Raw genomic sequence first — 72089 nt, 5'->3', positions numbered from 1 at the left:
ACATACTTGCATTTCCTCGAAATATTAGACGGTTTGGGTTCTCCTAATTTTTGTTTTGCATATATGATTGTAATACTTTGAAAGATGGCGTCGGCACCTAACATTTTGGCAAAAGTTGATAGGATTTTAAAAAATGAGTGAAGCGAGGGATTTTTATAGATTAGCTGTGGTTAACTTTAAGATTATTTCAAGTTATAGTTAACATGTCTTTTTTAAAGAGTAATTATTGAAACCTCCACCGAATCACCGGTACCACTTATGCTGGAAGTCATACACAGTATGCGTCATCCATTTCAATTTAATTTCTCCAAAATACTTAGGGAACAAGATTTTTATTCATAACAAAGACATCATAATGCTCAGGAGGAAAATAATGTCTGCTCCGCCTAATAAAATCATGACTTTCTTCCCTCTTCTTTTACATAATTTGTATGCATTTTACATAATCTGTATGAGACATTGTTAAGCAACGCTATATATTATTAAACTTCCCTTTCATTGTTCTTTGTCAGTCTACATGTATGTCATGTTGTACGTAGCTTTGTTCGCTGTTAACTACCTATTCATACTTCATCCTGTTCTTATTACAAGTATTTCTAGGTATAGATATTTTTTGTTGCTTACAGCGTTACAGTGATGAGTTATATAAACCAATATGTGTGAAGTTTCATAAGTGCTTTGCCTGAAGTTTTAGGGAAAAGGCTTTTTACAAACAGGTGTAAAATCTTATTAAATATTCCCGCTGTGGCAAAATGAATATGTCTGGAAACAAAGACATCTGTTTCAGTTCAAATTTCCAGGATTTGTTTGTACAAATTTCCAAACTCCTTACCAAGTTCTTTTTAACACGCAAATATGAATTATACAACGTAATTTCTCTTATCTAAATTGAACGGAGATCAGATTTTTGCTGAACAACATTTTCCCTCGAATTTATTCATAATCACAATTCCTGCGTGGTATCGCCACGATCACTTAAAACCATTATGCTCAATTTCATCAATTTTCTATTTAAATTCCAGCAAAACGGCAAACCCTGATTTTCTTGAACATTGGCGTGCAAGTAGTAAATAATGGAGAAGTGCGCAACCGATGAAGTGCAGACACATGCATCCGCTGCAGAATGAGTTTTCCTAAAATTAATGATCTTGAGCATTTATTGACTAATTGTCAACGCTAGATGAAAGTTTAATGCTTTTAAAAGTATCAATTTGTTAGCATTGGGGGGACAATTCTCATCAGGGTCTTGTCCTAACAATAGGCAGGTATTGATCTTTCTAAGCATGCACAGAACTCCCATCTGAAGCCGTAGTCTGACAATCATTAAATGTATAGGGTCCAGAACCGTGCTTATCTAAGAAAATCATAGAGCTTCCAAGTTACCATGTATCGTTTCAATAAGAATCGATACGAAATTTACATATTAAGGTACTTTATTTTCCAATACGATCTATGTCCCCCATACAATTTTGTGCATAAAACAATTTGACAACTCTTGATGTATTATTGAATATAAGATCTGGTTATGTACAATGATTTTTATATAATCGACAAAAAAGGTCAGGCTTGTCGAGATAAATCTAACACATTGACGTTTTAATTAAGAGACAGTGAATGCTTCTGTCTGATTATGATGAATCTACCACAAGTAGCAGATGCTATTCATTGAATAACAGTAGATCCAAGAGATAACATTATTTCAACAATAGGTATCTATACTTTCACAATGTTCAATGAAGTTTCAGTATTTAATACACAGCACACGATTACTCCATTTGCACAAAAAGTTCAGGTTCCATGTGGAATTTAAATCACAATAAATTGACAAAGTTTTCGATGAAACCTCATAACAAAGATGTATTTCATCACAAATTCTACCTTCTCTCAAACATAAACTCATTGTAGTGTTGCCACCTGGCCTCTTCCGTGTCCATCCCTGCCTTGACTTCCCCTGCGTTGTTAGTACCAGAGCCACAGGATCCCACCAGTCGGAATCCCTCTTCAGCCAACATGTCAAAGGCTTGCTCCAAAAAATTATGCTTCAAAAAGAAGCGGACAGTGTATCTATCCGATTCACCTCGGTCAGGATCTCGACTTTCGTTTAAAGTATCCTTAAATACTTCGCGGCATATGGAAACCTTTCCACAAATAATGATCCTATTCATTTTACGGAATTTTACGTCTGCTAATCCATCTCGACCAAAAGCAAACGTTCCCCTGTATCCCACCGTTATAAAACCGGGAGTTTTCCCTTCCATACTGACGGGCGAGAGGGAATTGCTTTTAGAGATGGGTGGAACCTTATTGTGTTGCAGTTGTCCCAGTTTTGGTGGGGAGACGATGGCCGAGTTAACCATCTTCACTAAATTGGGGAGCTGATAGTATTCTGCCTCTTGTTTAAGTCTTTCTTTTTCATGGAAATTTTCCGGCAGAACAATTTTCTGGTTTCTGAGATAATCAAGAACATATCTAAATAGAACCCCGTCCCTGTCTATGAAGTATTTACCTTTTGCATCCTTCACTACCTTGACCTTGGAACTTCCATTGAATATCTGCCCCAGAAGAGAGTCACCCTCTCTTTTGACGGTGGCCAACGATGTGGTATAAAACACTCCACCAACATTTAGTTCCAGAATATCCGGGAAGGACTCTGTCGAATCAGACATGATGTATATAAGTAAAGACGGACACTACTTCTTCATTGAATCAATGGAAATCAATTCTGCTTAGAGCTCAACCGGTTTGGTCACAATCTCTGTGTAAGAATATACACGAAAGGCCAATAGAATGATTTAAAACTTATACATTGATTTTACCAACACAAGTTATCGTTAAAAAATCATTCAATAATTTTTCATCCCTTGCTTCACTGTTCACCTTAGAAACTTCAAACAGGGAAATATATATTTTATTCACAGGATACAAAGTCCATTTATTGCTTCCTTGATTTTGTTTTTAAAATCTGAACTTTAAAAAAATCGTTTTCCTGGATGTCACATAGATGCTGCTGCAACGAGCAGAAAACATTCACATTTCAAATGTATTTTATCCACAGCTCGACGCAATTATAGATATGTTAATATAGATTCTCGCGTATCCAAGACTACAGTTTTGACTAGGATGCCGTCCAATCAAATTAAAGTATTGATAGAGTAGGTCCCTGCTTAAGTATCGATGTAAAATGTCAATCACTCACAAAATATAATGCATATTCACCGAAGATTCACTCCTTTTCACTCCTTTCACGGATTATTTTACTTCTAGTAATCAATAAACAAAGATTGTTCATCGATTTCAGCAAAAGCGAAAATCACAGAATCTTGTAACAAAGGACTCTGACTAACTTAATGTTTACATTTCCCACTAGATGTATATTGCATGAAATACTGAGCAAACAGAAACAAAATATTTAAAAGCCTCCAAGCAAAAATCTGTATAATCCACTAGTTAAGTGCGCTCACAGTATCTTCCGTGTCTCACAGGAGAACAATCTTCCTGCGTTAAGATTACTGAAATAGTTCTTGTTTCCGGCCTTGGTATGAATAAACACGGACATATTAACAATAAAGTGTGGTGAATATTAACGCTTTCTCTCAGTACACTATATGTTCTAAGAGCATATCATTTATCTTTCTCCACTGATTGATCACGTGATCTTGGCGTCAAGCTACACTTCACCAATTTAACTCGTGGCGTATATAAAGCACATTCTACTTTGATACATCAAATCACCTAAATTTATTTTTTCCCAATGGAAAAAAAAAGATAATAAATTCCAGTTATGCTAAGCAACACTAATTCAATCCAGCAGATTTCCTTCTTTTAACTGAGAAAACGAATACAATGAAGATAAGGAGATTTTGGAAAATCTGCTTTATGCTGAATTGATTTAAGCCTGAATATTTAATTTAAATAATTCCATGCAATTTTATGAAACTATCTTCCTTAATGACTACGAATATTGTAGTCTTTCATTGAATGATGGCAAGAAGCATGTGGTCTTTAGAAATTTAAAAATTGGTAATAACAAGAATCCCTCTGTCTCTCGTCAATCAGGTTATAAATCTATCCACAGAAATCATTTAGTCCTAATAACGACGATTCAAACAAGCCATTGCTTTCAACAAATTATCATATTATTTGGAGAAGATGAGAGCTTGGGCTGACATGGAAACTTGTTTGTTTTGTTGTTTCGTTGAGTAAATATTTTACAGAAATGATGTTGTAAGTGATAACTAATACAAAGTTTCAGGCTTAATTTTTATGTGAAACATATTCTTCTCCGTTTACTGCTGTAAGATGAAGCGTTCTATTATATTTTTCTGTTCTGTACATGTACAAAGGAGAATAAGATAATCTTTCATTCAACCGCTGAAGACTTAAATTCAATTCAAAATTACCTCTTCCTTTTTATATGGAGAGGAAAAAATCATGATTGATCGACACTGAATGACGGAACTAAAAGAAATCTTTTTGGCATATTTCAGTTGTAATTTGAAGAATGCTGACGATAGCAATACTAGGAAATATGCTATCGAATGTTAGCCCAACGGCGCAATATTAAATTTGAAAATTATTTTTAAATTTTTCAAAATTTCAGTTTTAGAAATCATACCATATTTGTTTTCTTGGCAGCAGCAGCCATTTTGGGCGTTTTTTTTTTTTTTTTTTTTTTTTGTTTGTTTGTTTTTTTTTGTTTTTTTGTTGTTGTTTTTTTTTTTTTTTGTTTTTTTTTGTTTTTTTTTTTTTGTTTTTTTTTTTTTTTTACCCAAGTGACATGTGTAGACACTAACACATTCATCTTATGCAGTTTTTTTAAAACTTTTTGAGGAGGGAAAAAACTCAAATTAATTTTGTTGGCAACAGTGTCAAAGTTTGTTCAACCGTTTCATTTTTTAAAAGAAATCAGTTTGACCTGATACAAGGAAAATTTTTTTTTTTATTTCAAAAAACTGGGTTGTGCACTTACTTAGAATTTTTTCACATATTCCTGTTTCCGTGACAACGATGGCCATTTGAAAATTTTAGTAATGCATGCATGTACAACTAGACTTGTTCGTTATTAATACTGTGCAGATTCATTAATACTATCCAAGCCATCTGCGAAAACTCATTCACAAAATTATAGGTGTAGCAATGAAAATAATTTCTTCAACTTTGTTCCGAGTGACATCATAATCATTTATTGCTTTTGTGAAGGGAAGAACAAGATGTGGTTACTTAAGAGCTCATCGTTTGGTTAACATTAACGTGGTTATTAACTGTATTAACTATAAACCGATGCGTGTGACAGAGTAACAAGGCAAAGTTTAAGAAAGATATAAAAGGCTTCTAGTTTTGAGATCTTTCAGGTGGTATACCGCATAAATTGTAAGACACGACTAAGATTCATTATTAAACGTTAATGAAATTGGTAGCCGTAAGGTAGAACATTACACAACTATTCAAATATTAGTAACAACATCATACATCTGTTCTTTGATATTGGATATTGCTTCATTTGCAAAAATCTCTTGAGCAAGGGTAATTTCATTCTGTGGTGTGTGGTTGGCAGGAGATTTAAGTTTTAGTAGAACAATCTTCATTTCCAGTAAAATCGATATTTGGAATTAATTTTAGATATATTTTATCATAGTTTCGTTACTCTTATTGTCAAATTATGTCTTTGTTGGATTTCCTGTTAACACATGAACTCATACAAAACGGATTTCTCTAGAGCTTTCGTTTAAGTCTGGTCATTTTCTTGTGAAGTACTACATAAAAACTTTTCTGTTTCGTTTACAAGCTTGACTTAATGGCCTGGATGAATCAGGAGAAGATTTAACATTTAAGCTGTAAGGTTTCAGTATCGTTAATACTTGAGTATAAAGACCGACGCAGGGGAAAGACAGTACCAAGCCAGAAACTCGCCTCGTCAAGATCTTATCTTTATAGTATGTTGTAAATAGTGTACACACTAGATATACAGACGTTAATTAGACAATACATATGTATATAATATTCATGATAATTGGATATGTTAATGAATTGAGAAAAAATATTTCACAAAGAATTGTTCAAAACAATATCCACCTCTGAAAATATTCTACATCATAAAAAAATAATACCTCATTATGGATCATATTTGTTTCAAGATGAAATATTTATGTGAAAAATAAATTTAAAATCCATAATCAATATCTTTGCAAAGCAGACGGTGAAACTTGTCACAACTGGGATCGATTTGCTACACAGTGATAGAATAAATTGTATTAGTGTAATCAGTGCTTGTTTTACTTCTTTCTATTTATAAGCAGCAGGTATATATTATTCTTTTACACAGGTGTTAGACCTGGTGGAGATGTACACAACAAGAATGTCCTATGAATTCGCATTCGACAACGATTGAAGTTTTCGTTAATTCCTGAGGAGAGAACATACATTACTTTTTATTTAAGATTTCGAACGTTAAAACCAGGGTTAAAAATGATCTTCAACTAACGAATGCCTGAAAGCAAGACATTAAAACGTTAAATATTACATCCCATATACTGCTAAAATATACTGGTAATAATCATTTTAGTCAACAATTTCAACAAATGTCACAAAGGAAGGTGGCAGGATGTCATTCACATGTACCTTAGTTTTATTGTCAAAATTAAGTCCAATATATCAATAAATAGCTAAGTATATTTTTAAGCAACGAGCATGCTTCATATTAAATTTCTGTCTCTTTTGGGTCAAAAGATACTAGTATAGAGCAAAATTAGCTTATCATAAAGGAAGTCAAAGGTAAGGGTCTTATAACAAACCAGTAAAAATGGTAAATATCAAATCTTTATCATTGTCATTAAAAGAGGGTACCTTGGAGGAAAAAGCTTCCAAAAAAAAAAAAAACATTCAATTTGAAAGAAAAAAACCCATCTTTCTGAAGTAGAAGAAAAAAGTAGCAGAAAACCTGTACTTAATAAACTTGTGCAGTCATTACATAGGAAAGGTTCAACAACAGTGACATATGAAAGGCGAAGAAAATTACGTGAAAGTAATACAGAAAAAGCAAATGTAAGAAAGAGTTATCGATCTCAAAAAACAACATACAATACAAATCTATGTACAGGGCATAAAGCATAAACCCTAAATAACAGAGGTAGGGCCAGGTGCCTAGGAGGAATAAGCATCCCCTGTCAACCGGTCACACCCGTCTAAAGTATTGATCAGGTACATGGAATATTTCGTAGTCAAATTTAGTATAAATTCAAAGGCTTAACAATTGGTTTGAAATATGTCTGTTAATTAATATACGACCAAATGATTGGTTATATTTGCTAACAACGGCATTATTATAACGACCCTAAAATCTACAAAACGCTGTTATAAATCAAGGTTCTTGAAATCCCTGAAACATCAACTTATCAGTGACTAGCCTGCCTCTGTTTAAAAATTGATCATACACAGCACATGCTCTTGAATATCGAGCAAGTGTCTTCTTTTTTCTCGTGTAGAAGTCTCTAAATAAACTCTGCTTTATAGGAATATATTTACATTTGCAAATGTTTTTCCTTATATAACACTACTGAAAGCAACGCGTATCTATATCCGTATAAACACGGGTTCCTCGCGTCATAAACGTTCGACGTTATTTCTCAGTTTCGTCATAAAGGGTTGACACGCAATAAATGAATCAAATACCTGCCATTGAGTTTGAAAAATAAAAGATTTCACGCGTTAAAGATTATAATCAAGCAAATATAAAATATGAATAAATCACAAATGTAAATATAAGTAATAATGTATCATTTTTAAACATCTATCGGGATATAAATACGGGTTGGTACGAGATCAAATTTACCATATAGCCCTTCGGGCTTTATGGAATTTGATCTCGTGACCAACCCGTATTTATATTCCGATAGATGTTTAAAAATGATACATTATTTCTTAAATAAAGACAGGTCGGCTAATAAAGGAGCAATATTAGTGCCCATCGTAATTCCAACAGTTTGATGGAAAACCTGGCCCCAAGACCATAAACTGAGAACAGACTTTAAGTCAAAATTTTTATTTTCAATATCTTGAGTTTTACTTAATGCATTTGCTTAAAAATTTGCAATTTTGTATAACATTTAAATTCAAGCATATAATAAAAATTTTGTTTGATTATCAAAATTATTTCAAAAGTTATATTGGTTTAAATTTTGAGTTAAGTCTGTTCTCAATTTATGGTCTTGGAGCCTGGTCTCCAGAGACTACATGTACATCCTTTTAATATCAATTTTCAAGTATTGTGTGTAAAGTTATTAGTTATTAAACGATTAGAAGTCTATGATAACTTTGTTTCAACGTATTCTTTTCTACATTGACCTTTTAAACTATTACAGGTCGGCATCAATTCCTGCTTTAGAAATAACCCCCCCCCCTACCCGAATACAGCTTGTAAAACCTCATATTCTGACCAAAACATGATTGTTTTCATTCATTTTTGTGCCAACACATTTTATTCTCTATTTGCACATTTTTTGTGGAAACTTTTTAATGCTTAGTATTTTCGGGGGGGGGGGGGGGGGGTCCATGCTATAAGCTAACATCGTGTATATTCTCCAAATGAATTGTAGTTTGGGAAAACGGAGCAAGGTCTTATAAGTAGCAATGCTCTCAATATCTATCACAATCTACCCTGGATATGTAATTAAGCAACTGGGCATACATATAGATTCTGTTATATTATTATATAACAATGATTTAGGATAAGTTTTAGACAGTTGTTGAATTCTTGAGTATTTTTCCCTGTTTTGCGCTCTGACAAGCCACAGTAATTGAAGCTCATTTTTCATCCCCCTGACAGATGTATGAGTATCCCTCGATGAGCATTGCGTCCATTTGTCAAAGTCAGGGTCCTGTATATTTTGTTATTATTAAACATACAGCAATCGATTTCCCTGTATAATAATAGCAAGTAACCAAATGCAAACAGCCTAAGAAAATTTTATTTATAGTCTTGTTCTATACCAAGACAAGGGCATTCATCGCTTGGATGTTAGATATGCCAAATGTGTGCGATAAGCGCTACAGCAAATCTTGACGATGCCATTAATGTGTTTAGGTAGATCTAGATCGGCATTAACTTTAGTCATTTTCTGAAACTGATATTTTTTACTAAGCTATTATCTGCTAATCAATAGGCCCACATAGAGGTTTGAGTTCGTTTCCTCTCGTCTACTGTGTGTCATAAATCCACGAGTCCGTTACAAATACATCCAATTCTCTAGCTTATAGAACAAATGATAAAATATCTTTGCGTTTTTTCCATAAAATTCCGGTCATCGATATATGGATTTTGTACAATTATCGATATCTTTGAATTCCTTGTTAGTCTTAAAAATAAGTAATTAAAAGGCTTTCCAATATTGTGATAAATTCGTGAGATCAATATTGTAATATCATGTTTAGGTTTACATCCAATAAAACTGCAGTAATTTCTTGCTGTGACTTTCAATTCAACATTTCGATGTTACGTCGGCTTTTCATCAATTAAATTAGTTATTTTCATTCATATTTCAACTCGATATATCCCCTTGAACCCAAAATAAAAGACACCATACAGTCTGCCACATCTTGGATATTTTACTGACTATAGACGTCAATAGCCAACTAACAGCTATGCTTTATGACAAACGGGATGAATTCAACATTCAATCACCTGCATATGGTGTTGATTCGATATTCAAAAGCACGTTCTAAGTACGATCAATTTTTAATCAGAGCAAGCTACTCACAAATAATTTGATGTTACAGGGTTTTTACCTATCTCGTTTAAAGTCGGCATTTGGCAAATTCTGTGGTCGTTATAATGACCTCCTTTGCAAATGCCAACTATTGTTGGGTCGCTTTTGACGGACATGTTTCCCACCAATCGGTAGGCTTTTTATACCATTTTGACGACGAATTACTAAGTTTACCTGATCTATACAGAGGGATGATTACTCCTCCCGGGCATCTGATCCATCTTATGTTTCCAGGGCCTGTGTTTTGTCCTGTTCACGATTTCGTATTCCTCACTGTATTTATGAGATTGATCACTGTTCGTTGTCTTCACCTTTTACATTTGATTTAGATTTAAAAATCAAACTTTACAATTATCACTAATTATGTACCTTATAACCCTCATCAATCTTTACCTCTTTTTTCTGTCTCAGACATTTTACAAAATATGTAGGTAAATTTCCGTGATCAATGCTTTGTGGTTTTGATTAAAACATGCACTTTTGAAATATTTTCCAAATTTCAAAAACGTACTTTCATAAAACCCATATTTAATCTCTACTGCCTTTTTGTTTAAAACATGTTAATAAAGCAAGCAATAATTGTGTTTCACTAGAATATTATTTTTAGATTTACAGACAATCAAATAATTTAGAGTAGCTGTCAAATGAATTAGAAAAAAGATCACTTAAAAAGAATGGATTTCCCCCTTTTTATAGAATGGATTTTTTATTTTCCTTCAGGAGTTTGACTCAAACACAGAAAGTATCATTTATCTATGTAATCTTTAGGTAGTGAAATTCATAAAAGACATAACATAAAAATTTAGTCAAACATTTATAATGTATATTCCCATTTTTAAAAATTTCTTTTTCAGACCAATGTTCCCTATCACATTCTTATCTATATTTAGTCTGCAAAATTTTGATTTAATTTTACCATTAATTAGCTTTTTGCTCAAATCTTTTGTAAGAATTACAATTTGGAAGACCGTTTTCCTCTGTGATTTGTATTGTTATTTCTAACAATATGTTGTCTCGCACAATTGTTGTCAAAAATCACTTCAATGTCTTTATTCAGTTATTCCTCTGGTCAGATTTAATAAGATTTCAATATCAAAGTCCCTCTCTGAAGGACAAAGTTCAACTAACACCCCGAAAATTCCAGTTCATTTCTTTTATTCTTTGTATAATGAGATTAGATCAATTAGTTCAGAAAGGTGAGAAAATACAGACAAAAATGACATTGAATATTAAATAACATTGAGTTATGTGTAATATCGACACATACAGTTGAATTTACTAATACCATATGTAGTAAATATTCTTATCTGATATTCTACCCTATATATATCATACTCTCACAATTTAAACATGATTAGCTTTTCTATATTCCTAAACATTTCGAACACTAAACAGATCGATAAATAATATTTTTTCATTATTTCCATAAATTTTCGTTTATTGAACACTGTAAAACAAAGTAGTACGCGTATTTTTTTTTTAGTATAAATTAAAGTTCGGGTAAATTGCTATAATCCCGATTCGTCCGTCCGTCTTATTATCACACAATCTTCTTCCTCAGGCTCCTCTTACATTTAAAGCAATAGCAATTCATCCTTTGGAAAATAATATTTTTATTCAGGAGGCCGAAAGGGGTTCAAAAAAGACGTTTTTGTACCAAAAAACTGGTTCCAAGAACTCCTCTTACATTTCACACATTAACCATCTTATCTTTTGGAGTATGATTGACGGTGTCCTTTAGATGTGCAATAAGGTTTCGGAATTTTATTTTCATCCTGGGGGCTAGTGCGGGTAAAGAAATGTTTCTACAAAAACCTGTTCCCAGAACTTCTACATTTTGCGCAGTTGCCAAATTATCTTTTGTAAACTAATTGATGAAGTCCTTTAGATGTGCAAAAAGGTCAGGATATCTCATTTTCATCCGGAATGCCAATTGAGGGCTAATTTTTTTTTTTATGAAAAACCTTCTTTCCTAAACTTTTTAAACAGAATTTATGTTTTATGACATTGAGCACACGGCGGATGAGTCCGGTCGACAGGGAATGCTTACTTCTACATGGCACCTGATCCCACCTCCGGTGTTTTAGAGGTCCGTGTTTGCTCTGCTCCCGATTTTTATTGCTTCAATGGACTTTTGAGCTTGATTCCAGTTCAAAACCCCATAAAACAGAAACATCTAGAATGTATTTTTTTACATTTAAATTTTTACTATGACAAATATTGTTCATGCCACTCACACATTAAAGCACTAAAAGTCAATCAAAATACACATGTACCGTATTTGAAATTTTACACATTTGCAGATCTAATGGTTTATTAGTGTCTCATAAGTTTACTTCACTTGAGTAAATGTCAATATTCCTTAATATTTGCATTACTAGACGTTCAGATATTGATACACCTTTTAATAAATCTGAAAGTGTGTAGAATGTGACATCACGTGAATTTTATTGGCTATTAGGCCTTTTAGTATTTGAACCATGATGAATGTTAACTGTTGTTTGTAAATTTAAGATATAGCAGCCTTCGTTTTGGGGGTTTATGGGGTTATATATACAATTGAGCACTTGATACGTGTAATTCATCAGAACCGTTCTGTTGTGCGATTTACCAATTGCTTTTTTAAAAAGTGAGACCTCGGTTTCGTCATTACTTTAAGCATATCCCCCCTGCAAATGAACATTCGATCTTTCTGTTCATCCCTTAAATATAAATGCTTGTGGAACTTTGAAGGTTAGTTGTTTTATAGGAAAATCACATGACATCAATGCCACTTCAATTAGTCAACAGTGCTGGAGAAAAAATATCAAGTGTGAAGAAATAGGATAAATTATTCTCTTTTGCATGCAACAAGACAAATTTAATTGCCTCCTAATTCAGGAAAGAAAATGAAGCAGTCGTTTTGCTTTAAGCGTTGAATGCAATGCACGCAACATAAATTAAAAACACGCTGGGCTCACAGCTGGATTAAAAGAAAGTTTAACAGAGATTGCTTGATGATTTGCGTTACTATGAATATCGGCTATATAGGGAAATTATCAACCTACGTGCCGTATTTAGAGAGATATTAAGCTTAAGTGACATGCTAGTTAAACTTCCGCTTGAACTCTACTTTTCTTTGCAGAGTTAAAGTTAGATATTACAGCAACATTTTCCGATAGGATGCGAGAATGTAAGCTACATTTCCTTAGGCAATTCAGCATCATATATATCTGGCTCTAACCCCGCGATCTAATGGCTTCCCAGGGAAATGTCACTAAGACTCTAGCTAATCATTTATTTTAATCCATCATAATCGATATTACTTGTGATCCAAGGAATATGCACTGGTCGGTGATTACGTAAATGTGTGCAATTATGTGGCTGTATACATTGCGGGATCCAATGGAAACGACGGGGGAAGGTTTAATTTCTCCATTAAAGTAGACGTCCCGGATATAAATTAGGCGCGCCGTGACAAGCACAGTACTATCATTACTGATTAAGGCCATTGGTTTTATTTTAATAAAACAAAAGAATATGGATTAAAAGAGTAAACGGGAAATGATGATCGGTACCCAGGTGTAGGATTATAGGGAGCAGTTTCTTGTTGTTACATTATCTTCAGTTCATATCTAGGACTGCCAGTACCTTCATTTATAACTAATATGTTCGTAACAATACGGGTACATAAAAATGAAATATTAAAATTGTCAGAGTGTGTTTCTGTGGAAAAGAATTGAAACCATTTATTTTACATGGTGGCTGCATATCCTTATAAATAAAAAAGGTTCAATAAATATTATCTCCCAATGAATATTTATGGACCTTAAATCTTATTGACAAGAGCACAGACCAACTCTGCTGATTCCCGCAGATTCAATATAATTTAAGTGGAAATAATTTGTCTTAGTTTACCAACAATAAGTCAATTGATACAAGACATACTTGGCCCTTAAAAACAAGGTAATACAACCATATAACTAGGTTATTGCAACAATTCTTAGCGCCGCATTTATTTTGTTGCTGCAAATAAATATTTGAATGTTTATTTAAGAGATGAATTAAATTTTGAGAATTCATGCGTTAGCGCTTCATGATAAATATGCAGGCGTGAAGCGTTGTAGTTCATGTATCTCATGAATTCTCAAAAATTAAATTTGTACCTTATATTTACATTATTTTCTGATGAACTGCCACATATTTTCGTTTTCAACCGTCATTTTTGAAAAAAAAAAGTTTGCACCATTTTTTGACTGCAGTCACATTCTTACTCATCCCACGGTAGTTCATGAGAACATGAACTTTTTCTAAATTTCAAAGAATCTTAAGGGAAAATATTTGAAAATGTAAATATATTTGAAATTAAGTGTAAAAGTTTGTAAATCTCACAAAAGATATCGGATTCTAGGGAATTAAAATTCAAATCTCTAACCATAAATATCGGGATCACAGATGAACTTATTTGGATTTTAAAAGCAACAATTAGACAATTAATTTAGTGTGTAGATAATGGCATAACAATTAGTATTAAAAACGTCAGTCAGCATTTGACTTAATGATAGTTTGTATGTGCTAACTAGGTCATTGTAACGACCCTAGAACTTGCGAAAAGATGAGTTTAAACGAGACTGTTGATATTCTTGTTTCATCAACTTGTTTGTCAATAGCTTGCATTGTTTTAAAAATTGTTCGTACGTAAAGCATGCTCTTGCGTATCGAATCAACTGAGAGACATTAACCCCATATGCAGGTGATAAGGGTGTATTGCTACATAAATAAGGCAAGTTGACGATTGAAAAATTGAAGTCATCACGTTTATCGTAAAGCTTTGTTGTTAGATTACCATTAACGTCTTTTTCTAATAAAATATCCAAATATGAAACAGATGGGCCAAACTCTGTGGTATCCTCTATTCCAAGCTCACTGGGATATATCGAGTCGACATACGAATGGAACTAACTATTATTAATTCATATAACTGATATATCTAAATGTCGGGTTGAAGACAGCAAGTGTTTTCTTCTTCTCATGTGTAAGATTTTGAATAAATTCTGCTTCATATGAATACAAAAATAGGTCTGCTAATAACGGGTCGCAATTGGAACCCTTGGGAATTCCGAAAGACATATTCTCCAAAAACTACATAGATATTGTCAATCAGACATTCAGGCATCTTTTTAATGTCAATTACCGAGCACTAGTACTTGTGCGTACAATCAGAATGTTTTTAACATAATAATGTTCCAAATGACCAATGACAAGGCAAGTATATTTAACAGTTCCATTTTTATTGAAAAAGCAGCTGTCTTTCATGTCAAAAGCCTGGAATTTAATTTATCGTGGGGAATTATTGTATAAAGTCTTGAAAAGTCGTACGTTTTGATGTTATTGATTTTCGTAAAATTTTGTGATTTCAGATTTTCTAAACGTTCCTTGGAATTTTTAAGTATCTACATCTGATTTACTTCATCCACTTCTCAAATATATTGTTGTACAGTATTCGTGAAGATTCTCCTTCATTGCTGTTAATACTTTAGCAAGATAATTTTTTGTGTGTCCGTCTGTCCATTCAGTTATTCTGACAGCAGATATTCTTTGGGAAACAATTTATCTATAAAGTTAATTTTACCTACAAGAATTTTTGGACAAACATGCGTAAAATACGTATCCATTATACATGTACATTGTCTCCATGAACCCTAAGTAAAATAAAATAACCCAGCTTAATTTTTATTGCATCAAAGAACTTTACACACACACACACACGCACGATACTGACGTTGGCATATTTGGAATCATTGCTTTTATTTTGTTATTATATTATGTAAATGTCTTATTAATTTTGTTAACAGGAATCTTTGTTGAATTTCTGGTCATAAATTGATGCTTTGAAAATGGATTTTTTTAAATCTAATATTAAATATTTCATTATATTTTCAAATATCAAAAACATTATTTATTGATATTGCAAATCATTTTCTTTATATAAAAAAATCCTTTAAAATACTAAAACAGCGCCTAATGGATACCTGATTGGTCATTTAAGCTATTCGTTTAATATTTTTGTGATTCGTGTAAAGCGATATATTTCCTTCTATTGCGCGCTTTTCGTGTCTGATGACAATTAACGGTTCCATCAGAGAGTGCTAAGTTCCAGATAAAAAAATGCTTTTAATTGACATCTTGTCTGTGAACAGTCGTGTCATTCTCAGGTGCTTGACGTCACTGGGTTGTATCTCGGGGGAAATTGGACAAAAAATAATTAACGGGACATAACTAAAGACGAGTAGCCTCGACATGGTTATTTAAGGCAAACGTTTGCATCGGACGGGAGGACAAAGGCAGATTGCTGGTACTGGCAAATCGCAAATGACGCCGTATTTAGGCCTATCTCTGATCTAGCTCTCAAACCAATGCCAATATTTCGTGCTGTGTTTATTAATCACCCCTCGATAAAATGATTTTTCGATTCCCAGTGGACAATTCCTGTGGAAACTTACACTTAAGCATATTTTTGTACGGATTCCATATGTATTTTTTTATGTATGTTAATTTGGGGCGATGTTAGCCATAATAATAACGTGATTTTAATTGCATGACGAACTGGTATATGAAAAAGGGTTAAGATAATGAACTGTGATTGATCTCTCAAAAACTTCAAACAATACAGATCTGTGAACAGGGCATAAATACGGACCCCTGGAAATTCAAGAGGTGGGATCAGGTGGCTAGGAAGAGTAAGCATCCCCTGTTGACCGGTCACACCCGCCATGATCCCTACATGAAAGGTCTAATAAGTCAGTCAAAATACAATCCAGTGATAGATTATATGAGCAGGCTCTACTTATGAACAATTTCTAAAACGAGGTAAATTATTGACAAACAAGTCGATAAAAGTCATCATTTCGTAAGTTCTTTGGTCATACAATGACATTTTCAGCAAATACATTCTTTCATTAAGTCAAATGACTGACTTTTTTCATACTAATTGTTAGGCCATTACTTACACACTGATTTGTCGACGGAATTTCCGTTATTTTCCGATCATGTCAAGGAGCACACGGCGGGTGTGACCGGTCGGCAGGGGATGCTCACTCCTCCATGGCACCTGATCCCACCTCTGATGTCTTAGAGGTCTGTGTTTGCTCTGCTCCTTTTTTGTAATGTTTAATGGACTTTTGAGCACGAATACTGTTCGTTATCTCCACATATTTCATTATATTTGTTTATAACGTCATTATAACGATCATAGATTTTACAAAATGCTGACTTTAAACGAGGTTGTTGAAATCCCTGTATATATCATATCTCTCTCTCTCTCTCTCTCTCTCTCTCTCTCTCTCTCTCACACACACACACACACGTTTTAGTAAATTGCGCAAAATGGATTCGTTGGAGCTTTTACGATATTCGATCAGAAAATTTTATTGATGTAGATTTTATGGAAGATGAATTATTTATATCCAAAATGCATCTATTACTCGGTTCTGGTACCTTTAAATTTTGTCTCATCGAAGTGGAAATTATTTACTTTTGCAGCAATGAATCCTGATCTTTTAATAGTTTCCATAACATCACAAAAAATAGAAATGCGTAACTATGATTTTAATTTATTTAATTCTATTTTTGTAACTTACGTAACATGGGTTCGTCGGAACTTTTACGATACGCGATCAGAAATATCGATCACTTTCATTTAATGACCGAGTTATCCTTAAAAAATGAATTATTCATTTTGAACATTCCATATAAGATACCAATTCTAACATGGTTCATGGTACCTTTCTAGGTAATTAGAGAAAGAAAACAACTAGCGGACTGTTATCAGAGCTTAAGAAAGCTATCAATCGTGGGTTAGATTGCTGTATTTGAAGAGTTTCTTGCGAAGGAAATTGGTACTCAAACAATAATCCATATCTTGAAGCAGAAATCACGCTTGCTACTCTTTTCAAAACATCGTGAAAAGGAAATATATTCTTATAGGAGCCATAATTGGAGCTAAGCTTATCGTGTTTGCAAACTGAACAAGTTATTTTGATTAGACAGTAGGAGAGGATATCAACATCTCTCTCTCTCTCTCTCTCTCTCTCTCTCTCTCTCTCTCTCTCTCTTACGAATTTCATGAGACTGTGGCTTTGTTACCAATCAGAAAAAAGTCTTGATTTTTCACTAGTTATTATAGTACGTAGGAGGCAATTTCAGTTGGGGGAGGGGGCACAACCAAACACTTTCAGTTTGGGGCACTACCAAGCAAAAATCTATTGACAAGCAAAAGAAAAAAAGGACTGTCAGACGAACGTATTGAAAGGACACAAGCATAAAGTATCTTTGTTTTCTACAGTTACAAAGTACACAATACATCCCTTACTCAGCCCTCGTCGGTTCAAACGGCCATGACGTATTGCTCATAGTCTGAGGAAACCAAATCTTTATGAAAGAAAACGTGTTCGGATGACTGCTAACTCAAGAAAAGAACATTTAAAATTGAAGGATATACTGAGAAGTAATATTCTTTTTCTTGTGATTTAGTTTATAAAAATAAAGAAATTGTTTGATTTTTTATACGAAAGAAGCGCTGCTCAAATCTAACTAGATGCTCTCATTAGAAAGTAATACCCGCACGTAAATATACGCCTCCAAATGTACTCTTCTTTATACATGGGTAACTTGCGAAGAAGCCACAATAGTTATTCTATAAATATCAATTTGAGCGTAAAATGATCAAGTGAGCATATGGCAAAAGAGCTTCTTATGTTAGTATTTCATATATTTAATTCATGACAAGTATGAAATTTAAGTATACTTACTGAAGCGTAAATTTTATTCACATTTTATTCAAGGAGTTTTGGAAAGAAGGTATTTGTATAAAAAAAAAAGGGGGGGGGGTAAATTTCTCGCCCCAATTGACCTCCTAAAAAAAGTAAAAATTTAGAATCTTGCAAATCTACAGGACACCACCAGACATGTTCTGGAAGACGATTTAGCCGCAGCATAAAATGTAAGAGACGTTCTAGGAAGTTTTTAAACCCCAACTGGTCTCCAGGGTGAAAATGTACATTCCGAATCATTATTGCACAACTAAAGGATACCACCAATCATATTCCAAAAGTGGATTTCTGAGAACACGTGTTTGTAAAAAAAAAATATATATATATATATATAAAAAAAGGTTGGTGCTCAGTTGGCCTTCACTATGAAATGAAAATTCCGACATTTTATTTTACATCTGGGTGAATTAAAAAAAAAAATGACCAAACGCATATTTATCAACCCACACTAAAAATACATGCAATGAAAATCAGCATATGTCTTTAGATAGTGTCTAAATACCTGCCAAATATCTCGTTGATATCTCAATTAACAAAAAAGTTATGCCCAAAAATGATGCTAAAATTGTCAGGAGTGCAACACCTTTTTGTGACATTTTGAAATTTCAATATTTTTTGGAGATCTGTGAAATAAAAAATAATGCTTCATGTTGAAAATAAAGACTTTCCTGATAATATTCAAAGTATTGAGCTTTAAATGTGGACTGTCATAACTTTTGTTTACTCAAGTTGTGGTCATGGCTGATGTTTAAAAAAATGTTATACCATGTCAGGAGTGCAACAGAAAAAATGTAGTGTTGCCAAAAAAACATCAATTGTAAAATTCTCATAGAAAATTAAGACAAAAAAGAATTTTGGAAGTGTGAAATAATAACTGATATACATTTTAAAACTTAAAAATGTTATATAAATCACAAGCAGCATTAATGAGAGTCAAGTATATGTGCATATACCCAAAATTGTCAGGAGTGCAACATTTGATGTTTTGCTCCAAAGCATGAAAAAACTATTATCATTATATGATTTTCTGATTTTTGTTTTGGAAAATAAAGACACTAAGAACATTTTTACCAAATAGATTTATCAATTACAGGATCTATCTGTGCTTCAGATCCATATTTCTATGGTCAGGAGTGCAACACATTTTTTTAAAGATTCAAGTTGTGTGAAGAAAAGACTTCTATTCATGCTTAGAAGTATTCATTAATTAACAATGATCTTTTTGTATAATTTAATGCTAAATTATTGACAGTTTTATTATTAAAATCCTTCCTTTTTCAATTTTATCAATTCAGATGCGTTTTTATTTTTTTGTGTGATTTTTTTAATGAACGTTAAAAATAAACACACTAAAACATTGTCATTAAATTCAAGTAATTCCTCCTCAACTTCACTGAAACAACAGAACAAGTTCTTACGTAATTTTCACTTCACAATTCTACTTTAAAGGTCCCAATGCTTTTGGTCAGGAGTGCAACAAATATGTTAGAATTATTAAATCATCCAATAAGAATAAAAATAAAGAAAAAATGATGAGTAGAATTTTTCTGGTGGGTTACTGTGTTTGTCTTCTAAAGGAAAATATGCTTTAAAATATATTTTATCTTCTAAATATACACTTAAGCTAGTTTTTTGGCATAAAATAGGATATAATTCCAGATAAAATGTGAATTTTAAATACTTTCATCTGTTTAATTATGAAGTATTGGACTATAAGTATTGCACAATTTCATTACCACTTGATGTTGCCAACACTTTATGAATTTTTGTGTTCTATGGTTTTAATTTTAAACTTTACTGCAGTCAGGAGTGCAACAAAACTGGTTAATAATTACCGATGCTTTTTAACTATCTTTACTAAAAAAAAAGTTGAAAAAAAATGCTTGATACTATTTAATGTTCAAAACACTATGTCTATCAACAAATTACAGAAATTTTACAGTCAATTCAGGGAATAGTTTTCATCATTTCACATATATTTTAAATACAATTTATATATATTACACTTTGCAAATAATCATGTTTTAAGGTCTTCAAAATATGAAAAACCTGCTGTAAACGATGAAAAATATCAACACGACAAATTGATTTACAAAGTAAGAATGGGTTATTGTGTGTTATAATTTTTAAAACAATGTTAAATAAAATACATATCAGATGTCAGGAGTGCAACACAATAATGTAACATAGGATCACTTCAAAATCTAGTATTTTTTGTAAGAGAACTCGTATATAACAATTCTTTTTTGGCCTAGATTTAAAGAATTGACTTGAAAGGACAAAAAAGTGAACTTTGGGGAATTTTATTTGCTTCATATTTTTTTCATATTAAAACTTTTCAAACCAGAATTGAAAAAATAATGTAAAATAACAATCAAAAAGCCAATTTTTTGTCATATGTACAAGAGAAGATACTCATTCAAGGTCTAGATTTAATCATTTATACCCTTTTTACCATTTTGAAGCATAAAAAACTATAATTTCTTGTGATTATGTATTTTAGAAAGTCTTTCAAGGTGTAATGATATTTTCTTTTTTCAAAAGAAATTTTACTAATAAAAATTCTGAAACTTTTTAATCCAATTGTCTATTCCATTGCCACTTCAGGATTTTAAACTAGAATGTATTTGCAATATGACGATATAAGTGAAAAATATGCTATAAGTAGTTGAATTTTGCCAAAAAAATTCAGTTTGGTGGTCATTTTTTTTTTTTTTTTTTTTTTTTTTTTTTTTTGAATTTACCCATCTACAGGATACAACCAATCATACTGAAACGAGTATCTAGGAGCTGAATAAATGTAAGAGTTCTAGGAACCAGGATTTAACAGATAAAAGTCGTTTTAATCCCAAATTAGCCTTAAGGCTTAAATGAAAATTCTGAAATCAAAGACACAACCAAGATTTTCCAAAAGATGATTTGTCTTCAGCATAAAATGTTCGAGGAGTTATTGGAACTAGGTTTTCGGGGAAAAGGGTTGTTTTTCGACCCCAAATAGACCCCTAAGGTGAAAGTGAAAGTTCTGAATTCTTACTGTACATCTACAGGACCCAACCAATGATATTCCAATAGATGACTTGGCTACTGTGTAAAGTCTGGGAAAAACTTATCGTCAAATCTCATCTGTAAATTTTCTATGCGTTTACTTTTACTTAATATTAAAATTTTCGATTTATCAGTATTTATGTTTACATTCCATTTTTTTACAATCTAGAAGCTTAGTAGATATTTTTGTAATTTTTCAGAAGGTTCTGCTACCAGTTCAGTGTCATCTGCACATAGAATTGCAAATAAATTGACAAATATATTTAATTTGTTCTCAAACATCTCTGATATAGTTGATAACCCTCAGTATTGGACGCATCCAGAAAATCGTGTTACAAGTCATTTAGATACATGGAAAATAAAAATGATGACATATTTTCACCCTGTCTAACACCATTTACACATTGAAAAAATTCTGATTGTTCTTGATTATAAACAATTCTGGAAATTCTTTAAAAATATCAAACATTTTGCCACTAATATTGTGAGATAAAAGTTTAAACCACAATATTTTTTATCAACGCATTATCAAAAGCTTTCTCAATATCTACAAACATACAAAAATAATTTTTTCTTCTTTATTTTCAGTGGTTCAAATGGAATATGTATCGAAAATAAATTATCCGTTGTTGAATATCCTTTTCTAAATCCTGTTTGACGAGAGAACGTGGAATGTCTTAAACTAATGATTGAGTACTTGATTAAATAACAAGGTGTTGCTCAAGTTGAAACAAAACACGATCATGATTGTAAAAGTGCACAATATAAGTATTCTCTTTACCAAAGGAAGGTGTATTCGAAACACATAAGTTGATTCATAACAAATACAAGGTTCATAAGTGGATAATGAACAAGAACAGTTTCTAAACACACTTTTCACTCCGGAAACCAAAGAATTCAAGCTAAACATACTTAAGATTTTATCAGACACTGTACTAATTTTTGTTTATATAAATGGATATGCTTTCCTAAATCTCATTTATCATATATATATATATATATATATATATATATATATATATATATATATATATATATATATATATATATATATATATATATATATAATTCAAAAGTAGTTAAAAGATGATGTCACACAGTAAAAATAATCATAAAAGAAAATGCACAGTTTCCAAATTTCATTCAACACAAGCGCTTTCTGGATTATTTAATTATCCGTCTTCAGGAGTTAATACAAAATGTATTAACACCTGAAGACGGATGATTAAATCCAGAAAGCGCTTGTGTTGTGTGAAATTTGGAAACTGTGATATATATAAAATGGAAAGAATCCTCCGTAAAGCTTTACTGAGGATTTTTCTGTTTTCTTTTCTAATTTATTTATATTCTTATCCGTTTAAACCGAGACTTCATTTCAATTTTGGATATATGTCTCAAGTGAAAAAATATTAGTAAAGAAAGCACATAATATTAATATACAAAGCACAGGGAAATTCACTTTATAAAGATACTCACCGCCGCCCCAACTGGGGAGCTACGGAATCTGTCTCCTAAAAGTGCAGGAACATCTTCAAAAATTTGCTTTCGATGCCAGTGGAATTCTCGCGAAGCAACTCTATACTACATGTACACAGCCATTGTTTCAGATGGCCGAGCGGTCAAGCGCGCCTGCCCTGAGCACTACTGAGAGTCAGACAGATTCTGTAGTTCGAGAGTTCAACTCCGGTTGACTGAGAATCCTTGTAAAATGATTCTTTGTGAATTAAATGTGATTCAAAATAATGTAATTGCAATAGGTATCGGTAACGATCCTCTAATAAAACTAATGTCCAATTCGTTATAACGAGGTACTAACATTCCATGTCAGAATTGAGTCTGTCATTATTCGTATTTACACCGGCTTTCGTAGTTCAAATTGAAAAAAAAAAAGAAAAAAAAACCCGGCCCTGCTCAGGATTATATGACATGTCAAACATTGCAATATTCTATCTTTTCCATTTGTATTGAATAATTTTCTATTTGTATTGTAAAATTTTCTATTTGTATTCTATAATTTTTCATTTGCATTGTAATTTTTTTTTATTTGTTTTCTATAATTTTCCATTTGTATTCTATAATTTTCCATTTGAATTGTATAATTTTCCATTTGAATTGTATAATTTTCCATTTGTATTCTATAATTTTCCATTTGTATTGTATAATTTTACAATACAAATGGAAAGTATACAATACAATTGGAAAATTTACAATGCAAATGAAAAATTTACAATGCAAATGAAAAATTATACAATACAAATGAAAAATTGTAGAATACAAAGGGAAATTTATAGAATACAAATAAACATCATACAATACAAAGAAAAAATTATGCAATGCAATTGGAAAATTATAGAATATAAATGGAAAATTATGCAATACTAAGGGAAAAGATCTAATATTGCAATGTTTGACATGCCATAGGATTATTTTAAACTGTTGCATTATTCTGACTGTCGCCCTGAAGAAGGATAAACAATAAAGACTTAAAATGGTATTAGTACTTATGATAATAATAAAAGGGGGACTCAAAGTCGAAATAACTTAGTCTGAATTATTAAGAAATTGTGAATTTCTGCCCGAATTGTCTAAGCTGTTTATCCGGAAGTTAGCCTAAAAAATGAAAGCAGACACAAAATGACAAATTTAAGATTTGTATTTTGAAAAAGACGATCGTTTTCGTTAAATAACACCGTGTTTTCTTTCAAAAGGTATGTATTTCATCAAAAAGTTGTTATTGTGTAATATGTTGACGGTGCAACCGTTGGGGCGAGCGCAGTGTTCACTTCATTATTATGATCCGCCTCTTCAAACCGCACGAGACATTTGGAACTTCTAGACTGTGACGTCACATGACGTCGTATGTTAGCTGCATTTCCATAAACAAAGTTTAAAAAGTGCAAATATTTTAACAAAGAACGTTTAATCTACTATCTGCATGCAATATCCATTAAATTAAGGTGTGAATTTTTAGTTGTTGTCACCGCGTGAACGAAGTTAGCAGCGAGAACAAGAAGCGTTGCATTGTGGGTCAGAATTACTGCGGAAAAAAATTCTATTGAATGAATGTGCAGTAGTCTGAATTTTCTCTTCGCCCAGGCGTTGTCGTTAGAGCTCGCAGTGACGAGCGGCGCTTCGCGCCGCTCGCTGCGCTCGCTATAAATTTGCTACAGATCATTCCTTCCTTTGTTCCACAAGTTGAAAAGTGTCAACATGGTTGAACATGGAAGTTTTTACATGCTTTGATTCGGGATTTGGTAAATTATGAAACACTGTTAAAGAATATAATTTATGCTACATATTTTATATTTATCTCTAATTTTGTGCTAGATTCTCTTTTATGATCAAGAATGATAAAGAATAGTGTCCACAAGCCTTTAGACCTGAAGCCACGGAAAAGAGAATTGTGTTAACGCCCACTTGATCTGTTTATAGGGTTTAGTACAATTACTACATTTAGTGCTTCGTAGCTTGAATTACCTACGTAGCTTTATTTGGCTACTTTAAGTAACATAAAATTATTAAGCTATTTTCATGCACGTTTTTATGAATTTCCTTTTTATTTAACAAAAAATTGCAAGTGTATGACTATATTTGTACTATGGAGTTTTAAAACAGCAATCCAGAGCAAATTTAGTTTAAACACTGCTGCTTTTGTACAATTTTAAGCAAAAGATGTTATTCTATTGTTTGAGTAACTGTACACTACATTGTGTGCAGTGAGGCATGGATAAGTATGACAGTCTGAAGAGGGGGTTGGTTTTAATCAGACTGTAAGTATGATTACTTTACATTGTGTTGAATTATTACCATTCAATTATCATGTTAACCAAAACTTGTCTTCTTTGTTATTTTTTCAAGAAGTAACTGTTTGGTCGCAAATTAATTGTTGTATGTAGCCCCAGAACTCTTAAAACTTTGATTACAATTGCACTGAAGGAAACACATCTTCTATCTTCATTTTCTAGCAGCTTCTATACAAGCATTTTAAGTTACCTAATAATTCTATTTTGTCAATGAAAGTTAGAATTCTAGAAAAGATTTACTATCATACTACTAGTACACCTTTCCGTAGACAACAAGAAGAATACTGCAGGGGTGTGCAATTACCATCAGCCCGACGCCCGGGGCTACCAATTTTAGAGGTTGGGCTATCATAAATCTATACTGTGTTAGCCTGTCAGGCCAGTAAATCTAAAACGAAAGTATACGTATATTTACGTCGACTGAATTGATGTACGAATTAACTTTGTTGTAAAATCATAATCTTTAATTCGTTTTAACCTGTATGTATTTTGTGTTGCTATCACCAGTCGTTTCAGTGACAATTATAGTCGATAAAAATAGGGAGAAGTACATGACAATAACCAAGCTCCCTTCAGAGTTGTCATTCATTTCTCTCTCAGACCCCTCTGCGATGGGCTCATGTCAATATTTTTGACATATAAACGTAAAAAAAATTGGCATTCCAAGGATTATTTCAAATTAAACTAATAGTTATAGATACACTTAGTAAATATTTACCTTAAAAGAGAAACATTAGTGCAGACATTTAATTATAATGAATTTAAACAAATGCACTATTTCTTGTCCTTAACACTGTGACATACTCGAGCCAACGACAGAGGTGAATGTATGAGCTGATGGTAGAGAGTGGACAATAACAAAGCGCAAACCATTATTTGTTTCATTTATTTTAACTTAAATTGTTTTATTTTTTACCTTTTTGTTATACTTATACATGTATTGTTTTAGGTAGTTAATGGGCTAGTGACTGGCAACCTCGGGCTAGTAACTTTGTTACTGCCACTAGCCAGACGGGCTAGTAACTAATTTTTGTAATTGCACACCCCTGATACTGGATTAGGAAACTAGGTACTTCCTTTCCATATGGTAGCAATGACAATGTTGATAGTGTTGGGAATCGTTCAAACCCACAGTGTAGCAATGTGAATCAATGTGATGGGACTTTTTACCAGAACACAGAGACTGTCAGAGAGTGAGACGTAAGCGTAGTCATGGACATTGGCCTTACAATAAACCTATTATACACAATGTCTCTTTTGATTCATATACACAATGTCTCCTTTGATTCACAGTTAGGCCATCATCACATTCGCACCTAATTTTACTCTGTCCATTTGAAAGTTTTGAATAGTCTATTTGTAAAAGTCAAGGAGAGTCCTTATTTGGATTCTTCAACACCAGAATACAGGCTTGGATCTGTTATGATGGATATTGCAAATCATAGGCTCTTTAAACTGCCAGAAGAAAATATCTCTCAAAGAACCCTTTTGTTCCTTAAACTTCAATATACCAACAAAGGAATTGACGCAGTTAATATAAGTACCGATAATATTCTTAATCACAAAAAGGTCTAGACTTGTATTCCACCATATTTCAAATTGAAGTCCACACCTTTTATTTCTTACATTAATATACATTGACAGTTGCTTCCAAACTTTTTAATTATAAAAAAAAAACTCTACAGTGTCTAGATATTGAGCATCTGAAACATAATCCTCCAACATGTTCATGTTCCTCTTCACCCTACAACTATTATCCTGCTGGACATGTCATTACTGGTGATGTAAATTAAAGCTGAAACAAATACCAAACATTATTATTCGAATTTTCGGGACTACTATTCTATTGGTATTCGAATATTTGTCAATGTTATATTTAAAGTATATCTTTCTAAAATGTTATAATACTTATACCTTTTTCAGACCAAAGAAAATTTGTAAATGTATGTAATAATAAAAATGATTATGATATATAGTACTTGACGTTAAACTGCCCATTGTTAAAGCGTCTCAGAGAAAATGGAAAACAGACAATATTTTTTCTTTGGTGTGGATCTCTTTACAGTATAGACCTTATTTTATCAAGCAAGGTTAGGTTGGTTGGAGAATGTGTAAATTTATGTGCTGAAATAGGAAACTATCTTTACATGCTAAAATTTGTAAAATTCTATGCATGGAAAATACTCAAAAGTCACAGTTTGATAGTAATGACATATGCTGTAGAAAAATTGGACGTGCAAAAGTCCACGTTTGTTATTGGGGTATAATTCACATAACGCATTACTGAACATGCTACTAACATTTTAAGAGGTCAGTCTTTCAAAAAATAAGTCAGTAATAAGCTTTTAGGATTATTTCTTTTTAAAAGAAAACACATTTGTGCTATAGTGAAACTAGTGATAGAAAAACACAAGAAATGGCGCAGCGGGGCCATGCAAATGATCAGTGATGAAATTGGTAGGCGTGAATTACACTCAATATGAAAATGAAATATCTTGAGCATATATTCAAAAGGATTTACACTGAGAAAAATTATGTGCATTCTTTATTTAAATTTCTAATCATATTTCTGGTACTTTCTAATAAGAATGTACGATTTTATCGGTATAAATATATTTCATAATTTTTAATTGCGTGATACGTATCATGATACGGAGACTAAAATAGCGATATTTAGGTACTTATAAATTCCAGAATTTTTTCATTTATTTGTTCAATCTTTCAAATTACAATGAAAGGAAGTGTAAAGAATATTGAAAACGGTAAAAGAATGGCATCCTAACATTCAAAATTGCTTGATGTTATGTAAATAATAAAAATTAAAAAAGTTATGTTTTTCCCGCATATTTTTCAGAAAAATGACTTTTCATTTAAAATCATTCTAAAAATTGCTTATAAAAATATCATGATACTATCGTGATATTTTGGGAAAAATTCGTGATATATGAAATTTTTGGCAATACCCAACCCTACTTTCTAACAGTAATAAAATCCCGAGAGGTAGTAAACAGTTCAGTTGGACCATCAAAAGGATAAAGTAGCGCTAAATCCTTATTAATACTACAAGTTTTTATCATTAAAGTACCAATATAATTTAATCAACGAAGTAAACATTGAAGTATAAATCATGTTACTGAATATTCAATGCTAAATTTTTATTTGAATATTTCAATCATCAATTTCTGTTTCTTATATAGCAGTATACCCTTATCACCTGCATATGGGTGTTTGTCTCCCAGTTGACTTGATATGCAAGAGCATGCTCTACTTATCAACAATTTCTAAAACGAGGCAAGCTATTGAGAAACAAGTTAATGAAACAAGGATATCAAGAGTCTTGTTTGATATCATCATTTCACAAGTTTCATGATCGATACAATAACCTTTGTCAGCAGATACAACCAATCATTAAGTCAAAAGGTGACTGATGTTTTTCATACTGATTGTTAGGCCATTATTTACACACTGAATTGTCTACAGATTTTTCCATTTTCCCGATCATGACAATGAGCACACGGCAGGTGTGACCGGACGGCAGGGGATGCTCACTCCTTCAAGGCACCTGATCCAACCTTTGATGTTCTTGGAGGTCTGTGTTTGCTCTGCTCCCAATTTGTATTGTCTAAATGGATTTTGAGGTTGAATACTGTTTGTTATCTCCATATTTCAACTTCAAGAGTGATTTTTTTTTCTTGAATTGTTTTCAGATTAGTTCAGAGTTGAAAATTATTACTGCATGATCATCCAAGTGTGATTCTTTTGTACATGCTGAAAAAAATGATCATTTTAAGAAATAAGTTTGAATTACATTGTATTAGCTAAATTACTCCATTAGTGAATAATGCTACTTCAAGTAGGTAAATAAATCTATGTAGGTAATTTAAGCTACAAACTAAAGAGTGATTGTACCAGATTTGTTATGTGTTTACTGTAAATATAATTCATATTAAATATTTCCAATTTCTCATCCCAAGGTATCGATAAGAATTTTTTAATGTACATCGAATAGTGTTGTCACGATGATCGATTTATAATCGATAATCGATCGGAAAGGCTGTCGATTTTAGACAATCGATTAGAGATTTAACAATCGATTATAATTGGTATATTACAACACTTATCTCTTTATTGTTTTCTCACTTTTATTTCAAGAAAAAGCTATTGTTATCAATATATATCTTCCATATATATCTTCCAAGTGTTGTCATTTACCATTTTAACATACTAAAAATCTGGTTTAAAATGAAAATTTGGTTTCCATACAGATTATAAGTACAACTATGCTTGAATCATATTAAAAAAACTGTTTGTATAAATAAAATATATTGGTTATCAGTGTTTGGGGGAAATTCACTTTTCATTTCATATATGGAATCACATGGATTTGGAATATTAACTGTATAATAGTTAATAAAAATTAAATTCCATATTTTAGATGATCATGTTAATTAAAACTCTGTCAATTTTTTTTTTACCCAGGTAAAGTAAATCCTAATCAGGCAAAACTCTGTATTACTGAAATTGTTAATCAAACTGCATACTGTATTTAGAATTTTAATCTGTATAATACACCTTTACTTACATTATTATAAAATTAAACTTATACATTTTATGTAAAATTTAGTGCCTATTTCATACAAATGGTTACTGATTCGATTATTGGCCAATGATCAGTTGGTTAGAGTCAACCGATGCTGCCGATTAATTGATTCTGATTTTCAACCGATTTGACAACACTAACATCGAAAAACTATTTGTTGCTTTGTGTAGGAGATGACCTTGCGCAGGTCTAGAGAGCAAATTTATTCTTTCCTTCTTTCTAGTATCCAACTCTATTATATATATGCAGTTTGATTCCTAAACTGTCTGATTGCTGCAAATCAAATAAATATAGTGGTATATAGGCTAAATGGACTATAGATACTGACCTGGATAGCTCAGTAATTAGAGCACCTGAGTAGCAATGGAGGGGTCACAGGTCCAGCCATAAATTTTCTCTTTTCTTTCATATTTAATGCTATCACCAAGATTTGAGAATGTAGTAGTTTGGGCTATATGGACTGTGTATATTAGCCTGGATAGTCCAGTGGATAGAGCACCTGACTATTAATGCAGGGGTCCTGTTCTTGATCCAGCCATAAATTTTTCTCTGTTACACAATGTAGTCTTTCATTAACTAAAGGTGATTCTTCACAACATGGTTGTGGATAAAGCAAGACTATCAGAGGGAGGGGTGAGTGGATTGATCCCACTGCACTCCCTATTCCAGAAACCTGGTGATGAGCCCTGCAAAGATAATTAAAATGATCCACTGGAGAACAGAAGAGTATAAAGACTAAAGTTAGACTATTAATGGGAATTTGCTATTAACTGAGTTATTTTTATTTTTACTTATGTTTTATAATAAAGCAGTTTTTATAAAGGGGAAAAAAGAATTCAAAGTCTACCAAAAGAGAGCCAGGATTTTGATTTTTTAGATAAAAAGTTTACTTGTATCTTCCACAATATCAGAGGCATCAGCTTGAAATGACACATTATAAAGATGTTGTCATATTACCATGATTAATTAAATTTCTTATCCTTTTTTTTTTTTTTTTTGAAAAATTAATTTTTTTTTATATATACAGGTGATGTGTGAGCATGTAAATTCCTGAGTTCAATCCAGGCCCTTTTTGTACTGGTGTTTGCCATCATGAGGTTCAATAATAAAGAATTGGTTCATCTGGCTCACAGTGGAACATTTGACAAAGAAGGACCCCTGCTAATGAAGGACAAACTAGATGGGTTGTTTAAGAAAGGAGAAGGTAGGTTTACCGAAGTAGTTTTGCACATAGAAAACAAATTCAGTATACAAATGTAGAGCTCAGAGTAACATCCCATCGAATAACTGGTAAGTCGAATTTCATTCATTAGATATTTTGAATCCAAAATTTTGCAGCTTGAAAAGCTGATGAATTTTTCTAAAAATTGGTATAAAGTTCAAAATTGTATCATATTACAAGAATGAGGAAGATTTTCAAACTTTTGCTGAAAGTGTTTCATTTCTATAAAGTTCTATGTTACATTTCACTCAGAATTTCCCTCTTGACAGAGATTTAAATATTGTTGGTATTTATTGTTGGCTGCTAAAAGTAAATAAAATGACTTAATATTAACCTATCGCTCATACACATGTATGCCAGACTTCATCTTTCTATTGTACAGCTGTTTCAATATTCAAATCCTTCCAGAATTAATTTATGTAGAGTGAATTTGGCACATAAGATTTATTATATGTCAAAATCAGTAGATTATAGCTCTGTACTTTGTGTCATCTAATACAATATTACTTCATTCATTTTGATGTTCATATTGCAATCCACTGTGGAACGCATGATTACATTATCAGCCACGCAGTAAAGAATTTCTGTCATATACATGTATGTATTCCAAGTAGAAATTCATTCATTGATTCTTGTCAAAAAATTACTTCTGATGGAAATATTGTTTTTTTGTTTGGTTTCTTTTTCAAAAGGTTTTTATTTTCTTAACCTATGATGGTAACATTTTTTAACAGAAGTTCACTTTCCCAAGCTATTTTCTGATAAAAGAATTTTATTTGATTATCTGGAAATTGGCTAGAAAGAAGCAGACACACAAATAAATCATTCCTTTTTTCCCTTAGAATATCAGAAGCGATATCTGAGATTGAAAGGAAACCTGCTATTTTATTTCAAAGACAAAGACAAATCTGTGGTAAGGACTTTTGCCAGATATCCTAATCATTAATTTAGGACTTTTACTAGATATCTTAGTTATTAATGAGATAAAAACAAGTTTGTGGTAAGGACTTTTTCCAGATATCTGAATCAGTAAGAAAATAAATGCAAATCTGTGGTAAGGACTTTTTCCAGATATCTGAATCAGTAAGAAGATAAATGCAAATCTGTGGTAAGGACTTTTTCCAGATATCTGAATCAGTAAGAAGATAAATGCAAATCTGTGGTAAGGACTTTTTCCAGATATCTGAATCAGTAAGAAGATAAATGAAAATCTGTGGTAAGGACTTTTTCCAGATATTTTAGTTATTTCATGAGACAAAGACAAACTTGTGGTAAGGACTAGATATCTTAGTTAAATATTTTAGTATTGAGTCAAAGGCAAATCTGTGGTAAGGAGTTTCACCAAGAAGGATTTTACCAGAGATTTTTTTTAATCATTAATGAGATAAAGTTAATATGTACATGTTTGTTGAAGTTGATAAAGACAGTGCCCTTGGGACAGAAGAGTGCTGTGGCAAATACTTTAAACCAACTTTTATTTGCATGTGAGTCATTGCAAGAAATATTTATGAGTTGCGCCACCTTCTTTGACTTGCAAATATTTCTTGCCACAAACCAATTATTTACCCGAATATCTGTGTTAAGTATTTCCTCAGTCGCAAAAATTAATAGATAGGTATGGAACTCATACTAACAAATCAGGAGTCAAGGATGTTGCAAATAATAGTTGGTTTACAATAGCCTGTTACATGAATTGGTGTATTAAAGTTTTAATTGGTATTTTTAGTCCAGTGAACCACCTGTTGGGGTCCTGGTTATAGAAAGGTGTACCGTGGAATTGGACCTGGCATCTGTTGACTTTGGCTTTCTGTTAGGTAATCTCTTCTATATGATACTGTGAATTATAGTGCTCTGTATTTTCAGCATTCACATTGAATACCAATTTTCTTTGTTTATGTGATTGAGCCAGAACACAAAATTAGGTGATCAAGAAACTACAAACCTTACTAATGATAGAAAAGGACAAAGAAGTTGTCAACAATATCACACATCAACAAATTCATATTTTTGCCAGAACCATAATTTTTTAAGTCATTGTTTTTAATGGGTTGATGTTTATTTTGTAGAGTTTTTTTTGGTAGTGTAAATGACTTTAATGAACATCTCTGATTTGTAGTTTATGAGGGAGAAGAGCATACTTATAAGTTCCAGGCAGCCTCAGAAGAAGAGAGGGATGATTGGATCCAAAAAATCCATACGGCAAGCTATGAGTGCCTGAAGATGCAGCTCCAGAGTCTACGAGAACAGATCCAGGCAAAAACGGGGAGGGACCCTATCACTCAACCCCCTCCCACAGAGTTTGGCATGGAGTTTGAAACCCAGTCAGGTAGTATATTAAATCATTATGATGATCACAAAGTTTTCATTCAGTGCCATTAATGGAGTGGAATATAGTTAAGATGATTATGATTATTATGAATTTTCTTCATTAACAGGCAATGCTAATGATGATCCTGCTCTGGAGATTTGCTTGTGTAAGTCTTCTTTGAATGAAATCGAAATCTTTATGATTAACAGAGCAGATGACTACAGAGATCAATGTTTACATTAACCTGAATGAATCTCCCTAGTATGTTAACCTGTACAGGTCTGCCCAATGGCATCTTTTTTTGTACTATTATACATTAGCCTGTATGAGTCTGCCCATTGATCTTTCATTTTTATATTACATGTATTATACTAAGCCTGTACAAATCTGCCCATTAATATCTTTTTTACATATATAAGCCTGTACGGATCTTCCCAATGACATTAGTGGACAGCCTCCAAATCCATTTATTGTGCTCAGTACAATTGTACCACCCCAACAGACTTGGATCCAGCACAGCAATACAGAGGTTGTAGAAGTAAGTATATGTACAGTAATCTTACCACACTTAATCTAAGATACCTTTGTTTATACATGCATCCTGTATTCCATATATTTTAAAATTGTTTACAATTATACATTATATTTGTGTCACGTAAATAATAGCAACACTTAGGGATAACTCTCTCCAGCATCTGCTGATCTGTTCATTTATGTCGACCTATATCTACACCCAGCATCTTTTGTTCTGTTAGTATGTTATTAGTTATGTAGACACTTTGAAGGGTTAAACTAAAATATATGGGGTCCTTGAAAAATGCATATTGGGTGAGGCTTAAGCCTATTATATGTAAGCCTATGTTTCTACCCATCATTATTATATGTTAGCCTATATTTCCACCCAGCATCCATGGTTCTTTTAGTATATGTCAGCCTATGTTACTGCCCAGCATCTGTTGTTCTGTTAGTATATGTTGGCCCATATCACTGCCCAGCATCTGTCTTTCTGTTTGTATATATGAATCGTAGGACATCACAATGAATTGATATTTTGCACTTGTATTTTTTGCCATAAGTTTAAAACAATCATATGATAACTGTTTGAGTGTTCTTTGGAACGCTCCAGTTTTATGATGAGGGTCTTATTTGTTTCACCAGGCCAATAACAACCCTCAATTTCTGAAGACAATTGGCTTTGGAGACAAGGATGGAGTGGATACAACGATGCGTGTGAAGATCACGGTGTATCATGTCAAAGAGAGGCTGACAGGCACTGTAAGTATCGGAAAATATCAGATTTATTGTCTGTTAATGGTCTGAAGATAGACTGATTTGTCAAAGAGAGATTGACAGTCCCTGTGACTTTCAGAATTATCTAAGTGAAGGTCATAGTGTGTCGTTTCAAAGAGAGGTTAACTTGCAATCAGATTACAAAAAATACCGAGTAACTCAAACCTGTTAAAGTCTGCACTGTTTTATGATTTAGTTTCAATACTTTTTTTAATCACTGTTTTTTGAGGTAAGTTATGAGACATATTTTTTTCTCTGAGTTGCACTGATAGGGCTGTATTTTATGTTTTGGATGTTTGTCAACTAAGTAAATATAAATAAATATTCTAGACTAGAGATAAAGACCCATGCCTGGTTAGCTCCAAGACATCTACATTTACATTTGGATGAAATAAAAAGAAATTGTGCCTTGACCAAGTTCACAACATTTATTGGCCACATTTATATTCTAACCATAAATGCTGGAATGAACCCTTAGACTTATCTGTTCTCTGGAATTTATGCTTCACTAAGGAGCATTAACAACAATTTACAATCAGTTGTGCCCAGTAAATCTATATTTCTGCTTCATATAACATAGAGTGAAGGCATGAAATAGAAATTAAAAGACTCCGTCATTAACTGAAGTCTGAGAATCAGGTATACAGTACTAAGGATTAATTCATCCAGGTTCTACCATTGATTTTATGCCCCCACCATAAAATGGCCGGGGGCATATAGTGTTACCGTTTCAACATTCTGTCATTCCTTCATCATTGACTTTTCATTCATTATCTTGGCAACAGTTGCACACATTCAACTCAAATTTGAAATATGAATATGTCATAGAAATATGCAGTCAAGTTCAAATTTGGTCATGGTCCGATGATTTTTGACAGAGTTATCCCTCTTGAACTTATGGAAAAATAAAAAAAATTTCAGCTTCTGCACTTCAACTTTTATAGGGATGTATGTATAAGGTTGAAATTGCATGTGCAGGTATTTTACCAGAAATACAGGTCAAGTTTGAATTTGGTCCTGGTCCGATGATTTTTGACAGTTATTCCCCTGAACTTGGAAAGGATTTAAAAATTTACAATTTTTAATCATTATCTTGACTGCAAATGTGCAATTTACAATTTGAAATTTTGGCTGCCTGCGGGGGCATTTGTGGCGTTACGACACATCTAGTCTTGAAATTTTTTTATCATATTCTTGTCCACTTATTCTTCAGTCACCATTTTTCTTTTAATTCATTGAATTTAGAATAAGTGAACATCTACACAGTTGAATTACTCAGATGGACTCTGAGAAGATATCAATTTTCCAGCAATGCTATTTCCAGGCAATCTATAGAAGAATATGCTTTTTTTTTACTCCCACTCCGAAGGAGAGGGGGTATACTGTTTTATCCTTGTGTGTCTGTCTGTCCGTAACAAATTTTTCGTCGCAGTTTTCTCAGCAACTACTCATCACAGATGCTTGAAATTTTAATACACTCTTTTTTTGAGGCATGCCATGTGGTGGGATTCATTTTTGTACAAATCCGATGTCAACTTCCTTTTTATCTGTGCATCTGTCCTTACCATACATAACAAATTTTCGTCACAGTTTTTTCAGCAACTACAGATGCTTGAAATTTTAACACACTCTTTGTTGAGGCATGCCATATGGTGGAATTCATTTCTGTATTAATCGGATTTCAACTTCCAGTTTATCTGTGTGTCTGTCCCTACCATAAATAAAAAATTTCACCACAGTTTTCTCAACAACTACTCATTGCAGATGCATGAAATTTTAGCACACTCTTTGTGTAGGCATGCCATATGGTGGGATTTATTTCTGTTTGAATCCGATGTAAACTTCCTTTTATCCCCATGTCTGTCTGTACAATATGTAACAAATTTTCATTGCAGTTTCCTCAACAACTACCGGTACTCATTGCAGATGCATGAAATTTTAGCACACTCTTTGTTGAGGAATGCAATATGATGGAATTCATTTTTGTACGAATCTGATGTCAACTTACTGTTTATCTCTGTGTCTGTCTGTAACTAAACTTGTGTACGTTCACATCAGAGTGTATATTCACATCGGAGTGGGGGTATTACTAGTGAGCATTAGCTCACAAACTTCACGTTATCTCTGTACTTATTATTCAATTCAGGATTGAGAAAACACAGACCTCCCATATGACTTAGATTTATTTTTTCATCTGAAATAAATGTCAAGAATTTCCCACTTTCATCATTATATTCATGAAGTTGTTAATGTGTTTATAGATGTCCCAGTTAGGCCATGCCATTTTCACTTTACAAGACGTTTTGATGAATGCAGATATGAAAACGACACTCAAGCTAGCGTAAGTAACATATTTATGATTGTATATAGGACTAAAACCATATTTACTCGGGATAGTCTGACACAGAAGTGTTTTCTGTTTTTCACGTTAAATTTTGGCCCAAGTGAAAATGATTTGAGATTTTCTTGTGCATACATTGATTAGCATGGACTTCTTACTTCCTGTATTATCAGAAATTCAGTCACATGTTCATAATGATAACACTTTTTTCATTATGACATTTTCACTATGGTGAAGATGATAAAAAAAAACAGCCTAAAATACAGTAAAACCATGGTTAAAGCAGACATAGTTTTAGCCAATTCACATTGACAGCAAAGTAATTTTCATTCCCTTTTTTTTGGAAAAGTATTATGAATTTATAGAACAAAGTAAGCTTAATTGAAGCAAATTTATTTGTCCCTTGCACTTCAGTGTAAGCATATTTTACTGAAGATTATTATCTGGTTTCTCCAATTTAACTCGGTTAAGATTTCGAGAGCATGCAAAAATGTGGAATTCAATACCCTAGTTTTAGTAATAAAATTTGAGAGTCAATATGTTTAATTCAGTGATTATGACATTTACATGGTATACTGAAATTTGCTCTAAATTTGAGGTTTAATTCTGAATTAAAATTCATTAAACATTTCACAACGAATCCCATGAGCACTTATTTCTATGTGAAAGCAAGTCAATTTATTTTGTATATACATATAAATAGGAACATTGTGTTATACGGCAAGTGGGAAATATAAAAACAAATACCAATCAACATACAGGACCATAGATTTCATAAAAGAGCAGTATAAGTCTAATAAATAAATGGGAATCTTTTTTATTTCCTTCTGGTCATGACTGTTAAACAAAGCTTCCTAACTGTTACATACAGTAGAAGTGTTAATATTTATTGATCTGTGATGATGCAGTAGTTGTGTGTGTACTGGGTGGTAATTCATTCTTAGTGTCTACAAACGTGACAGCCCGCTCTGATGGACTCAGACTCCACATGCAATATCTGCATCAAGAGAGTCACAAAAAAAGATCAAAATGATCTTACATTCGCATTATTCATTTGAAATAAGATTACCGACATGTTGAAATATACATGTTAATTCTCTTTATTGACGTTTGTTTTGTATTTTTGATTATTGTGGAAGAGTTGAAATAGGCCAAATATTCTCCTATAACTGTCTGAATTGATAGAAAAATGGGTTAATGAAATCTGTATTTGATTCACATCAGAAGTCAGAGTCTGTACTTTTAAAAACCTATTATTCACACCTCATACATTTTTTAATGCTGAATGTCTGGGTTACGTAATCAACAACAACTTAAAACAATGGAAATGACACATGGGTTATTTTAAGTGCGCAGTAAATGTACACAGTTGAAGTAATTTTTACTTTATTTAAACAAAGCAGGTTATGTAAATTTTTTCTGTAATAGCTGCAACGTTAATTCCCATACTAGCAACCAAAGAAAGCATTTTATTGTTTATATTTATGTCTGTACAAATAATCATCTGAAGTAGGATTAGGAAGGTTAAAGATTTCATGACGGAAGAGCAACTATTCAAAAAATCTATATAGAATGAAAACTGTCTAATCTGATACCTGTGCAATCCATTTCGCTGTGAATTCCAACCTTTAATTCTAAAACCTAAAACCTAAAATTCTCATTTTACTATTTTCCATGTTCTTGACACTCTGCATTCCGACACCCTGTCGATTCTGACACAAAATTTGTCTCCCAGAGCATGTCTTATTAGACAGATGTCACCGATTGATAATGGACCATGATTTCTCTTATGAAAAAAAGAAGATAATATTCAGTGCTTGTTTCATTGTTTAACACGAGTTTTCTAATGTATGGTTGCTGTAGTGTGACATGTACAGTTTATTTTTAGGTAGACTGAGTGAATCCAGTGACTATTGTCTAATTGGTGTTCCTGTCTGTCATTGTGCATCAACTGTTTTAAACATTCTGATGTTCTCTGAAATGATGGAATCAATTAATATCAACCATTTTGGTTTATGATTTATTGCATCTATGTGCAAAAACCATCAAAACTCATGCTTTTTTCAAAAATCTTGATGAAAAGCATTAAATTTATTTTGTTTTTTTAAATTTTGTGACAGAAGAACATTACAGGCTCACTGATAAAATGTAACAGAAGATGTGGTTGTGAACTTGAATTCAAGCTCATATCTATAAGAATGAAGGTCAATGTCACTACACATAAGATGTGACCATTTATCTGTTGCATATCAACTAGGGAAACAACTATACCAATGTTACATAATATACTGAACCCCACAATGTTTTGAACCTGGGTTCAAAATATGGTTGTGAAGTATTAAACCCCAACCCCACAAAATTTTGAACCTGGGTTCAAAATATGGTTGTGAAGTATTGAACCCCATATAAAATATTAAACCCAGGGTTCAGAAGATTATGGCCATAATATTTTGATTCCCCAGTAAAACATTCACTTTTAAAAGATAAGGGTTCAAAATATTATGACTGCAAAATGCTGAATCCTTTACAGTTTAATATTTTTGGTTGGGTGGGGTTCAAGAAATTTTTATTGAACACCCATAAGACTTTTTAAGTTTAAAGGGGGGGGGGGGGGGTTGAGATATGGCTGCAAAAATATTTAACACAAACCCATTTGACTTCTATACTTCATAGAAGGATGTTCAAGTTATGCCTACAAAAGATTAAACCCCAGTTAGATTTCTATAGTTCAGAAGAGGGAATTCAAGGTATCATGTCCCTGAACCCAAAAATAATTTTTAGAAGGGTTTCAGCATTTCAGAGTCATAATTGTATTTTGAACCCCTCTTTATTATTGAAGTTTAATTGGGGTTAAAATACTTCACAGCATTATTGTTGTGAATACCCTTCAACCAAGAAAATATAATTTTAGGGAGGGGGTTCAACATTTCATGTCTAATGAGGGTTCAGTCTTTCACTGCCATATCTTGACCTGCTCCCTCCCATCATCACCAGAAAATAAATTCATAGTGGAATCAATATTTTACAACTACACTATTTCGAACCTCTTCATTTTTTAAGTCTTTTGGGGGTTCAATATTTATATGCCATAATATCATGAAACCTCTTTCCCTTAAAAACAAAAAAGAGGGAGGATGGTTCATTATATTACAGCCAAGAAGTGAACCTGAGTTCAAAATATTATACAATATATTGAATCTGGGTTCAATATTTTGTGTCAACAAAAATATGGTTCACATGTCTATATAAATGACATAAAGATGGGTTGTGTTTAAAAGTCTGAGTGGAATATTAATAGTACTCAGTTTGTGCAAATCATGACCCCCGGGGGAAGGGTGGGGCCACAATGGGCAAAGTTTTACATAGGAATATATAGGAAAAAAATCTTTAAAAACCTTCTTCTAAGGAACAGCAAAGGCATGAAAAGTCATACTGATATGGAAGAATCATCAGGTAGTTTAGTTTCAAGTATATTCAAATTATGACCCCCAGGAGTAGCTTGGGGCCACAATAGGCAATCAAAATTTTACCTAGGAATATATACAAAAATATCTTTAAAAACATTTTACTCAGTAACTACTGGGCTAGAAGAGATGAAACTTACGTGAAAGCTTTAATTCTGTAATGTAGTTTTGAATTTGTTGAGAATATGACCCATGGGATAAGATGGGGCCACAATGGGTGATCAAAGTTCAACATAAGAATATATCAGGTAAAAATCTTTACAAGTCTTCTTCTCAAGAAGGCATGAATAGTCATATTGATATCTGGAAGCATCTTCAGGTAGTGTAGGTTCAAGTTTATTCAGATTGTGATCCCCACTGTAGAGTGGGGCCACATCAGGTGATTGAAATTTAAACATAGGAATATATAGGAAAAAATCTTCAAAAATCTCCTCAAGAATGACGAAGGCATGATAAGTCATATTAATATACCGGTAGAAGCATTGTCAGGTAGTGTAGATTCAATTTTTTTTCTTTCTCATATTATGATTCCTGGGGGTAGGGTAGGGCCACAATAGGCAACAAAAGTTTTACACAAGATTATAGTGAAAAAAATCTGCTGATGAAGAACAGAAGTCAAAAGTGACTCAGGTGAACATTGTGGCTCGTGGGCCTCTTGTTGAAACAAGCAAGTTCAGAGAATGTTGTTCCCCCATTTTTTGGTCTTAATTGTTGGGGTGCAATGATTTATGGCATATTAACTAAAACTGGCATGTATGTCCATTATGCTAAAAGAAGTTTTATATTTTTTAAGTAATATCGATGTTCTGATGTAAAAGTAAAGCCAGTATTAAAGTATCTGAAAGTCAAACTTCAAGGTCTAGGTCAAGACCTCAATTTTCATAGTACATTCAGAAAAGTCTTACAGATAATGCACATGTGAAGAAATATGAAAGCCCTATCTCTTCAGGTGCAAAAGCTACAACCAAAGTTAAATTTTTTGAAATTTCATGGTCAAGGTCATAAGGTAAAAATTCATAACATATTCTGAAAGTATGACCAAGGTTAAGTTATTTGAAAGGTAAGTCAAACTTCAAGATCAAGGTCATAAGCTCAAAAATCATAAATACTTAGAAAGGCCTTGTCACAGGTAAGCTACATGTGAAGCAAAAAAGCCCTAGCTTCTCTCATTCAAAAGATCTCACAAAGTTGAAGTTCTTAAAGATGTCAAATGTCAAGGTCAAGAGGTCAAATTCTGAAAGGTTTTGATGCAAATAATGTATGTGTGAAATATGAAAGCTCTATCTTTTCTCATTCAAATTTTGAAATTACGTCAAACTTCAAGTTCCAATTTACATATTACTACCGATTCTCTTCAGCCCAAAATTACCTTTAGCTGCTATTGTCTTATCTCATCTATCGGAACTCTGTGTGCACTGCAGCAACAGGAAATTTCCTGTCACATCACTCACATGTGTAATGACTAACAGAGTTTAAAAAACAAAGGGGAAAAAAAACCTTTTTTACAAACCATTTGTTGCAAAATACTATTTTAGTCACCTTTGAATTTCTTTTTGCCATTTTTGAAAAAAAAAAAATAGCCTTTGGAGAAAATGGGGAATTGAGCACTGCATACATGCATGCACAATTTATAAAAACATACTAAGAATTCAATGGTTTTTATTTTATTTTTAGCAATGATGTAAATTCATAAAATTTAGAGGCATGAAAATTTATGTATAGCAATTTTACCCAAATCTGCAAAAAGAAATCAATGTAAAAATTTTCAGATTTACTGTCAGAGGTTAAAATGTCAGAATTATATCAGCATTGATAATTTTGGAAAGGTTAAGTTCATGGAAAACTAATTTAAGATAAGATAAAATCTAAATATGCAAAACTTTTTAATTTAGGAACTTTAGAAGCTTCACATACTGGATATTATTCAGACATTTTTTGTAAATCAGGTGCTTAAATGTAGGAATCAAATGTGTAATTGATATTCAGACTCATTTATCTTTGTTATCATTGTTTTTCACAATGTCTTATCCCATATTCTATAATAAGGACATCCTGTATAGGTCATGACATCAGATTACAAGATGAAGAACAGGATATCCTCTGATGTATTCACAAGATGCGTAGGGGTCAGAACATGTATATTATCATACACTCTTACTTGTCAGAACTTATAAACAATTGATCATATTGAAAAAATACATTGGAATCTTATTGTATTTGAGAAACATAAGTGTTATTTCAGAGATTTCCATTATAATATGTGGTATGTAGTAATTCTTTTTCTTCCAAGTTTAACATTTATTTATTGCTTTGGAATATTTAAGGTATATATAAATGCATATGCATAAGGAGTGTTTGTTTTATTAGACTATGAATGTTATGTATTCATATCTAAAACAAGACATGTTTGTGCAACATAAATGCCACAAGTACAGTTATGTAACATGGACATCCATATGAGTCTTACAATATACCGGTACTGTGGACAAGATTATTTTCATCCTATGTCATTCTTTCCCTTTCATACTTGAAAATAGTCTTTGAATTTGCCCTGTTTTAAATTCACCCTTCTTGCAAAGAGGGCAGTAGGGGCAAAAAATTAACAGGGGGTGAACATTTCCCTGTATACAGAGGCCGCTCTTGTAAACCTAATTCATTGAAAAACTACCAGACAGAAGCAAATGAACAGAACTGATAAACTAATAATTATTGTATATGTACTTGTTATTGAGGACTTCCCATGTTTTATTTAGTAGAGTATGTATGTAGGGACAGGTGTTAAAGCTCAAAATAAGGACAAGAGAGAAAGAGAGAAGAATGTATAATTTAGGAATGCATCTATATGAATGAATTTAAATGCATGCATTGATAGGTAGTTATGACACAGTCACAATGAATAATAGATATGAACCTGAGTTCAAGATTTAAATGTCCAGTTAGATTTATTCTTTTGCTAAAGATAAGCTGAAGAATAAAGTGGCCTTTACTGGTTCATAACATGTCGGGCCATTTGTCTTGGGACATAATACTATATGCTTGTCAACTACAGTGTGTATGGTGAATACCATGATGTTTTTTGAGTACTGACTGAATTAATGCCTTGAACAAAGACACAATAAACTATATTTCTTTGTATATATAACACAGTGAAAGTGATTTCCTACTTGCCATGGGAATCCCTGTGTCCTCTAAACGGTAAAGTTGTACATACTTTTTTGCACTTTTCTAGCTTTGTGGTGGGTTTTTGGTTTGGGATTATTTCAGCTATAGATAATTGGTTGATTCCTGCTGATTCTTAGTTACCCAGTGTCTCTCCTGTTTTAGGTCTCTAACTCACACTCGGTATCTTGCAGTCTTTCCAACATTCCATTACTTCACACAAAATGTCTCTAGCTACAACTAAGTTGTAAGACTAACAACCAACAATGAGTTTTCACATTTTTTTTATTATGTAAACACATGAATTCATATACAAATAAAGCTTCTGAGATTGATCTTCTTCAGGATTGTACCCTAGTGTCAATTAAAATCTGGAGATTTTAGATAAAAGTGGCTTCAAACATTTTCAGCGTTTGCTGTGGAGTCTTACCTATAATGTTGAAGATTTAGTGCTTGCTAATGGACCTTTGCTATTTATTATAGAAGTGTGTTATTTTGCCCCTCGGCTTTAGAAATGCTATGACTGTAGATTAAGGAAAATGTTACAAAGTAAAATAGACTGCTGTTTAGTCAAAAGCATGCCTTTAAAAACAATGTCTGTGGCTAAGTTCAGTAGTTTTTCGATCTTACTTTCTATCTGACTGAATAACCCAGTGCAAGAGAGATCCATTAGTACATCTAAACTCAGTGCTGCATTAATTTTCTATTCCCCCATTCTGATAGTTTATGATGGATATAAAATTTATAGCTATTACCATGATTGAAATCGTAAAATGATTCTATGATAGCAATTTATATTTTTTATGCGGGGAAACAATTTCTCTTTATGTCCAACTATTTTACACATCATTTACATTTTAATCCAGATGATTAGTTTTGGGTGTTTGTATGTAATTGATCTGCTTTATTTTAAGGAAACAATCTGAAATATTTTTTTTTAAAAGGTACTTTAATTATCTACTTAAGTACTTGTTGATTTCATCTCTCCAAGTTATAAAGCTAGTAGCTATATTGAAGAATATTAATTGATACATATTTAATTAAAAAGAGGATTCAAATACCAGTAAGTTATCCTACTAGATATGACATTGTATCATTTACAAAATATTTTTACCATTTCAAATGGGTTTTAATGGATACTTTTCAAAGGAAGTTGATATTTGTGTTTTCCGGCTAGGGAGATAAGATTTATTTTTTCCTTATTTTGCATGTTTATTGAAAAGAAAATATGATTTTCTATTGTTTATATATCGTGTTACTATACTTGCTTATTTATTTTCAGAGGTCCTGACCAACTAGGTTGTGGGACTGTGACTATCATGGCTTGGGTTAATGACACAAATCTCTCCTTATCTCAAGTAAGTATAGGGGTACTTAATAGTCTGTACAAGGGATGTTTAGTAAAATCATGGACGAGTTGTCTAGAGTGAAATTTTACCACCGTTTAGTACATTATTTAGTACATATCTTGAAATACATAGCAAATTTCAAATAGATAATTATTTAAGACTGGATATTGGCGAGAGATTTCATTTGCAGCAATCTTTTTAACTGTATTTCGATATGTATTTCAATATTTTCAACGAAAATTAAAATGGTATTTTCTTATTATATTAACTTCCATTTATATGCAGAATGTACATAACTATGATAAACAATCCCCCCAAAAAGTTCTTGTTGATTGAATTACATTTATGCAGTGAAATACAACCATAAAGCTTTTGCCTTACTGTTTGGAACAGTCACATACATTTCAGACAACTTCTGCTTAATAATTTATCACAGAAATCCTGAGTCCAAGCATTTTGCCGGTATATCAGTACATGTACTACAAAAACGTATTGCTATACAATATATTTTGTCACTGTACCTCAATTTACTGGAATATCGATGTTGTTGCCCATGCCTAAGAATTATGCTCAGAAAGACAAAATACGATATTTTATAAAATTTTTGGAGGTCCGTGTTTGCTCTGCTCCTATTTTGTTATGTTTAATGAACTTTTGAGCTTGAATACTGTTCATTATCTCCACATATTTCATGTAATATGTGGTACAACCTTACAGTAGAAGGATGATAAAGTGTCGCCTATTGCAACATCATGCTTCATTTGTTTTGATTTGATTTGAACATGTATATTTTATTATGTTTTGATAATTTGCTATGAAGAAAAGTTGGATCAAACTACACCGATCCTAGATTTTCACTCTGAAAGCAGGAAAGGGACCCATCTCTCACACACATTGGACTTTTTGAAGTTTTGCAGCAGTGTTTTATTAACAGTATACTCTTGAAACATTAAATTCAATCTTGCAAATAGGTTTTTGAAGATCTGCATTGATAACATCTTTCACTATTTGTTCTTATATTTTTGTCAAATACAAGACTCTTTACCAAAATTTTCTCTTAAAAATCCCCCTGCCATTTTTATATGAAAGATTTAGTGATATTCTGATTTCATTCTGTTTTCTATAATCATTTAAAAGTCTGTACAGGCATCATTCCTAAGTCTACATACAATTTAAATGTTCTCCCATGTGCCATAACGTCAACAAATGTTGCCATTTTTCAAACAAGGGAAGCTGTTTGAAAATGGCTTGAAATTGATCTGAAATCACTTCTTATAACTGGATGATGGGTTGAAACTCTGAAGCATTTATCACATCTAGGTAAAGTGCAACATAGGATTGATTAGCTGCACTTCAATTTCTAACCATAGGCCTCTTGATATAGAAAATCAAACCAGAAACCTCTTATTGCCTCTATGAAAGTGTAGTTCAGATAGAAAACAAACAATAATGACAATCATAAAAGTATGACATATGTGTATGACATTTAATTAAGTTTTTGTCATGCTGTTTCCTGCCTAAGTCGTGATGACCAAGGGCAGCAACTGACTGCTGACATTTCAAATCACTGAATGAGCTTATAGCTAGGAAAATCAATTAACTCGTTATTAACTGAACAAGATCTTATTCTCTGACATTTTGAACAGCAGTGAAACTGTTCAAAATTTAATAATTTAGACCACTTGGGAATTTTGAATTCCCTACATAAAAATCCCCTTCTGGGCCTTACTTTTAAGGACTGGAGAGGTACTTGGATATTAATCTATACTTAATCTATAGGTTTGTCTGTTTGTCCATCCATAATTTTCCTATTTTTGCTTACTGTATTTTTTTACCCTGATTATCTTATACTATTCAAATTTAGTATCCAATTTTAGAAGATAGTAAAACATGTTTATGTACAGTCAAACCTCGTTATCTTGAACTCAATAGGATCATGAAAAAACTTCGAGATATCCAAGGATTCGAGATATCCAGGGTAAAATACTTACAGAATAAGGAGGTAGGACTTCCAAATCACTTCGACATATCCATGGTATTCAAGATATCAGTGTTTGTCTGTATTTTTAATTTGTATGTCACCTGGTTGGAATCATGGGAAAAGAGAGATAACTCTTGAATTTTTTTCCTGATATGACTAACTATTTTAACTGCTGCAGAAGTTCCAAAGTCTAATCCTCATCCTTCACATAAAAATTGATACTTTATAACTTATTATCCTGATTACCTTGTGGTTATCTAACATACTGCCACTCTTTTGTGATAAAGTCAGCTAGGAAAGCTCTAAATCTCATGTCTTTTTGGGGGCATAACGCGTTGTTTACAATAGTGACAGATGAATGATTTGAACAATGAGTATGCCCAAAGTGTAATATATATTGCCAATGGTTGCACTTCAGAAAGTAAGTCATCTTATTCAGAATGTTTAGACTTCCAAAAGTCACTAACCATTTATCAGAAAGAAATGATTGAATTTATTATTAGAAGAGTCGGCTCAGCAGAAAATATCTACAAAAATTTAACATAAAAGAACTAGTATCTCTTTAATTCTATCAGTGTGATGCACTGAACATTTAGCAAGATATTTTACCAGGACTTCCTTCCAGTATGTCCTTTAAAGATGTACTGTGATCGATCTTGTAGTGACGTATTCAACAGCACATTGCCCACAGCTAATCGAGTTTTCCTACCTCTACTGTGAATTATGTAATCATGATATCAAGCATTACCAACCTAAGTAGCCCAGTTTGTTGTGAAGTTTTGAATGCTTAGCTGACATTTGCATTCACTAAATTCTGGCTTATTATTGAATGATTATGAATGATTCAAACTGCTTGAAGAACATGAAAGTAAAAATCAAGAGTTTCACCAGAACTTCGTTTTTTACATGTCCTTTAAAAATCTACTGTAATTGATCTTGTAGTGTATTTAACATCACATTGCCCACAGCTAATTGATGTTTCCAACCACTGCAAAAGAGTTGCATTAAGTTATGTAATCATGATACCAAGAATTACCAAGTTTGTTTTGAAGTTCAGAATGCTTAGCTAGCATATGCATTCACTAAATGCTGGCTAATATTACTGGGTAAATGGCAAAAGATTCAAACTGCTTGAAGTACACATGAAATTGAAAAATCAAGAGTTTATTGAAAAGTATATATGTGAAATTTAAAATGTGAAGTTTTTATTACTGCCAAATGTAATACAAATTCAAATTTTATACATTTGTATTTAGTATATTAAGTAGTATTTAATATTAAGTAGTATTTAATATAAGTAGTTAGATACATGTAATAACAAAACATTTGTATTGCAAATAGTTGGATGATAACATGCAGGAAATATTCTGATATTTACTTGATATCTGTAAATCTGATTTTTTATATATATATATATATATATTTTATATATATATATATATATATATATATATATATATATATATATATATATATATATATATATATATATATATATATATATATATATATATTGTTTATCATACTAACATCCCCTCAGCCACTCTTATGTTCATCACTAAGCAGGACACTTGCTTACATTTACCTTGTCAAAATAATAGCTATTTATTTATTTACAGTCAGAGTCAGACACAAATCCAAAAAAACCTGCCATTGTACGGCGTCGCTCAAAACGGGTCGACTCTCTCCGTCCACATTACAAGAACATCATCACTCGTACATTCCGATTTGACACAACCATAGGTGATGTCAAACTCCTGGTGCATGAATACATGGGAGAAAGCATGTTTGCCTTTGACATCCCAATACAACTTCTGTAAGTAGATCTGGATTCATCAAATTTTCATTACTACTGAAGAAATCTTAAAATCTGTGTCGGTAAATAAGTTCTTTATTTATTTACAAAATAAAATACTTAAGGAATAGGGCACAGGGACTTAAAAAATGACTTCAACATATCCATGGTATTCAAGATATTGGAGTTCAAGATACCAAAGTTCAACTGTATTTCAATTATATTTCAATCTCAATTTTTAAACCAGGTATTTCAATTATAAGAAACCATTATTTTTTGACAGGAAATTATGGATTGAGGAAGAGAACCATGTTTTGTCCCAGCTTCAGGATATAGGTCAGGTGTGTATACTCTATATACCACATGCAGCTAGAAAGATTGTGCAGGCAGATTGTGTCAAAAATATTTTCTCTATGAGCAACAATTAAAATATTTATCATAAAGTTACATGATATATGAAAATTTGACATATGCTAGTTGAACTTTACGCTTGCACCAGAAACATGCACCGTTATGGGTTATAGTAATAACTAAAGGTAGTATCGGTACTTAGGAAGGACAACCCCAAACCCAAGTGGTAAATGTACTGGTCAAAAATTACATTATATGAATTAGATTGAATTATGTAGGTTATATATTTCTCTCACTAAATCATAACAGTGATTACTGAATGTGAAAATCAGACAGAAGTGCTTGAAGTATCAATTAAATAGTGTCAAAAACTATGATGATATCACAATTATATGTCCTACCAGCATTTTGGGTAATGATTGGTCAATGACGTGTGAGGTAAGATGATGTTATCATCATAAGTTTTTGTGATCAGACGTACTAGAAATATACATGTACGTGATGAAATCTTTGGCCTCTTTACCTTATATGAAGAGTAGTTGTTTAACCAGCAAGGTTACATTAGATTCAAATGTCATACAAGTTGAGCTTTAATATAATAGCTACCTATCACCAAAGGTGATAGCATGACATTGTTATCACATTGGGTACATGTTTCCTGATTCTAATGATATAGGCTATTCATTGTAGCTTCCACAGGAATATGAGAGTGAGCAGATCTCTATGATAACTGTATCAGCTGCCATTGTCTCCAAGTACACTGACTCGCTCAACAGACTGAGCAGTTACCAAGGTGCCCCTTGAATAACCTTGTAGTCTAACCTCCTCTGAGTATAACTTCCTCAATTGTTCCCTCTCCTTAACATATTACTTCCCGAGGAATGTTAACTTCACATTAATCATTACTAGAACTGGCGAATGGTTGTGACCTAAAGTTTAATGCTCTGTAACCATCTTTAGTGTATTACATAACCAGAATGTCTCTTTGCTAGAAGTTATATCAGTATTACAATATTTGTCATTAATATTAGTTGGCTTGTTGGTAGCATTGAACATTATGGGATGGCATATTGTGGTTTGTTAACATAGTTCATACTAGTATTTGAGGCAGGTTAACTGACAGGAGGTTTATATATAATCTCTCAGGTTAGCTTTCTTCCCCCAGGTTAGCTATGTGCCAGTTTGAATGGACCCAAAGGTTTTGAGAGAAAAAATTGTTGCAAAAAACAAAATTTACACCATTTGAGGAAAGTTATTCCACTACAGTTGTTCCAACAATATTTTTAAAAAATTGTATAGATAGAAAGTATAGTTATTATAAATAATCTTATGTATTGCACATTTTAGAAATGTAGAATTAAATTGGACCTGTAAAATTCTTGTGATTTCTAGTTGTGTACAGTTTATTATCTGTTGTGTGTATAGATGTTTGGCCACACCCGATTACGAGCCTTGCAAGACAGATTGGACTATTGTATGAGCATGATAACATTGTATCAACAGCATCTCACATGCCTTAAATCCAAAGGTGACAGTCTTTCTCTGCTAACCTATTAACTTAATCAATGTAGCCTAGCTAATCAATGATATTTAGCTGGTATCCTTCATACAGTATGACATTTATCAATATTTAACAGAGTATTATTTGAAGTGAAATGGAAACCTTCCTTATAGTCTGTATTCTGTAAAATGGAAGTAACTTGTAATGAAGAACATCTTAGACTAGTATTTTTGAAGTTAGTTCAAAGTAAAAAAAAAATATACTTTTTTTTTTCTAAAAATAGGCTGTCTCCAAAATATTTACCATTTAATAATTCTTTATGTTGAAAAAAAAATCACTTATTATCTTCAACAAAAGATGTAGAGGTCGAGATGAGTTATGTTTTCCAATACCTCCAACTTTGATGTCAGCCTCCCAATTTTTAAAAGTTTTAGGTCTGGAGCAACTCCATTGCTAAGTACATATAACTACAAGTCCTATAGTCACAAACTAACAATGATGATGCATCTAGGGATGTATACCACTAGACTTGCTTCAGATGCTGGATATGATCCACATTTTTCAGATGAGACCAGGTTAAAGTTTTGGGGCAGGTCAATTCTCAAGTAACTATGAGGCCTGTTATGACTGAATTTGCATGAGTGATGAGTGACCAGATTAAAGATTTTGGAGCTGGTCTGTTCCCAATTAACTATAAGTCCAAACCTGAATCAAGCTTGAATGAGTTGCACACACCACCAGGCTTGCTTCTGATCTGTATCAGATCTATATATTCTGGATGAGTGACCAGTTTAAAGTTTTTGGAGCAGATCCATGCCCAAGTAACTATAAGCCATAAGTTACTTAACTTGCATGGATCAAGCCTAGTGGGGTTCGCCTAGGGATGCACACTACCAGAACATTTGTTTGATATGAGGCAGTTTGCTTTAACCCATACATTAATTTTTATTATGTCTGTTATACCCTATATAACCAAATTAAGGGAATATTAAAAAAAGTTTTCAGTTTGAATTTGTATATCATAATTAATTTTTAATATGAAAAATGTGAAATTATTCCTATGCTTACAATAATACAATTTAAATAGAATTACAATTTTATAATATGTAACTTGTAAACACGAATACTCGAAAAAAAATTTTTTTTTATCTTTTTACAGTTAAAGAAAAATGCTAGGATTTATATCAAGTATTCTTTACTAGAATAAAGTTAAGTCATTCTTAAAGATTGAAATGTATACATTTTATATACTAGGACCATGCTTTAAAGCTAGCACTATGAAAGGCGATAAAGACCTGGAGTTCATTCCCTTGAATCTCCATCTTCAAAGAATGACAGTGATCAATGAAGAAAAGAATACCAGTAAGATTTTTTTTCATTTTCCAAAACTCACCCATTATTATTTAATGTGTACTTTAAAATTTGTCATTTTTAGCTCTACTGGTCAGAGACCAGCAGAGCTTATGCCATAGTAAGGTGTCCATCGTTCATCCGTCTGTCTGTCCGTCCGTCTGTAAACAATTTTTCAAAACGCTACTCCTCCTACAGTTTTGATCCAATTTCAATAAAACTTGGCATATAAGTAGACTACACTAAGATACATAATTCTGCGTTTCAGTTTTTATTTTTGATCAACAGTGTTGCCATGGTTACTAAAAATAGAAATTTCTCTGCAATACTTTCAAAATGCTACTCTTCCTACAGTTTTGGTCTGATTTAAGTATAACTTCGCACACAAGTAGACTACACTAAGATACATAATTCTGTTCATCATTTTTTTTCTATTTTGATGAATGGTGTTGCCATGGTTACTAAAAATAGAAATTTCCTTGAGATACTTTCAAAATGCTACTCCACCTACAGTTTTGATCTGATTTCAGTATAACTTGGCACACAAATAGACTACACTAAGGTTCATAATTCTATTTATTGGTTTTTGATTTCGATGAATGGTGTTTGCCATGGTTACTAAAAATAGAAATTTCTGTAAAATTCTTTCAAAATGCTACTCTTCCTACAGTTTTGGTCTAATTTCAGTTTAACTTGGCACACAAGTAGACTACGCTAAGATACATAATTGTCTTTATTGCTTTTTGATTTTGTTGAATGATGTTGCCATGGTTACTAAAATCAAAATTTCTATAAAATTCTTTCAAAAGGCTACTCCTCCTACAGTGTTAGTATGATTGCAATAAATCTTGCCACAAAAAGTGACTAAACCAAGGATCATTATTCTATTTATTGCTGTTGCAAAGTTTCAAGTCCAAGCGCTACTTTTATCTTCCTTCGTTATAAGTACAAACCAGTAGAGCTACAGTCTCATCAGAGACTTCTGGTTATGTTTACTTTGTAGGGATGGCAAACGAATACAGAATTGCTAATTGGTTAACTGCAAGATGTTCAGACCGATTAATCATATCAAAAATGCACATTTACTTGTCTTTTTGAATAGCTACATTCTGTTTATCTTGATCAGAAAACTTCATATATATTCTTTTTTTATTTCAATAGACAAGGAAAATTGATAATTTTCCAGAGCAGATGTCACATAAGTTCATTACATGTAAGCATTGTCACCATAATCGGAACCAAGTCTGAACTATATCACTTAATTTACAGTGTTTGTTTAATAAATATAATTTGTAGGTAACTGCAAAAGATACATGTACTGATTAACAGTTCTCAAATGCTCAACAGTGATTAAATTAATGAATTTAAAGAAAATTGTGTTCAAATTTACATTTATTACATTTTCAATAGTGAAATACTGTGATTTATTTATTGAATAAAAGTGATACACTGTATTCTGTTACAGTGTGAAAGGATATCAAAGTAAGTAAAAATGATTTTTGGTCTCTCATAAGACAGATAGTTACTAAACCATCTTGATACAGACTAAAACTGTAAATTTGTAAGAAACATAAAATTCAATGTTTTTTAGTTGGATATGGAATTTATTTCACTCATGAGACAGGATTTTTTATATTTTCATGAGTGCGAAGCATGAGTGAAAAATATTAAAAAAAAAAAATCCTGTCTCACGAGTGAAATAAATTCCATATCCAATTACAAAACATTGAATATCCTTTATATAAATTTTTTTGACTTACAGATTTTCTAACTGATTACCATCATTCTAAACCAAGGAATCAGTTGACCAGTTACGAATTGCCATCCCTAGTACTTTGTCATTATTTTATGTGTACTCTTATTTCATTCGTACTCTCATTGTTTCATGTATAGCTCATCATAAAAATAATGAATGTTACAGACTGAATTACTTACTGGATTTTTCAGTAAAAATGTACTTCTAAGAAAATTGTAAAATATTTTCTGCTTTTCACAAACAGCTGGTTGGTATGATGTCATCACCGTTGGGGCTTTCACGGCTTATGCCCAGAAATATAAACATGGAGGTCTAAGTCGTCTGCTAGCTCAGCTACAGGAGTCCCACTCCACAGAGAACAACACAGTGACAAATCTCTCTGTGGCTTGTGATCTAGTGAACCATATATACGACCTCAAAATGAGCATATCTAAAGACTGTGATTGTTTGTGTAAAGTGGCGGTGAATGGAACGGCAGAGGATCTGACAACAGTGGCAGATTCTCTACAGAGAAAGGTAGCCATTGCAATCTAAAGTCACAGGACTTTAATCCATTTATCTCTCACTGAGATTAGCTTTTGCTAGTTATGTGAAGATTGAGAAATAGCTTAAGTTTGTTGCTCAAACGAATTCATCAATAATACATCTTGAAAGAAGAGAAAACTTTAGACTAAAAGTTGTGGAAGAAAACCATTGTATTGATGTTTTAAATGACAAAATTCTCGTATGAAAGCAGCCACTAAAGAAAGCTGGTATACAGTATGTTATTGTCACAAGACAAAATATTTAATATAAATGTATTAGTGGTGTCGTATTGTATGAAGGTGGTGAATGCAATATTCTAGTTTATTTTTTGATGATTCAGTATTGATTCTTATCAACCTTCATTAAAGAAGCAAGTCAAAAATTTTTATTCCAAAATATAATTCACCAAAATTACAGATTAGAAAACTGGTAGAGAAATGTGAGACGCCATTAGTTCAGAACACGGCAGATGAATACAACAGAATTAAAATGGAGATGTCCCAGGATTCCGAACAGTCTAATTCAGGGGGCACAACTAAGGACAGTATGTCTAATGGGGGCATCAAGCCAGGCAACAACTGGAAGTGGTCAGGAACAGACTTTGTCAAGAGCGCCACTGCAGAACCCTGGGTAATTTTTAACTTAAATACTGGCTGTAATATTTTGTTTTGCAAAACTTGTCTTGTAAAATCAGACAACTATAGGTAAGACACTGCAGTCAAAATTTGCTACCTGGAACTCCATGTGATGGAGACACTGCTAGTACTTCAAGGGTTTGCAATATTGATGAGGTTAAAATGCAGAAAAATCTGTTGGGACTTTCAACTCACTTAGACATATCCAGGGTAAATGAGAAATTGAGGTTCAAGATAATGAAGTTCAACTGTATTTTCTAATTTAAAAAATTTTACTCAAATCATAAGATTTGTTATATGTCATACATGTTCAAGAATTATGGAATACATGAACAAATTGATTTGAAATGAAACTGCATACTGGGAGGTTTTCCCCCAACCTCACCCCCATTTACGTTTCACTTTTGTCTAGAATTCACACATAACATACGTAACTGTTTATTAATAGGAGTATTAATTTTCAGTGTAGTTTTTCAATGTAGGCACTTGGATGAAATGAGGAATTATGTGATGAGTACTGTTGAATATTTATAGAATTAGTACTGATGTATATGAATAGAATCAGTACTGTTGTATATTTATAGACAGGAGTACTGTGGTTTGTAATACTTTGATTTCACCTCAGGAAATGACCCGACTGAACACCGAGGCCGCTGCTATGTGTTTGATCTCAATAATTGATGACCTTGTGCTCAATCAGAGTGAGTCTGTAGACAGGACCAAATGGCTGGATGAAATCAGTCCTGCTGTTATCAAGCTCAAGAGCTTCTTGGAAATTGTCTACCAGAAAATTCTCTTAATTGTTATGTTCCTACACATACAGGTATCATTTTTGTTTGTTTTTAGCTCTACTGGTCAGAGACCAGAAGAGCTTATGTGATAGTAAGGTGTCCGTCGGCCGGCCGTCTGTCTGTCTAGCTCAAAACGCTACTCCTCCTACAGTTTTAGTCTGATTTCAATATAACTTGACACACAAGTAGACTACACTAAGATACATAATTCTGAATATCGGTTTTTGATTTCGATAAACTGTGTTGCCATGGTTACTAAAAATAGAGATTTCTAGGAAGTGCTTTCAATTTTTTGATTTCTATGAAAGGTGTAGCCATGGCTACTAAAAATAGAAATTTCCTTGAAATACTTTCAAAACGCTACTCCTCTTACAGTTTTGATCTGATTTCATTATAACTTGGCACACAAGTAGACTAAATTATGATACATAATTCTATAAATCGATTTTGATTTCGATGAACGATGTTGCCATGGTTACTAAAAATAGAAATTTCTGTGAAACTCTTTTAAAACCCTACTCCTCCTACAGTTTTGGTCTGATTTTAGCATAACTTGGCACACAAGTAGACTATACTAAGATAGATAATTCTGTCTATCAGTTTTTGATTTCGATGAACGGTGTTGCCATTGTTACTAAAAATAGAAATTTCCTTGAAATACTTTCAAAATGCTACTCCTCCTACAGTTTTGATCTGATTTCAGTATAACTTGGTACACAAGTGGACTACACTAAGATTCAAAATTGCCTTTATTGTTTTTTGATTTTGTTGAATGGTGTTGTCATGATTACTAAAATTGAAATTTCTGTAAAATTCTTTCAAAAGGCTACTTCTCCTACAGATTTAGTCTGATTGCAGTAAATCTTAATAATACAAAAATTTCAATAAAACAAAAAGAGACTACTCCAAGGATTATTATTCTATGTATTGCTGTTGCAAAGTTTCAAGTCCAAGTGCTACTTTTAAGTACAAACCAGTAGAGCTACAGTCTCGTCAGAGACTTCTGGTTGTTTTTAAAGTAAAATTGTTTCATGCACAGTGCACAATCTTATGAATTTTTTTACTCATCTTTTTTGAGTATGTCTGTTCTCTGCTCATAAATAACAATGCTTTTAAAATGCTTTTAAACTTTTCAGGAAAACCGTGGAAATTCCAGGTTGATGCACATTGTGAGATATCGGAGGGATGTGTGCTTTTCTCATGCTGTATGTATTTTATATTTTAGCTTTTACTGTACCAATTTTTTGCAGAAAATGAGACAACACTGCAGAGGAAAATCAGCACATGATATTAAGTTAGCACTGGTTTTTATTTGTAGTTGACAACACTTGTCAGTGGCTTTGTTACTAAGGTAACCACTTGTATCTCCAATGAGGACTTTCTGAGACAGATACAGGAAGTAGGAGTGTTTTGTCAGTTTGAAGGATTACTCAGTTGCTATGGAGATGAGATGGGGATGATAGAGGACTTCTGTGTGGCAGTAGATGATTTGAAGTTCGTCACTTTCCAGTTTGTCAAATCTGATGACCCTAGTGCTTCACCCACAGTCTTTCAGGATGGGTAAATTATTCTTGACATTTCTCCAAAATTACATACAAAAAGAAGTTTTTGTTACAAAGGATTGGCACAGCATAGAAAACTCCATGAAACTTATTATAATATCCCAAGAGTTGTCCATAACAATTCAAATAGCTCTTGATGAAGAGTTATGTTTTGAAACAGTGGTTATATTTTTCAAATGTCATTTTTTCCTTCCACCCCCATCAGAGGTATATTCTTCAAATTCTCTGGTCATCAAGAGGATAAACACCAAATATAAAAAATCTCTATAACAAGAAAGATATTGTTAAATCACTTATTTTCACGGAGTCAATTTTTTGTGGTAAGACAAAAATATATTGGTTCTTGGGGATTAGATTTCGTGGTTGAAGAATTTTTAAGCTGTTATATACTAGTATTTTAAATTTTTACATTTTGTGGAGGACATGAATTTACGCGTGTCTTTTCATACCAAGAAAACAATGAGAATTAACCAAAATGAAAATTAGTGTTTTCACAGTACCTCATTTCAAGCAATTTTTTGCACAATGTTGTGTTCAGAAATTATAGATGCAGATCAAGCTCGTCCCGTCACCATTTCTACATACTCTAAACATGGCTATACTGTAGGGTTCAAATTTGAAAATTTCTTATCTTTAGAAATTAGGTCAGTAGAAATTTTGAAGGTCGATTTTTATTTTATATAAACATTGCTCCATAATAAGAATGAGATCAGTGTCTCCACTTTGTTAAAGTTTCCACCTTAAAAGTAATAAATCCACTGGTAACAACATCATTTGCACTTTGCATTGATACATACTGTAGAAGCACAAAATTTCGTGGGGAAAAAATTTTGTTGATTTGTCATCTAAAAGGCTTCGTGGGCATTAAATTTTGTTGTTTTGAAAGTAACTCTATTCAATATATACATGAAGGCATAAGAAATTTCATATGGGATTTATGATAATTGTTAAAAAAGAAATAAACTACATTTAACCCCCAACAAATATTTCTGCTTTAACAGTATCAAAAATATCAGAAACAAACTTGAAAGATATAATAAATATTGACCACTTTAAAATATATGCCTTTTTCAGCCATTTCAAGAGTGGTGCTTATGGAGATTTTCATAGGTAATGCTTAAATTTATAAAATTTTATTTTGATAAAAAATTTTGTGAGAATTTCTGAAATAAGCTCAGTATCACCATTAATTTTTATTAAATGCCCCCAAGACTTTTTCCTTCATAATTTAAAATTTTGGCTGAAATTTAATTCCACTAATTTTTACTTCATAGATTCAGCATTTTTGATAAATTGTAGTAACAAAGCAATCAAAATATTTAAAGAATCTAAAAAAAAAATGGTGTATACTGATGGAAGATGTATCCCCCTCTGAATTGTAAACTTTGATTTCCAGACACTGTGTCAGTGTTAACATTCCTCTACAAGACGAGATGTTTGACAAACTGCCAGTTGAGTTACAGAGAGGAGAGAAGGTGTCTGTCACTCCTGTTGTCTTCAACATTGGTATTAATGAGCAGGCCTCATTAGCAGACAAGTAAGAACTCAGAAACTCAATATCACATCAATGAGCAGGCCTCATTAACAGACAAGTAAGAACTCAGAAACTCAATATCACATCAATGAGCAGGCCTCATTAACTGACAAGTAAGAACTCAGAAACTCAATATCACATCAATGAGCAGGCCTCATTAGCAGACAAGTAAGAACTCAGAAACTCAATATCACATCAATGAGCAGGCCTCATTAACAGACAAGTAAGAACTCAGAAACTCAATATCACATCAATGAGCAGGCCTCATTAGCAGACAAGTAAGAACTCAGAAATTCAATATCACATCAATGAGCAGGCCTCATTAACAGACAAGTAAGAACTCAGAAACTCAATATCACATCAATGAGCAGGCCTCACAATCAAACACATGAACTCAGACACTCTGTTATATCAATGAGCAGGTCTCACTAGGTGACAATTAAGAACTAAAAAACTATATTAAAATATAATTATGTAGACACTCTACATGTATGTTACATCAATGGGCAGGCTTCACTAGCAGACATGTAAGAACTCAGAAATTCTATGTTACATCAATGGATAGACTTTACAAGGTAACAAGTCAGAACTCAGAAACTCAATGTTACATCAATGGGCAGGCATTACTAGCTGACAGCAACTCAACTACTGCTACACAGACATTCTACATGTATGTATCATCACTAAGTAAACCTCAATAGCAGAAACTGTATTTTGCATCAATGGATAGGCCTTGCTAGCTTACAAGTAAGAATTCAGAAACTTTTTTACATCACTGGGCTAGCTGATACTCTAGGTTAAATCAATGGGCAGGCGCCTTACTAGGTGACAGGTAAGAATTCAGAAACTCTGTTACATCACTGGGCTAGCTGATACTCTAGGTTAAATCAATGGGCAGGCCTTACTAGGTGACAGGTAAGAATTCAGAAAACTCTGTTACATCACTAGGCTAGCTGATACTCTAGGTTAAATCAGTGGCAGGCCTTACTAGGTGACAGGTAAGAATTCAGAAACTCTGTTTCTGTACATCAATAGACAGGTCCCACAAAAGTTAAAAGAACTCTTTGTAACAATATGAAGCAACTCTCATCAATAGATAAATTAAAGCCAGTCAGTCTTGTTATATCAATGAATGATTCCTTATCAGTAGATACTGTACTTGAAGATCATAAACCTATGAAACATTCAAAATTTATTCATTTTTATTTATATACATGTACAATTTTTATCCAAATGTGAAATTTTTTATTGCTTACTTTCAGAATTGGTGATACATCACTGCAAGAGAGAATCAATGTTGAAAATGTTACCAAAGTAAATGCCTATTTAGACAGCTGTGAGAAGAAGCTTGGGAGTTTAGGTAATTTTCTTTTTTTACACATACAAAATCTTTTCCATTTCTAGGAAAAATTTTGTGGATGTAATTTTTGTGCATTGTGTTTACCAAACCTTTCATTTGTGAGCATAAATAATTGTTCATTTGTGTAATGGGTGAATTAAAAAAAAATGACCAAACGCATATTTATCAACCCACACTAAAAATACTTGCAATGAAAATAGATTTCTATGTCTCAGCATATGTCTTTAGATAGTGTCTAAATACCTGCCAAATATCTCGTTGATATCTCAATTAACAAAAAAGTTATGCCCAAAAATGATGCTAAAATTGTCAGGAGTGCAACACCTTTTTGTGACATTTTGAAATTTCAGTATTTTTTGGAGATCTGTGAAATAAAAAATAATGCTTCATGTTGAAAATAAAGACTTTCCTGATAATATTCAAAGTATTGAGCTTTAAATGTGGACTGTCATAACTTTTGTTTACTCAAGTTGTGGTCGTGGCTGATGTTTAAAAAATGTTATACCATGTCAGGAGTGCAACAGAAAAAATGTAGTGTTGCCAAAAAAACATCAATTGTAAAATTCTGATAGAAAATTAAGACAAAAAAGAATTTTGGAAGTGTAAAATAATAACTGATATACATTTTAAAACTTAAAAATGTTATATAAATCACAAGCAGCATTAATGAGAGTCAAGTATATGTGCATACCCAAAAATGTCAGGAGTGCAACATTTGATGTTTTGCTCCCAAGCATGAAAAAACTATTATCATTATATGATTTTCTGATTTTTATTTTGGAAAATAAAGACACTAAGAACATTTTTACCAAATAGATTTATCAATTACAGGATCTGTCTGTGCTTCAGATCCATATTTCTATGGTCAAGAGTGCAATGCATTTTTTTAAAGATTCAAGTTGTGTGACGAAAACACTTCTATTCATGCTTAGAAGTATTCATTAATTAATAATGATCTTTTTGTATAATTTAATGCTAAATTATTGACAGTTTTATTATTAAAATCCTTCCTTTTTCAGTTTTATCAATTCAGATGTGTTTTTGTCTTTTTTGTGATTTTTTTAATGAACGTTAAAAATAAACACACTAAAACATTGTCATTAAATTCAAGTAATTCCTCCTCAACTTCACTGAAACAACAGAACAAGTTCTTATGTAATTTTCACTTCACAATTCTACTTTAAAGGCACCAATGCTTTTGGTCAGGAGTGCAACAAATATGTTAGAATTATAAATCATCCAATAAGAATAAAAATAAAGAAAAAATGACGAGTAGAATTTTTCTGGTGGGTTACTGTGTTTGTCTTCTAAAGGAAAATATGCTTTAAAATATTTTTTATCTTCTAAATATACATTTAAGCTAGTTTTTTGGGCATAAAATAGGATATAATTCCAGATAAAATGTGAATTTTAAATACTTTCATCTGTTTAATTATGAAGTATTGGACTATAAGTATTACACAATTTCATTACCACTTGATGTTGCCAACACTTTATGAATTTTTGTGTTCTATGGTTTTAATTTTAAACTTTATTGCAGTCAGGAGTGCAACAAAACTGGTGCATAATTACCAATGCTTTTGAACTATCTTTACTAAAAAATAAGTTGAAAAAAATGCTTGATACTATTTGATGTTCAAAACACTATGTCTATATCAACAAATTACAGAAAATTTACAGTCAATTCAGGGAATATTTTTCATCGTTTCACATATATTTTAAATACAATTTATATATATTACACTTTGCAAATAATCATGTTTTAAGGTCTTCAAAATATGAAAAACCTGCTGTGAACGATGAAAAATATCAACACGACAAATTGATTTACAAAGTAAGAATGGGTTATTGTGTGTTATAATTTTTAAAACAATGTTAAATAAAATACATATCAGATGTCAGGAGTGCAACACAATAATGTAACATAGGGACACTTCAAAATCTAGTATTTTTTGTAAGAGAAGTCGCATATAACAATTCTTTTTTGGCCTAGATTTAAAGAATTGACTTGAACGGACAAAAAAGTGAACTTTGGGGAATTTTATTGCTTCATATTTTTTTCATATTAAAATTTTTCAAACCAGAATTGAAAAAATAATGTAAAATAACAATCAAAAAGCCAATTTTTTGTCACATGTACAAGAGAAGATACTCATTCAAGGTATAGATTTAATCATTTATACCCCTTTTACCATTTTGAAGCATTAAAAACTATAATTTCTTGCGATTATGTATTTTAGAAAGTCTTTCAAGGTGTAATGATATTTTCTTTTTTCAAAAGAAATTTTACTAATAAAAATTCTGAAACTTTTTAATCCAATTGTCTATTCCATTGCCACTTCAGGATTTTAAACTAGAATGCATTATTTTGCAATATGATGATATAAGTGAAAAATATGTTATAAGTAGTTGAATTTTGCCAAAAAAATTCAGTTTGGTGGTCTTTTTTTTTTTAATTCACCCTAATGCTAAATATTTTTCATTTACATTTCACGTGGGTGTAATTTTGTGAATTTTCATTGATTTCAAAAATTAAAATGATTAATCCACATAAGCATAATTGTCATGTTCAAGGCAATTTTCTGAACCCGCTACCAGATTGAGTTCTGAAATATGTTATTTTTAATATTTCAGACAAAGGAAAATTAGGTCAAGGTACAATAAATGACTTGAGAAACAAACTGCATTACAATGTTAATTCCAAAAAGAGCAAAAATACAGATGTCCTGAAACTGGCTGCAGAGGTATTTATAGTATCTACATATTGTACCAACAGATTTCATTACAAGTAGTTTATTAAATGTTTAAAGATCTTATCCACACAGATTAGGACACATTCAATGATAGTCAAGACTTCTCTGGTGGTGTTGTCATATAAAAATAAGCCCAATCATGTTTGTAGAAAATTTCTGCTTGCACTGGTTCAAAGTTGAAATTTAGTCAACTTTGTGTTCTAACATTTGCTTTGTATGCACTGATCAACATTGTTGAAATTTAGGCAATTTTCCTGTGCTAACATTTGCCCTATTTGGAAATGTACAGCAAACATTACCATAATGATTTGACAGTTTGGTGTGACACAAGTATAAGCTTGTCATTGCCACTGAAAGTCCATACTGTGAATGAAATTGTAATACATGTATCATAAACAGATTACAGTAGAATTAGGGATCTGTATCATCACTCATTGTTTTCTCTGTTAACAGATCTGCAGGAAAATCAATGGGATACGTGTCATCAGTTGTAAGAGTGCTAAGGATAGAACCTCTATGAGTGTAACATTAGAGCAGGTGTACATACTTCAGCAGGAACATGACCTGGCATCACATGTGTTCTCCCAGTCCTTAGACTGTTTTAGAAGGTAATTAACTGGACATCCGACAGTGTAGAGGATTGAAGGCCATCATTTCTCTATCATTCATGTTTGAACTGGATGGTATAGAAGAATGAAAATCGCCATTTTAACTGGACAGTGTAGATTTGAAGGCCATCATTTTTCTATCATTCATATGTTAACTGGGCAGACGGTGTAGAAGAATGAAAGCCATCATTTTTTTATCATTCAAATTTTAACTGGGCAGTGTAGAATCATTTTTCTATCATTCACTTTATAACTGGACTGTGTAAAAGATTGAAGGCCATCATTTTTCTATCATTCACTTTTTAACTGGACAGTGTAGAAGATTGGAGGCCATCATTTTTCTATCATTCACTTTTTAACTGGACAGTGTAAAAGATTGAAGGCCATCATTTTTCTATCATTTATGTTTGAACTGGACAGTGTAGAAGATTGAAGGCCATCATTTTTCTATCATTCACTTTTGAATGATTTAATTTATTATCGTGGTGTGCAATACACATACAGCATCTAGATTTATTTTAACATACAATGAAAGATAGTATTGTGAAATCATACATTTAATTTCCATAACACATGCATTTTCTGATATTGACATATCCAGTTTGTTATTGATTTTTTTTTTTTTCAGTGAAGGAGTCAGGAGAGAAAACACATATAAAAACATTGGTTCTAGAAAATATGCCTTTAATAGTTTCCAACTTCTGTATGTTCCCAAACTCTATAGACCACCAAATGGGACTTATGGGAATGTTCAGGGATGATTCTTAAAGTCTGCTGACTTACATGTGTTATGTGTCATATCCTTATAGTCTTTGATGAGATACAAAATATCAGAATGCTCATTGTTAAGTGTGTGTATTGACTACGCACATGTACATGTCTGATTTGTTATACATTGTCAAGGAGTTTTCTCCACTTGTCCTAGTACATGGATCTGTATAAAGTGTGATTGTTATGTTTATTACCTCTTGTTAAAACTTGTTGTCTTTATAAAACATACACTATATGGAAAGAAAGTATATGTACATGTGCATTGTATGTCCTGTTAATTTTTACAAGTGATGAGACATTTACACAGACCAGTATGTCACATGAGGGCTATTTTTTATCCAGAAGATCATTACAAGTGCTTTGATCAGAGTAGGGAAGTATCTAATCAGATAAATAGCCTTACTGTGTACTTTGTTCTATAGGCATTATTTTGTACTCTTAACAATAGAATTGTCACCCAATACCTATATACATATAGAGTAATAACCTGATGAGTGTTTCTGTCATGTTCTTAACTGATAACTAGTCATTTGTGGGAAATTTCGTATAAATGAATCAATAGTCAATTACTTTTTTGCTCACCTTAGTAAAACATTTAAGAACAAACTTAGCGTTATTCAAAGTCAAAAGAAATCCCAGGTTTGAAAAGTGACCATCTTATTTAAATGATACAGCTCAGATGTTTTTAGTCTTGCATTTTTTTTTTATATGTAAGTTTAGAGCTTTGAGAACAAATAATTAAACAGGTTGTAATTTTCATATATTTTAAGTGATAAAGATCCTTCATAATTAAGCTTTCATGTTTTATTAATTTACAATGAATTCAATCATTTTAGAATTTCTAACAATAAAACTACTTTGTAACATTTATTACTTTGTAACATTTATTATTTTATAAGATTTACTTTAACTCTAGAATCAGCAAATAGAATTTCTGGAAGGATGAATTTTCATTATCTTTTTAAAATACATATGTAAATGAAATTCCTTACATTTTTTTTTCAAACAGGTTTAAGGTATACAAACAAATTAATATCAGTGGTGCTATTTATTAATACCTGAAATGATGAAAGATAATTAATTATGTGGAATTTCTTTTGATTACATTCTAACTGTATAACTGTTTTGTTATATGTTTGTGAGGAGATATGTATATTTGAAAATTAAGCTGTCAGATGTGATATATGTGCAATTACTTTTATAATAAATTGTTATCTGTTTTCCCTTGTTACTTGTATGAAAACTTTGCTGATACAGTTGAATTTAAAAGACACAGGCAATTTCCCTATTTGCCATTCAGTAATATTTATTCTATATACATGTATGGTATGAATTTATTTAAAACATACATAATTCCTATGTTCATTGAATATTCCTATGTTTTGCACCTTTTTAAAATTGCCCCCCCCCCTGAATATTTTTATTTCAAGATTTGTAATGTAACTTAAAGAAAATGCAATAGTTTAAATGGTTCTTTTGAAGAATAAATTTGCAATTATTTAAAAAAACAAAAAACAGAAGTCTCTGTCGAGTCTGTAGTTCTACTGGTTTGTACTTAAGGACATTGGCAAGTCAAGGTTTTCCGGAGAAAGAAGGTTTAATACATGGGTTTTTTCACTTATAGAATAGTGATTGAGAGTGATCTCCCGTGTAGAATTCTCTAAGCGGTGGAAACCAATAAAGCGTATGTTACAGAGGTAAACAAAAGCACGTGTACTTCCTTCAACGGGTAGAATCATCTATACAGCAAGAAAGAAAAGTAGTAATGGCTTTGTTGCACATTGTATTCAGGGACAAAGAGCCAGTAGGTCGTCATTTACGATAATTGTGCTCAGTATGCTGGGAAGGGCAAAGATGTGACATATGCTGAAAGGTAGGCCGACTGAGAACAGTTCTTAGCTAGGTCGTGTGAAGGAAGCAGCATTTAGTAACTACGAATAAAAAATAAAAATTAAACAATGCCAATATTTTTGTTACAATGTGTTTCAATCAATTCAGTCAACTACATGATAAAAACAATCAACCAGTCTCTTGATCAATTTAAGCTGTTAAGGGAAGCAACTCAGAAATAATGATCGGTGCCGGTATATCCATGTTTTGTTCCGATATATAAGTTTTTAGCCAAGATTTCTAGAAGTCATAGGAAATGAAGATACAATAATGTATATAATACAAAAACTGTATGAAATAAGTGGGTTTTGGAAAAATATTATGGTGAAAAATTATGTAGGTCCCTTTTATCAACATTTTACATAGGAAATACATTGAGAAGTGTAAAAACATTGATTTGATAAAATCTAAAAAAGAAGGTTGGATTGGCAGGTTAAACGGTCCAGAATATCGCCTGTTTAGTACATTTAAACCTACTCAAAAGTTCTTGAAAAATTCTATACGATAACCAGGAACCTTGCCAATGTCCTTAAAACAAAGGAAGAGAAAAGTAGCACTTGGACTTGAAACTTTGCAACAGCAATAAATAAATAATAATCCTTGTTTTACTCTCTTTTTGTGGCAAGATGAATTGCAATCAGGCTAAACTGTAGAAGGAGTAGCCTTTTAAAAGAATTTTAGAGAATTTTCGATTTTAGTTACCATGGCAACATTATTCATCAAAATCAAAAAAACAATAAAGACAGTTATGTGTCTCGGTGTAGTCTACTTGCATGCCAAGTTATATTAAAATCAGACTAAATTGTGGGTGAAGTAATGTTTTAAAAGTATATCAAAGAAATTTCATTTTTTTTTTGTAACCATGGCAACACTTCACCATAATCAAAAAATAAATATACAGAATTATGCATCTCAGTGTAATACTTGTGTGCCAAGTTATATTGAAATCAGACCAAAACTGTAGGAGGAGTAGCATTTTGAATGTATTTCACAGGAATTTCTATTTTTAGAAACCATGGCAACACTATTCACTGAAATCAAAAACAATATACAGAATTATATCTTAGTGTAGTCTACTTATGTGCAAAGTTATATTGAAATCAGACCAAAACTGTAGGAGGAGTTGGTTGCATTTTGAATGTATTTCACAGAAATTTCTATTATTAGAAACCATGGCAACACTGTTCACCGAAATCAAAAACCAATAAATAGAATTATGTGTCTTAGTGTAGTCTTCTTTTGTGCCAAGTTATATTGAATTCAGACCAATACTGTAGGAGGAGTAGCATTTTGAAAGTATTTCACAGAACTTTCTATTTTTAGTAACCATGGCAACACCGTTAATCGAAATCAAAACATGCAGATACAAAGGATTATGTATTTTAGTGTAGTCTACTTGTGTGCAAAATTAATGAAATCTGACCAAAACTGTAGGAGGAGTAGCATTTTGAAAAATTGTTTACAGACAGACAGCTAGACAGATGGACGGACGACGGACACCTTACTGTATCGCCTAAGCTCTTCTGGTCTCTGACCAGTAGAGCTAAAAAAACAACTCTAATATGATACACTCCACTGCTATAGGTTATCTCATCCTTTCAAATGAAATACACAGTTACATAAGCGAATGAAGTTTTAGTCAGCATCGATGGCCCAATTGAAGTTTTAAGAGCAAATCTATTCCCAAGTAACTACATATATAAACCCTACCTGGAACAAACTTCAGCTAGAGTAACTGTGAGCACTCTATACCCTCTCATCCCATTTGAGTAGGGATGTCAACGTATAGTCGACTATTCATTGACATCCCTACAAATTTCACAGGTATATTCTTTGTGACAAGACCTTCCTTTGGATACCAACAATTTTGATTTTGACCTTCGAGTTTGACCTACTTTTGAAAAACTGAAACCTTCGCCATAACTTTTGAACAGTTGGTGGTAGGGCTTTTATATTTTGCAAGTGTACTTCTTATGACAAGGTCTTCCCCCTGCGTACCATTAATTTTAACCCTTTGACCTTGACCTTGGAGTTTGACCCACTTTTAGAAAACATCAACCTTGACCATAACTTTTAACTGGTTGGTGCTTGGGCTTTTAATTTATATTTACAAGGTATATCCATTGATACAAGTCGTTTCGTTGGGTAACAACATTTTTGATCTCTTGATCTTGACTTTGGAGTCTTGCATTTGAGAAACTTTAACCTTCGCCATAAGCTTCCATACAGGGGCATCAGTGTTTCATAAACACATCTTGTTCTCAATGAGTTATCAGGTTAAAGTTTTTGGAGAGAGTTCATTCCAGTTAACTTTTAACCTTTCCTAGAGCAAAATTGCTTGGATGATACAACTAGCCATGATGCACATTATAGACTTTCTTTGGATGCTGGATCTGACCTACATTTTCCGGATGAGTAACAAAGTTAAAGTTTTTGGAGCAATTTCATTCTAATGTTAACTTTTATCCCTACCCTGAAGACCAAACATGCATGATAAACCTAGGGATGTACACTACTAGATGATTTGTTTAACATGGGACGTTGCCTTATACATGTACTTAAAAATACATTCATTGAGGTGAGCTTTGTAGTCTTTGATTATCTATGTTTGGATGGATGAATGACCTGGTGAATTTGTTTAGAGCAGGTCAATTCCCATGTAATCATAAAAACTATCATAACCACACTCACATTTATGGTGCATAAAGGGATGCACAATACCAGAATTGCTTCAGATTCTGGATCTGACCATCATTGGACTAGTGACCAGGTTAAATTTTTTCTATGTAGGTCCATTTCCAGGTATTTGCATCTCTGCCTGGACCAAACTTACATGGGTGATGTATACATCTAGGGAAGCACTCTTCCACATGCTTCAGATGCTGGATCTGGCCTATATGACTGAACAAATAAAAAGTTTTGGAGCAGGGCCATTTTTAAGTAACTGTATGTCTACAGGTGACCATAAACTTGAATGGATGATGCATTTTGGGATACACACAACCAGACTTACTTCAGATGCTGGATCTAACTATTTTTGGATCCATGAACAGATTAAAAGTTTTTAAAGCAAGTCTATTCCCCTAGCAAGCATAAGCTATATAGTGACTAAACTGCATGTCATTTAGAGATGTAATGATTATAAGTAAGAACCATAACTCTGTATTGTATGTTGTTTTGGATTATCACCCTTGATTAAGAGTCTGAAGGCAGTGATGTGTTGTCCATGTAATGGATCATAAAATCCTTAGTTAATCTTTAGTAATCCAGTGATCAAGGTTACTACACACACTACCAGAATATTCATTTGGTATGAGACTTTGTCTTACTTATGAATACATCTGTTTTGGTCAAGGTGATCTCTATGATCCTTACCTATGTTTATTCTCTACAAACATACAATGACTTCGGTGGCCACCTCCTCTGTCACAGATCAAACATGCTTTAGTCTTTGATCTAATTGTTTATTATATACCCAACTGTTTGTCACTCAGTTTTACTGTTGAATTTATGCAATCACGTGACGGTGTGATCCGACGTTCCGGATCACCACACGGGAAGGTATAATGCCCTGATAGTATAATGCCCTGATTGACCTGATTACATATATATAATGAAATTAAGAGTTTTTATGTGCATAAACAATATTATTTTTATTGGAAATGATGAATATTATAATTTTCTATAAGAATCATGAAGAAAATGAAAAATAAAAATACTTTTATTATGTTTTATTTGATACACAAAATTGACAGGGGTATAATGTCCTGATTTTGGGGTATAATGACCTGATGACCTGATTGTATAAAAACTGCTATTAAACCCAATTCAGCATAATTTTCATATTACAATTTGATTAAATATCTTTTAAGGATTATATATGAAAGTAGTTTAATTAAGTGTGGGAGAAAATATCTACTATATTTTGTTCAAAATCACTTTTGAAGTATACAAAGGGTATAATGTCCTGATTTCTGAATGCCCTGATTTACGTGTAAATGTGTGTGAATGCATGATTGAATTACTCGCTTCAATGAAAATCTTAAAGGGGGAAGAAGTAAGCACCTCCTACTAATTTACCTGGTCTGTGAACCCCTGTCAATCATCTGAAATTAATCCTGGGATTGGATACTTGGATTTGATTGACATTTAGTTTTCTGCCATTGTGTATATCTTGTGTACCTTGTCTGGAGATCGTACCGACCATCGAATTTACATTCAGGCTTTTGATGCTTACCGCAAATAATAACGTGATAAAGAAGCAAGGAAAACATTTTTTTATTTAATTCATAAGAATATGCCATAAATATAATAATTCTGTTAAATAATTTAAAAAAAAAAATGATAATAAAAATTATGCTTATATATTAAAATTGTAATTTAAAAGGGGGGATTTCATTTCACGATTACAATCGATAACTATAATTTGTCAAAACATAGTTTAACTGACGTACATTTATTCTACCTTAAAAAAAAATATACCGACCCGCGTTTGAAGGATCATGGAAGTAAAATTTTTTTTTTTAAACAAGTATGACAACATTGCAATATTGCTCAAGTGAAATTTTATATAAGACAATTGTGTTACGTGTCGCTTTTCTTCGAGACAAGGTGACGAAGTTACGGTATAATAACCAGTTTTAGAAGAGAAATTATTCGGATTATAACGTCTTGCTTTGCATATAATATTTGAAATTATGAATCCCGAAGGGAAAAAAAGTACAATGCAGGTGATTCCATTCCCGTCTCACCGGGTAATAGCTAGCTGTCGGGAAACCACCCCCGGTCCGAAGCCCTGGCCATTTTATACAGATCATGCGTCCTGGAAAAATCACGTAGGAATTATCTTCAAAAATATTTTTTTTCACAAACAAGTTAAAACAATATTTAAATATGCCTTAAATTAGAGAAACATTTTTAAAAAGTTTATTAGGTTGTTTAGCACCTAATAGTTTTAAGACAGATTCAAAAACTTCATTATATAAAGTATATAAATTCAAATGTATATAATTAATTAATAAATAATTTTGTCTTTTATATAATGTGTAAAAATTAAATCAGAAAAATTAGATTCTATCAGGTTTGTTTATGAAATATGCGGTCAGCAGAGCAAGGTTGACTGGGATTACACAGGTGATAATTACAGAAGCCATATACGGGATATAGTACACAGGATATGTATGATCTATGTCCCTTTGACACTATCAGACATAATAAACAAGCAGTGTATGATTATCCAAACAGTGTATTGTTTGTTGGTTTGGTTTTTTTTTTTCAATTGATCCATTTATTTTGTTGTACTGTCTGTACCTTGCATTAAGAATTAAAGATAAATATTAGCATACATTCATGTTCATTTTTTGTTTATCCTTACTTAAAATTATTTCCACAAGAGACTTCATTCATTTTACATTTTACAAGAAACACATCTGACCAACAAAACTGAATTTGTTATTCAAATATATTTTTACTTAGTAAATTTTCCATCAGCACATAAGTGCTCGTAACTTTTAAAACAATAAATGAAAATAAACAAAAAAATTATAAATTATATCTATCTTTTTCCACAGTTTAAAATATTAAGTTACCTCAGGCCATATTTAAAATATCTGCATTATTTTTATACTTATTTTTTTTAATAATGTTTTGGCTACCACAGCCTGTATATCAATATTTTGTTCATTTAAAAACATTTCTATTCAATTTCTCTAAAACTATCACAGTTTACTACTAAGATTTTGGATTGTTTTGATATAAATCATTAGCACAATATA

General features: G+C 32.3%; 2 protein-coding genes across 3 annotated transcripts; one reads left to right on the top strand and one right to left on the bottom strand.

Moving 5' to 3' along the window:
* Positions 1-1415: 1415 nt before the first annotated feature.
* LOC133173842 (BTB/POZ domain-containing protein KCTD12-like) lies at positions 1416-3575 on the bottom strand. The gene has a single exon (XM_061308916.1). It carries the CDS (start codon positions 2664-2666, stop codon positions 1875-1877), a length of 792 nt encoding a protein of 263 aa, XP_061164900.1. The 5' UTR covers positions 2667-3575; the 3' UTR covers positions 1416-1874.
* Positions 3576-24247: 20672 nt separating this feature from the next.
* On the top strand, positions 24248-65262 carry LOC133173685 (inositol polyphosphate-4-phosphatase type I A-like). Of its 2 annotated transcripts, none has more exons than XM_061308675.1 (25): positions 24248-24324; positions 31047-31223; positions 32084-32154; positions 32968-33055; positions 33358-33567; positions 33677-33715; positions 33969-34087; positions 34708-34824; positions 37101-37180; positions 45086-45161; positions 48753-48949; positions 49212-49269; positions 50705-50807; positions 52035-52142; positions 54131-54402; positions 54829-55041; positions 55672-55869; positions 56974-57042; positions 57156-57397; positions 58474-58509; positions 58796-58936; positions 60196-60293; positions 62928-63037; positions 63500-63654; positions 64283-65262. In XM_061308675.1, exons 2-25 carry the CDS (start codon positions 31112-31114, stop codon positions 64413-64415), a joined length of 3045 nt encoding a protein of 1014 aa, XP_061164659.1. In that variant the 5' UTR covers positions 24248-24324; positions 31047-31111; the 3' UTR covers positions 64416-65262. The 2 variants fall into 2 exon arrangements, with proteins under 2 accessions (XP_061164659.1, XP_061164660.1); XM_061308676.1 differs by lacking the exon at positions 50705-50807 and adding an exon at positions 49970-50072.
* Positions 65263-72089: the final 6827 nt, after the last annotated feature.

This window comes from Saccostrea echinata, unplaced genomic scaffold (genome assembly GCF_033153115.1).
Source record: "Saccostrea echinata isolate AGI-Se365-2 ecotype Australia unplaced genomic scaffold, CSIRO_AGI_Sech_v1 ptg000056l, whole genome shotgun sequence".
Classification (NCBI taxonomy): Eukaryota; Metazoa; Mollusca; class Bivalvia; order Ostreida; family Ostreidae; genus Saccostrea; species Saccostrea echinata.
The sequence above is the reverse complement of the archived record's forward strand: the minus strand, read 5'-3'. Positions and strand labels throughout refer to the sequence as shown.

Excerpts from the sequence above, each read along its gene's own strand:
- LOC133173842 (XM_061308916.1), bottom strand. The coding sequence starts at position 2,666 with ATGTCTGATTCGACAGAGTCCTTCCCGGATATTCTGGAACTAAATGTT.
- LOC133173685 (XM_061308675.1), top strand. The coding sequence starts at position 31,112 with ATGAGGTTCAATAATAAAGAATTGGTTCATCTGGCTCACAGTGGAACA. Across the intron at positions 52,143-54,130 it reads CAATGAAGAAAAGAATACCA|CTGGTTGGTATGATGTCATC; the intron begins GTAAGATTTTTT and ends TTTCACAAACAG. Across the intron at positions 57,043-57,155 it reads ATGTGTGCTTTTCTCATGCT|TTGACAACACTTGTCAGTGG; the intron begins GTATGTATTTTA and ends TTTTATTTGTAG.